The following is a 72,089-nucleotide window of genomic DNA, read 5'->3' as shown; positions in this document are numbered from 1 at the left end:
TGACTTCACAAAGTCAGAGGCTTCTCTAGTTATTGATTTTATTCTGTTTGCACACTATTAAAACTAAGGTTTAGCTGCTGGCTGACAGTCCTGGTACTGAATGGTAAATCAGGAAATGAATGCTAGTTTAATGAAAACATTAACATTTCAATGGTTGATGAAAGATTCTCACCTATGATGTGACCTCCTAATACCAAAAAAGAGGTGTAACATGGAATAAGGAGCAGTCTACATTTGTAAGTGAAGCTGCAGGAGGACAATGCAGTGTAAATACACTGCCCTTCTTCTAACCCTTCTGGTAAGTTTCCTGAAGATATAATAAAAATAGATACAACCTGCAACAACCTAAATTTTACCCCAAATGGTACTGAGCTGGCTCTTCAAGCACAGAAGAAATGCAACAGTAGCTGAAAGTTACATTGTCCTGTTCTTTGTATCTGTGAAGTAAAAGCATCCTGAGACTCTGGGTAATAACGTATGAAACAAAATTTTGAAGAAATACATTACAGCTTATGGTTCAAATAATTTCTACTCTTCTTTTCAGACACATCTTTTTTTTCCTAGCTGAAAATCCACAGATTACTAAATTTTGCTGTTTTTTTTTCTCCAGTACAACAAAGCCAAATTATACAGTTTCTTTACCACAAAATCACTGTTGTGAAACATTTCAGCTTCTTTTCAACAGTATTTCCAAATCTAAATCCAGTCCAAAGATATTTGAATCAGACCATATACTTAACAGCTCCATCTTATCATCTGTCTCTGGCTTACTGTCTGGGCAAAGTGCCCATGGCAGACCCTGCATAGTCAATAATGATTCAAGCTCCTTAATTTTTGTCACTTGGATTAGCTCCCTTGTCAACATCTGCTCTGAGTTAATTCTTAAAACAAATCTGAATGTGAGTCTACTCTTGTCACAATTTTCTAGTTCTGTTTGTTTCATTGTCTTGAAAGGTACTGTATGAAATATGTGGCAAGGAAGCCTTATCTGACTTGTCTGAGTATCCCAGGTAACAATGGTCCTTTCTTAGTTTTCCAGTTTCAGTTGTTATCTTAGTTACTCAACACAAGAGCAAATCTAAAGCTTTCTTACATAAGAAAAAAGAGACAGTGACTGTAATCATGTATTTTAGTAGTGTATTCAGTTATCAATTTAAAATTATACAGTTTTTTCCATGTCTAAGTCTGGAGGATAGACAGTGTTCCTTGCGTCATTAGTTATTCAATATTTTATATCTTTGTTAGGATTACTTTCTGAGATAGATAGACTTTTTCCATCCAGTATTATCTGCATTCTTCTCTCTGAGTTGTATGACTTGACTTTAGGCCACAGTAAAATTAATCTTTTCTAATCATGCATATTTTGCTGTGAAAAGCAGACTTTTTAATCTTATTAACCTATTTCTTTAACATAACTTTCACAACAGTCATCTGCAAATTTCACCAGTGATTGTTTTCATTATGAATCAATGATAAAAAGGTTAAACTTTGGAGGCAGACTAAGAACTGCAGATTGTGTGACATCACTTACTGAGAGATGATAGTGTGTTAACAATTTATATCTATATAAAGGCTGATGCATAATGTGTCCTGCATAATATGTGCTGTGATAAACTTAATTCATCTAGTATCAGATTACTAAACTAAATAATACTCTTAAACTTCTACTTTTAAATATTCAAATAAATATATCATTCAATTGCTTCTACCAAACAAAGTTAAGTCTCAGTAAAAAGAAATACTGAAGACAGAGAAAACCAAGTCTTATATCAGCTCTGCCATTATTTTGAGATCAGTATCAGAACTGCAGTGGCCTAACTAACCTCATTTATGAGTTTTTAAGGACCTAACACACCCTATTAATGGTTTTTACATATCGGCACCATACCGATTTTCTCCCAGGCAGCTCTATTTTCATCAGTTCCAGACACTTAGTGAAAATTGACCTTTATCTTCCAAAGCTTCCAGCAGCTAACTCTTTTAAAATTATCTAAAGCACATTATCTAGATCCAATAACATTAAGATTCTAACATTAATAGATGCCCTTTATTGGCCTCTTAGTTATGATGAAGTGGGAAAATTTTTATCATGTGATATGAAGGTCACCTGGCTTTTTCTCCCTAAGCAGCTAATAGGATATTCATATTTTATATGTGTGGATATATAATGTGGATATATAAATATAGTATGTATTTACAGTTAATTGTACATCCTGACATTTTTACTAATCTCTTACTCCTCAGTTCTTTTTTGTGCTTCCTCCCTACATTTTCACTTCCTTTATTAATTTTCTGAAATTATTTCTAGCAGTGAATCAAAATGATCAATTTCTTTTTTACAGTTTGCTGTATGCATTTGTAAGTGTACGTGTATGTACATGCATGTGTATGTGTGCCTTTTTATACATGTACAGATATACAGATTTTTATATATGTACACTTAATGTTATCACAAATGCAATAGTAGCCTACCTAATCAGTTCCTCAAAATGTTTGTAGTGGTAGCTAAGATGTGCTTAAACAGAGACACTCCCCTAACATCTTTTTAATTATGAGTATCTTATGATGCTTATTTTATCTTCTTTGATCGGTGCTTCTTTTCTGGAGATGCTCCTGAAAATACAGATTTTTCTGGTTCTGAATGCATTTTTTTAATTTAAAACATTGTTTTAAAGCTGTATCTATTCTTTTAATTCTATATAAGTGTTAGTACCATGAGAGTGGAATTTCTCCAGAATTAAAATTTTATTACATATTATGAAGGATTAAAAAGTCTGGTCATATTATGCTGTTGCATGATTTATGGCTTGTGAGGTACACTTTGTACTTTTTCTTAGGCTGCTAATCCATAAACAATCAAGATCATTTTTCAGTTGTCAGTGATTCAGAAAAAGGTAATGTATTTTTCATATATATTATCATTTTCCCTTGTTCACTTAATCTTCCTAATAGTTGATAGTCTTTTTTTCATTAGTATTTGAGTCACATTAATCTTTCTGCACAATTTGAGTAATACCGTTTGAACATTTATTCTCATAAACCTAAGGACCATGGTGTATAAGCAACTAATTTTTTTCTTTTCTTCCTTGCTTGCTCTTGTGCCTTGATTTCTTTAGTTCTAAATGTGTGGCCATTTGTTCCTTCCTTCTTCCATTCTCATTCGTTGAGGAATTTCTCTGTATGAATGGATATTCAGCAGACAGACACATCAGAGCTGCTACAGGATAAAATGAGATTGATCTAGAAGTCTTCGGTGAACTTAGCAATTACCTTCTAGTAAGCATGTAAGAGGATATACCACAGGAACAGAAAAAAGGGGTGTGTGGGTGCAGCTCCCTGCTGGAGATTCAGCCAGCAACCCCAGGGACTTGCCTGGGCAGCCTGCCAGCTGTAAAAGGACAGGGACCAGGCGCTGCTGGGGGATTTGTTTTGCTGTGCACACTGAATAGAAGCTACAAGGCACCACGTGAATCAGGAGTGTGAGCTCTGCAATGCTTTCTCCAGGCCAGCCAAGTATCCAGGAAGAGTGTAAGGCTGACTGGGTATCTGCGTGGCTGAGTGAGTGTTTTCCACTGACTCTGGCAGAGTTGTGCTCTCTACTTCAGACAACCACTCTCAATAAAACTAAGTGGAGAGTTGCTTGTATCCCACTGGTCACTCCTTGGATACCAAAATTTGACTGAACTTTTTGCCATTACTGTTTTCAGATTAAATGAATGACATCTTAAGACTTTCTGATTTTCTACTCTGATTATGTCTGGAATAATTACATGAGAATTAAATTACATGTACATAGTATATTGCAATTATCCTGTCTACATCCTCAAACACCATAAAAGAGTGAAGGAGCTTGAGTGAGAACAGTTCTCCCTCTGTATCATCTTGATACCTAAGGCAGTGAAAAGGAATCCAAGCTTAACTTGATTCTTCTCTTTCCTGCTTAAAGACTAAGTTGATGAACTACACATCTTGCCTCCTTTATCAGAATCAGATGCCTAAAGCTATTTGTTCTGTCAAGCACTGAACACATGCATAAAGTGTCTTGCACCATGACTACTGCTACCACAGTGGTCTAGGGGGTTAAAACTTGAGTCATAATGCAAAGTTCAAAGGTCCCATCCAGCCAACATTCCTATGATTCCTATCATAATTGCTACCAGAAATAGTCTTACCTAGATGCTATATAGCATTAACCACCAGGCTATGGATGGAATTAAGGCCAGATGAACCCCAGCTAGCATGTAATTCTCCCTTATTTTGGTTATTAAGCTGCAGAACAATTTTAGATTATGGGCCTACAAGTTCAGGTCCCTGCAGGTATTATGGTGCACCTTCATATTACAGGTTTTGTTCAGATCAGAGCATAATGGTCTCAGAACACAAGAACAGAATTTCATTTGGATGAAAGTGAGCTGGATGGTTTTCCCAAGAGTGTGTTTAATGAACACCAGTCGCAAATGGGCATCAAACTAATTCATGTGAAGTTTTTTGGTTTTTTTTTTTAAAAAAAAGGAAAAAAAGGTATGAGACTTGAAATTTTTACATTGTGTCAGATAAGGTTTTTAGCATCAACAATTCCTTGCTACAGATCCACTAGTTCTAGTCCCTAGAGTATACGGACATAGACATAGCCATGAAGTACCCTGTTGTTGAAGTACCTGCATGTGCAACGTAGCTTCTCTGCACGTGCATGACGCCTACGCCCACCTCTTGTGCATGAGGCAGATTGTTGTTGGTGACTTCTAAACCAGTATATATGTCCAGGGTCCTTTTAAGTAAGGCCTGAGGTGCCCTTTAATATAAGATCTGAGACGATGATGTCCCCTCAGACTTACTTCTTGCTTTTGAGTGATTGTATTCTCTGGATAGGAATAAACCTGAAGGATACCGCTAATAGATCCACCTTTCTTATGCTTACCTGAGAATATGGGAAAAACATTAGGGCATATACACACTCCTGACACTTTAATCAAAGTCTGCATGAATTGATTACATATATTTCTCCTCTATCTTCCTCCTGATTACAATATCTTGAACAAGACTTCCTGAGGGGTAAGTAATTGTTCTTTTCATAAATTCAACATATGACCCTGTAGAAGGGGTAACTGCATGCTTAACTGCAGATTGCCTATTTACTCTTCGTCATGGTCTGTCTGGCAAAGTTAATTACAGGAAATCAAAGAAAAGCTTTTTGGCTTTTCCTGCTCAAAGGAGGACAAAATGTACACATGGTCCTCATATTACAGCCATTGGACACATTTGACCCTTTGCCTGGTCATTTACAATATCATCAAATGAACAGGCAAGGGCAGCAAAGACAGAATCTGTGCCTGAATCTACCAGAAGAACTAAGACTTCTCTGACCTACTAAATTAAAACCACAGGTCTTGCCTCACACATCCAATTTCCTCCTAGTCCATAGCAGATTCATAGGAGAAAAGGAAGGCTACTCATTATACGGAGTCCCTGTGTCAATGTTAAGTGATTCAGATTCATCCTGGCAAATCATCTGGCAACATCTGTTAGAATTATCACTTTAACCACTGATATTAGGTGCTAAATAACTGATTATATTAGTAATTTTAAAATTTGATGCTCTATTGCTATTTTTCTCATAAGACTTCTACGAAGCACTGCTCTTCAGGATGAACATATTTATTTCTGTGATTCAAATGTAATGATGTCAGGGGAAAAGATAGAAAAGAAATGTGACTTAAATCTCATGAATAGGAGTATGTCGCAGATTTTTCTAAACCATCTACAGTTTTCCAGGCAGCAATAAAATTGCATCTAATGTGACTGTGAAGACAGAAAAGAGTTCTGAATTTCTAAAAGCACCTCTGTGCTGTAAACATTTTAAGAAAAAGTATAAATATGCATATTTTGAAGAGAAAGAGCAAAAATATGCTAACTCAATGGTCTTAATTTTCTGTCATTCTTTTTTTTAAGAATGGCATTTTAAGGTGTAAATCACCTCCATCCCTATCTTCAAAAGGGTACATGGTATATTATATTTCTGTTCTCAGCAAATCTGAATTTATTAAAATCCTGTAAGGCCTGATCTCCAGCATTTTAGATTGCTTCTTATGCAAGTAGCCTTCTTAAAAACTGACTTTAAAACTCCTTTATTTTAATGAATTTTCACTTAAACAGAACTATTTTTTTTCTATTTTTTGAGATGAACAGAGAAGAAGCTTACAAATATTTTTGTGCAACATACATGATAATAGAAGTGCTACGTGTGACAGGCTCCTAATTTAAGATCTCCCTACTTAAGTCAAAGGGAAACTCTGCAGTCAGTATGAGGGATCTCTCAGTCTCCTTAGTAAAAAGCACAGTGCCTAGGTGGCCTATGATGACCATGGCTATTGGATCCATGCTGGTAAATTTAAATGACAGCTGGGCTTAAAACAGATATTCAACTTTTGCGTATCTAACTTGCATGGTATTTCAATGATCATTTTTGTGTATCATAATTGTGTAAGCACTGACTTAACAAGGAAATCACTAGGTGCAAAAGGGGGAATTTGTGTGACCCAATGGTGTCTGCCTCTGAGACAATTTTCCAACCTCCCTGTATAATCAGTGGAATAGCTTTCATTTTTCTCCACTGAATGTAAAAGGACCTGAAAGTATCCACCCAGATGTAGATAGGTTTTACTGTACCCAAAGAAAATAAGAGAACAATCCTTTCATAAGTTTTTTTTTTCTTCCTTTTTTCTGCAGCAAAGTACAACTGTAATCCTTGTACTTAATGAATGGGACTTGTATATTTAAAGGTCACAAAATCTTAATCTGTTGTGACCACCTGCACATCATAGGCTACCAAGTTTCATTCATAACTCTTGAACTCAGGGACTCGTTTGACTTCTGCAAGCCTTCCAGAAAGGAAAAGTAATCTTGAACTGAAGGTTTCAAAGGATAGAGTATCTTATTCTTGGATCATCCCAAGAATCAGCAGCCAAAAAAAGAAGCCAAGCTGATTCAGACTGCAAATGATACACCCTTTAAATGATAGACAGTAATTATTGGAACAAAAGAACAAAAGGGACACTGTACTTTAATATTTCTTCTGCTGTTTTGCAATATTATACTATTTTTTGAGTACTATGACTCTGAGCAAAACATGAATCACACAAGACAGGGGTTCCTAAACTGTTATGCATAACAGTAATGGCATGTAAGCCACAGACCTGCAGAGAGCTGCTTCTGCTGCTATCTTCACTTACAACACAGGGCTTGGATCAGTTGTGGCTGCTGCTTTATACCATCTTTGAGGCCATAATTAATCCCCAACTTCTAACAGACACTTTAGAGACCAGAATGCCTGGAAATGAGTAAGGCATACTCACCCATTTATCATGATATAGAGACAATGCAAAGGGATAGGGTTTTTTGTATTCAATTCAGTTCTGTATTTAGAGATTGGGAATCTTATGGACAAGATTTGCTTTAATAAAAAATATTGCTTTAATGCAAAAGATATATCCAGTGTCAAAGATCTAGAGAAGCCCAATTCTAGTCAAAATAGGGTAAGCATATATGAAAGTAAACTTATTTTTTAACTCTATAAATTTTGCTTTTAAGATTGTAATGGTAAACTTTGTTAAACATTGTTTTCTATTTTTAATGTTGCTGATAACGTAAATTGACCCCAAATGTGTATGCAAATGTGGAACACTATAGGAAACACATCAAAACTTTTTTCCTGTGGAATCACTGTTATGAAGCAGCTTGTCATCTGCACACAACTCTCTAGTGGTTGGCTGGACAGGAACTCAAAATAAATGGACCAGCTTTGGGTGCATTGTGCAGCCTTCAGTGAGGACTGTTTATTAGAAATGTCTCACTTAGTCAAAAGCCTGGATGATTTTAATTCTGCCCTTCCACCAGAGGCAGTTTGACAAGGAGAAAGGGCGCTGAACTTTGGACTCAGGTGTTAGTAGTTGCTGTTTCGGATCTCTTTAGAGAGACTATCTTCATACCTGGAGACAGGAGATAGAGCTTTCTCTCCCTTCACCTGTCACTACTGCATCTATCTTTTGGCTGTAGAGAAGTCCCTGCCTCCAGGACTAGAAAGTTTATGCAGAATTTTCTAGGAATAGCCAGCCTTAAAGACTGATTTAAAGTTTAAATGTGGGGATACAGGGTCTAGGGACACAGGGTCTAACGAGTTGGGAAGTGTTAACCTTGTGATTGCAGAGCTCTCTCAGAAAGACTCAGCTCTAGGCCTGCTTGCTTGAACCCATGTCTTTCAGTCCCTGAAAAAATAACAGAAAAGCTAAAGATGGGACATCAGAACTACTATGTACTTTGTAATGTTAAACTAGTGCATTCAGAAGAAAAAACAAAAGGGGGGGGCCTGATTCTGATTAGTAATGAGGACACCGTTCTGTGCATTCCTTTTTCCAGTTCTGCAACACATGTAATTTAATGAGTGTTAATCAAATGTGTAAAATAATGCCTTTAGTAGGGACCCCTGACCCCAGCTGTTTCAATTAAGAGATTCTTCTGGTTTTAGTGACTTAAATAACAAAAATAATAGTTCGTTTCAAGACCTAAGTATTTTCTGTTATGTAAGACATTCGTTTCTCTTTAGAAGTACTGAAATTATGGCACATTAACATTTGCCCAGTAATGCAGCCAGAACTCTCCACAAAGGAAAATCATATTCCCCAAACTTCTAAAGCTGAAAGAGTTACGCTATTTATGAGCAAACTTTAATAGCCCTTTTTAACCATCATCTTAAACATTGGATTGTCCAAGTCATTAGGAATTTTGACATGATTTTGAGAAGAGGGGAGATAAATTGTAAAAATAGACTGTTTCCTTCTCCTTCATCTTTATTTTCTACTGCAGTGATTTCATGAGTTTTTTTTTTTTTCCAAATGTTCATACACTTCCTATATATAAAGTAAGCTCATTGAAATTTCTACTGATTTTAAAGGGAAGGCTCATATGTGTGTATCATTTTGTGTATTTCACTCCTCCCTGAACCCAGGGCTATTTCTCTATACAGTTATTTTAAACAAAAAGCATTGTATGCCGTCACTTTTTCCAGTGTATTTTCAGTTTCTGTGTTCTCTGTTTATGCAAAGTCTGGTTATTACATTGTTTACTAACAGAGAAGGAAATTGTTTTCTCGTTCGTTCTCTTAAATGAAGTTTGCATAATGTCCAGCTGCCTAGTAAAAAGAAAAAAAAAAAATTGCCAAATGCAAATCTGCATAATCCTCAAAGATTATGGTATGTGCAAATGCACATATGTATTTATAGAAGGTACAGCGTGTTGCTGAAATTTTTGCATGGCATTTGCATGTAAGCTGGAGGAATAACAATTAATATTCAATAGTTTTACACACCTATAATTAATGCTAGGAAATGTAGTATCTATTACTTCAAGACTAGCAAGCCAATAGCTGTGGTTTATCATTCAGCTAAGTAAACAATGGTCCCCTCTGAATAGGAAAATTAAAGTCATAAAACCACCACAACAACTTTCTGTACTTCTAAGTCTGCTGCCTTTTTTTCGTGGGTCTTTTCAAATGCATCATAAGTTTACCTTTTCAAAGGTACCAGGCGTCTAACAGATCAGTGAAATTAGAAATTACTGTTGATGTGTCTGGCAGGAATTCTGTATTGTGATGGAACTAATTGAGACTGAAGCCTGCAGCTGAACTGAACCAAGCTGGACTTTCAGCAAGTGTGTGCCTGACATCGATACATATTATATCGACATCAAAAGGCTACTGAAAGCCAAAGTATCACCAAACATGACAAGAATGCATGACAACATACATAAAAATATGTATAAAATAAACAAAAGTATTTTGTAACCAACAAGCAAATTTTTAATGCTATGCATGACTATTTTTTTCACAGGGAAATATAGCAAAGTCCAGCTTTAGCTCATGGAGAAGTACTCAACATTTTTTGTTCTCTGGTCAGCCCTTTGATACTGTCAGATTTGGAGACTAGGGAGGACAATGGTTGCTGGCTGATGGAAAACACGTCCCTTATATAGCTATATAGAACACATCCTGCATAAAAAGCCCTAGAGAAAATATAATGATCTAAACAAGATTGTTGAGTTTGTACAAAATATGCATGCCATCTTTGCCTTTTGGGGCAGAAAAGGAAGGAGTAGGTAATAGCACTGTAAGGAGTGATCAATTTCTTCCATAAAAGTGCCGTGTGGTTTAAATCTATGAGATACAACTGGAGATGAAAAAGGATTTATGTGTCTTCATTTCCTCCTTTTCTTTCCTTTTGTGGCCATAGTTTGCTTGTTTTGGAGGAAGTCTGTTGTTTTAGAAATTACCCTGGGAAGCAAGGCTAATTTTCTCAATTGCTATAGAGCTGGTAGGCAGAGAACAATGCTAAAACAGCAATAAAAAAAAAAAAAACAAACAAAAAACCCCCAACAAATTAGAGTTTGGGTTTATCTGGTAGGCTTGGCATTCTGTGTAGACTACAGAGTAAACTGATAGGACTGCAGATGAAATAGGCAGAGCAGAATGCTCTTTGTGAATTGGTTTAGGAAAAAATATGTGCCATATGATTTTTTTCTGAGGAAAAGAAATAAAATATTTCATACATATCTCAAATTAAAGTGTCATGTTTGAATAAGCTAGACCACTCCATTGTCTGGGAACAATGCCATAGAGTACCAACAGCTGACTTCTGTGGTGAAGGAACATATGGTCTAGTCTGACAAAATGACTGTTCAGCTGGTAAAGTAAACTGAAGAAATCCTGCATGGTCAGGAAGCATATCCTTGCTTAAATCTTCCAGATATCTTAATTCCCTTTTTATCTAATATTAGTTTATAAGAATTCGAAATATTCATCATTTAGCTTTACACTTCTATGCCAGCTTACATCAGAATCTCTGGAAAGTAGAATACCTTATGGACTTCCAATCTGGGCAAACCTGACACAGAAAACTGAAAAGATAGATGGTCCTGATGTAAAAAATATTAGCCTATTGTTTTGGTTTGATTATAAAAATTACCTAACCAAAGTCATGTTCAAATAGCTAATGTTGACAAACACTACTTTCTTTCCCAGCAAGACAGAACCTATGGAGTTCCTAGCATACAGCTAAGAAAGATTAAGCCACTGTGTCTTGACATCTTATTGCTCATGTTTAGTCTGCTGCTTGATGTGGGTATTTTAGGTTAATATACTTCTATTATAATTGAGGCTGACTCAAAATTTCTTCACTGTCAATTACAGCTTTACAGTAGATGTCTTAATACATGGTAACACAACTGCTCTCTGTCATGTACCCTTACTTTCAAACTAACTGTGCAAGAATGAGACATAAAAGGATCTTCATTTCCAGGCACCAGTCCTCTACCTGGGAAATTCCTTCAACAGGATGTTACTGAGGTGGGAAACAAACAATTGCTCCAGTATTAATGATAAATGCACTAACTCTGATGTAAACTGAGGAAAGCATAAAGAGAATCTAGTCACGCAGGAACAAATGAGAAACAAAACATTTTAGCCTCCTTTGACTATTTCTCTAAGTTGAAATCTTCCAGTTTGACACGGAAAGCCTGCTAAGTCTGAGACTAATTTGGATATTTATTTTTCCCTTTTATAATTGAATAATGTTTAGTTCTAGGATACCTTTTCTTTCTAATTTAAACATTACATTCTCCATGAATAAATATTTATTCATTGCATATGGTCTTTTCATTACATGCAGACTGTTTAGTTTTCAGACTGAAAAAAGTCAGTTCATCAAAGAATACAGGTACCATAATGAAACAAAAGCAATCATTTGTATAATTGTAATGGCGGCAAGCAGTCCAGGCTAATAGTATGACTAATGACTGATTTAATTTCTTTCAAAATCTGCAGTAAGGAAAATGTGAAAACATCAAACATTTCTCATAACAATCTGTTAAAACTGTGTATCTTTTAGTACCTGGAACACAGACTGAAGCCTCATTTATTCACAAAACTGGGCAAAACCTCTGAGTCTACATGTATATGTGTATACTTGTATACTAAATAGTGCTTTGGAACATTTTGGGACACTAGAATGGGATTTTATGTTATGTTAAAGTTTTTGAACTGTTCCTTACATGTTTTTAGGCTACATTGATAATGATTATGACAGTCCTTTTCCAGTCTGATACTGTCACAAGTTATCATTTTGCAAAAACATGGCTATCGCCTGCACATCTTGGATTACAGAGCATAATAACTCTGAGACAAAATCAAATTAACGGAAGAATCATTCTCTCTAATGAAAAGTATGCTTTTGTTAAAGGCGGACATACATGTGGTTTCACAGTTAATGTTTTTATTACTTGCACTGATTTAGATGACTATTTATTAATAAGCTGAACTGCAACTCGCACCAAAACAAACTTTTTTTTTCTCAAATAGTTCACTCCAGCTACTGAGACACAGATACTGGAGAAAAAAGGACTCTAAAAAAGCAAGTGATAATTATGAATTATGCCACTTTTCTATTACAGTCTAAGACTATCCCCATATCATTTTTATGTTACGTAAACCCAGATAGATGCCTGTCAAAAAAGGACAAAATTGTTGGTACAATGTAACTGAAGACTGTAATGCAATACTTGTCTACAAGGTTTGAATAAGTTTGCAAAATTTTGAAAGAAATTTTCAAATGGATAGATTTGCAGATGTCATTTTTTATATTTTTATAGTAGTACTCATTCAGAAAAAAAAGGGTTAAAAATCTCTTTTTTTTCCCCTTTTTTTTTAATTTCCTTTCCTTTTAAATTTGCATTTTAATAGAAACAAATGAAGGAAATATATGGGGGCAAGGTGCTTATTGTCTTGTCCAAATATTCAGAGAATCAAAAATAATTTTACTTAATGTTTTAAAGCACAATAAAATTACTAAAGCAAGATGCATTGCAGATATAGCCTAGGATTCATGTGTTAGAAACACATTACATTAAGTGGCTGCACAAACAGTGCCCGTCATGCAGAGCATCTTTTACAAATTATCTGAAAGTCAGAATGCTAATCCACAGTTCCATCAACCATACCCATAACCATACCAAACCAAAGATTTTACATGAACATCAAATCCTGCTCAATGATGAGATGTCTATTTGTTGCAACTTTGGGAAATTAAGGAAATTTAAGCAAAAGAAGTGAATTCTAACAGCATATTACAGATGTCTGTATCATAACTTCTGTGGAATTAGAAGGAAGCAGTCAGTCAATGCAAATGAATGGTATAGTATATAAAGGCTGTTCTATCAGATTTCCCTGCTTTCTCTCCAAAACCTGAATATTGTATAGCAATAGATGTGGAGAACTAATATGTTACATCGTTGCGGTTTTTTTGAAAGGCAACAATCTTTATGAGAAAACATAGGTATTCAAATGAGATTTTTTTCCTTTTGCAGATATATTATGTTTCCAAAAAAAGTGCCATCATTTGAGAATTATGATCTTGTAGCTGCAATCGTCTAGGAAGAAAAATATTGGGGTAGCTTCTGTGGGGGAAAAAAATCCACTTTCAAATCTGACTTCCTCTGTTAGTGGACTTCTAAGTGACATTGTTTTATGGTCCACTGCAAATTTTTCACCCTCACCTTTTGCTAACCCTCATTATTCCACAAGAATCAGTTACGTCTCTCTCTCTTTCTCTCTTCCCCCCAGTGTGTAGTTTCATAAGACAATGGCTTTTCTTTCAAAGCCAGTTTGGAGTAGCTGTGCCATTTGCTCCCTTTGATCATAGCTCACCTGCACGACAGCTTGAGCAGCAGCTGTGAACTGGCTCACTGAAATTACCTGCACTGGGAATAAGACACCATTTTGACCCCTACGATTTCACTCAGCTACATTTGTGGAGGGGCACAAACAGGGACAAGATGGGGAACTCATAAACTGTCTTTCCTGAAAAAACAGCATCATGAAATTACATCTTTTACCCACTGGCTTTATCTTTTACTTCTCTCCTTGCTAACCTGTCACTCGACTCCAAATGCTAACTACCCTTTTCTGTCAAACTAATCAGTTAACACAATGAACTGAATGTCAGGGCAACTGTTCCCAGTGTTTATATAGTATCAGGTTTGGCTCTTCCTTTTCAGACCTGCAGAACATTTGAAAAAACATGCCTGCTTCCTTTTTTCCCAAGTGTATCTGTGGAACTAATAAAAGATACTGGCTCCCTTCCAGTTTCGGCAGCATGTAATGGCAACATGTAATAATGTAAAATAATAATACTATGAAATTAATATAGAAATGCAGAGGTAGGAGGAAGAAGAAGGTTTTACATCCAACCTTAAGTTGAATAAAATTTCTTATTTTCAGGATTTACATTGCTGTTGTCCAAAACGTCATTGTAGCTACAGCCCAAAATTCTAACTGCTAATTTGTAAGAGCATGTTTTATTTTATAATTTAAACTCCATCTCAATTATAGTGATATCTACTAACTTTAATCATGTTTGGATCTCACTGAGGTAAGGCAAAATTATTTGGTTGGCTTCTGACTCTGCAGTTGCAGTGCTATGACCTTGCCAGGATCTCAGAAAACTGGTGGGATGGCTCCCATGACTGGAGTGTTGCACTGGTGGGATACAGGCTCTTTAGGGAGGACAGGATTGGAATACAAGGAAGGTGAGTTGCCCCCTTTATGTGAGAGAGCAGCTGGAGTACATGGAGCTCTGCCTGGGGGTGGAAGAGGAGCCGAAGGAGAGTTTATGGGTTAGGACTGAAGAGAAGACATGCAAAGGTGACGTTATAGTAGGTGTCTACTATAAACCACCTGACCAGGAAGAAGGAGCAGATAAGTCCCTCTACAGACAGACAGGAACAGACGGACATTTACAGGCCCTCCTATTCATGGGCGACTTCAACCACACAGATATCTGCTGGAGGGACAACCCAGCAGGGCATAAGCAATCCAGGAGGTTCCTGGAGTGCTTTGGTGATAATTTCCTCTTCCAAGTGATAGAGGAGCCAAGGAGAAGAGGTGCTCTACTGGACCTCATACTCACCAACAAGGAGTGGCTTGTTGGGGATATGAATGTCAAAGACAGCCCTGGCTGCAGTGCCCATGAGATGGTGGAGTTCAGGATCCTGAAGGCAAGGAGGAGGGTGAAAACACCCTGCTTGGAAAAGTCCCACAGAATGAGTCCCTGGAGGGAAGGGTGGGCCAAGAAAACTGGTCAGTGTTCAAAGACCACATCCTCCAAGCTCAAAAGGGATGCATCCCATTGAATATGATGTCAGGTAAAAAATGCCAGGAGGCTTGCATGGATGAACAAATGGCTCCTGGCCAAACTCAAACACAAAAAGGGTGGAAGCAAGGATAGGTAACCTGAGAGGAATACAGAAACATTGCCTAAGAATCTAGGGATGAAGTTAGGAAAGCCAAAACCTAAACGGGATGTCAAAGACAGCACAAAGGACTTCAACAAGTACATAGGTGACAAAGGGAAGACTAGGGAAAATGTGGGCCCCTTGCTCAATGAAACAGGGGACCTGATTACGCAGGACATAGAAAAAGCCTTCTTTGCCTCAGTCTTTACTAGCAAAAGGGGTCTTCAGGAATCCCAGGTCCCAGAGACCAGGGAGAAAGGCTGAAGCAAGGAAGATGTACCCTTGGCAGAAGACGACCAGGTTAGGAATACCTAGGCAATGTGGACATACATAAGTTCATGGGCCCTGATGGGATGCACCCACAAATATTGAGAGAGCTGGAATATGTCATTTCAAGGCCACTCTCAACAATCTTTGATCAATCATGGAGACTAGGAGAACTGCTCAAAGACCGGAGGAAAGCAATTGTCACTCCTATCTTCAAGAAGGGCAAGTAGGAGGACCCAGGGAACTACAGTCCGGTCAGCCTCTCCTCAATCCCTGGGAAGGTGATGGAGCAGCTAATCCTGGAAACTATTTCCAGGCCCATGAATGACAAGATTATCATCAAGTGTACTCAGCATGGCTTTACCAAGGGAAAGCCATGATTGACCACTTGATCAACTTCTATGATGAAATGACTGGCCTGGTAGATGAGGGGATAACACCAGGTATTTTCTACCTGGGCTTCAGTAAGGCTTTTGACATTGTCTCCCACTGGGATCAGTCCATTGGGATGGACTTCTCTTGAGCTTGGAGAAGGCAATCCTCAGAGAAGCTTCTGATGCATGGGATCAATGAGCAGACAATGAGGTGGGTTGAAAACTGGCCTGGAGAGTGGTGATCAGCGGCTCAAAGTCCAGTTGGAGACCAGTAATTAGAGGTGTACCCCAAGGGTCAATACTGGGTCCAGTCCTGTTTACCATCTTCATTAATGATCTGACGATGGGGCAGAGTGTACCCTCAGCAAGTTTGCAGATGACATCAAACTGGAAGGAGTGGCTGATACACCAGAGGGTCATGCTGCCATCCAGAGGGACCTTGACAGGCTGGAGAAATGGACTGACAAGAACCTCATGAGGTTCAGCATGGAGACACGTAATGTCCTTTTCCTGGGAAGAAACAACCCCATACACTAACATGCTAGGGGCTGTCCAGCTGGAAAGCAGCTTGGCAGAAAAGAACCTGGGGGTCCTGGTGGACAAATGCAATGTGCCCTTGTTGCAAAGAAGTTTAATGGTATCCTGGACTGCATTAGACAAAGTATTGCCAACAGGTCAAGGGAGGCGGTCCTTCCCCTCTACTCAGCACAGGTGAGGCCACACCTGGAGTCCTGTGTCCAATTCCGGGCTTCTCAGTACGACAGAGGTAGACATACTGGAGAGAGTACAACGAAGGGCCACCAAGATGATTAAGGGATTGGAGCACCTGTCATACAAGGAGAGGCTGAGAGAGCTGGGACTGTTTAACCTGGAGAAGAGAAGGCTCAGGGGGAATACCATCAATGTGTATAAATACCTGAAGGGAGGGTGTAAAGGGGATAGAGCCAGGCTTTTTTCAGTGGTGCACAGTGACAGGACAAGAGGCAATGGGCACAAACAGAAACACAGGATGTTCTGTCTGAGCATCAGGAAACACTTTTTTACTGTGAGGGTGACTGAGCACTGGCATAGGTTGCCCAGAGATATTGCGGAGCCTCCATCCTTAAAGATATTCAAAATCCATCTGGACGCAGTCCTGGGCAGCTGGCTCTAGGTTGCCCTACTTGAGCAGGGTATTGGACCAGATGACCTCCCGAGGTCCCTTCCAACCTCAACCATTCTGTGATTCTGAGATGCTGTGATTTAGGCTATCATATAGCTAAATTTTCAGTTCATCTCGCTGGTTTCTCTAATATCTCCTGTGTAATAAAATGATTAGTGGTATCTTCCAGCATGACTACAACTGAGATCAAGTAGCTGTGTTGTTGCTAGGGGATCTGCCACCTACTAGTGCCTTGTCTTTAAAGAAGTCAAGGTAAGAGGTGCATTACCCAGTTTCCTCTCAGTGCTATGGCCTGTTCCTCAATACGATCATGTAAAATAGCAGTATATTACACTGGGGAGGAAAACAAACTTGAACAGCCTGCTGAAGCATTGCCAAAATCAAAGTCTCTCTCTCTCCCCCCTGCCCCATCTTGCTCTCCCTCTCTCTGTAAGAGCTGTTAAAAACTGTACTTTAAGGAATTAATGACCTACTTCCATCATGCAACCATTTGACAAAGTTTTCCATTTTCATTCAGGTTGAAAATGGTGCTGATAAAAGATCTGGCATCTTCATTCACATATATGAATAATTGTTTGGATTAAAGCAGAGATGAGCCCCAAGAGAGGATAAATGGTATACAAAGGTTCCATTACATTATTAAATGGACTAATACCTAATGAATTCTAGCAATATTTGGATTTATTCAAGTGCATAAAAATAGAAAATAGAACTTAGATTCTTAAATTCGGTCTGTTATTTTTGTTTCTGGGTTTACATTATATTACAAAGTGTCAGGTTTAGCTATTCCCTTGCATATTGCTTCTAGTACAATGCAGTTTAATTTCTTTCTCAGAACAGAGTACTGGATTTTGGGTTTGACCTATAGATCATTCTGAAAAGCTGCAGCCAACAAGACAAACCACTGCAATGTAATTCTTCTGGTTTTACTTGGAAGGATATTGTGAATCATGTAGCTCTACTTTTTCTTCCTTCCTTTTTTTTTCTTTTTATCCTGTGACTAACATACAAACAAAATCTCTACAATTATTTAAAGGCAAAAGCAGGCATATGAAAGTAATTATTATTCTCCATGGCGATATTTACTGACACAACATTAGGAAAGAAATTGAACACCTGACATTCTGTATAGGCTTAATTTGGGCTTCAGAAGGGAATTGAAAAAGGCAGTAATAAAGAACTTACTTCAGGAACTGAATCTTGCTTTAAGATCATATATTTGCCTACTTTTTCTCCCACTTCTGAAAGCCCATAGTCAGAAGAAGATTAATGTATTGAGATAGAATTTTTTTTAAATAGGTGTTTTTCATGGTATTTTAAGCTTCAAAACTACTTACATCTTGAACAACTTGGGCAATGCTGTCTGAGTATTGTTTGAAAGACAACAAAACCCTTTCATCAGGCTGACAGTCTGGAAAAAAATGACAAATAATTCCTCTACACAGATTTTTTGAAATACTGTATTTTGATGGGTGAGATTAAATGTTTTAGATTGAGGACACTTCTTGCTTAGGGGGACAGTGTCAACCTTAACAACTTTTTGCTTAAATAAAGGCTTTGCTTTGGTGCTAAGAACACCTTAGATACTCAGACTTAGATACTTAGATACTCAGTAGCATCACAATGCTACTTTTTCTCTCACCAGTTTTGCAATATGTTGCTTGTTTTAATGTTTCTCTTGTTTTGAAAGTGCAAGCAGAGTTGTTGACATCTTTTTTTCTTCTTGCTTAACTGCCCCAACAGAATAACAATATATTAATAAACATTGACCAGAGAACATAATCTCTGAATTCCTAGAGGGATCAAATTTGATATTCTAATAATGTCTTCCACAATCACGAATGTTAATTGAATACACTTTCTCTTGATTTTTGAAATAAACCAGGTTTGAAATTCAGTGCATGAATCTTTATTAGTACAAATTTTACATGATGACCTGCTCTAGGGTCTTCCCATTAGCTGGAAAAAGTGGCACCCTGGAAAACAGTGGCATTTTTATTTTTAAAAGGCCACCATTAGTTTTTAAAGCATGTTAGCAGCTTTGTCTCCAGTTGTACTGAACACTCTTTTATGAGTTTTCAGATACCCTAAGAAGAGGAAGGATGGTGCCGTTAATGACAGGAGTTAGGAGAGCTAGATTCAAGCACTTGTTTTGCTACAGATGTATTCTGTGATATTAAGCAAGCTGCTTTATCTCCATTCCACTCAGTTTCATGCCAGCAATATAAGACAACAGGATGTTGCTCCTTTATTAGATTGTTGTGAGGATATTGAAAGCCCAATCATTGCCCAGTGGTGAAATCACTCAGTCAGCAACAAAAGACTGGAAAAACTGTTCCCTCAGTTAAATTTGTTTTCATTGAACAGTTGTTACACAATTAATGAAAGAGAGGGATCATGGCCCTCCAGCCAGCTGCAGAAGGACACAGCTGAATCAGGCTCTGCCCTGCCCATTGGGCTAAGCAACTCCTGTTGGTAATTTTCAAGTTTTCCTGTGCAATACCCTAACCAGTAGATTTCTGTGCAAAAGTACCATCATTAATACCTTTATGTTCTAATTTAACCCAGCTAGTTCAAGTTGACTGCTTGAGCTAAAGACACTCACCATTTTGATCTTCCTCTGTAATTTCATAAATTAATAGTGTACTGGCTACCTCTTAGGGCTTTCAAATATGTAAACTACCTACATGGTTTACTTGTCAGAAAAATTATTTTATCTAAACTTCAGAATATTTCTTGCAATTCTGTACCTACTCACATGCACAAAGAAATGTCTATGAAGTCATTTCACTGTCTCATTTGAAATATCTACAAGAAGAATAAAGTCAAACATTTGTGTACGTAAGAACTTCATTTTCATAAAGTCTTCAAATGTGTTTCGTAAACGAAAAGGAAAATAAGAAAACAAAATGAGTAGAAGATATTTAAGAAATTATCAAAATAAGTGTAGTGTTCAGGTCAACAGATACACCTCCTACTTTCCCAAGTATAAGCACATTGTTTTATTTCTATACCCTAAGATATACTGATGACAGGGGTATATATTCAGCATTTTGCAAGAAATTCCAGTGCTGCAATTGTGTGTTCTAAGTATCGTTACCAAGGAGAGAGGCTTATTACCTTTATAGCATGATTTTAAATATTTTTGCTTACTGTTTAAGTATCTTTGCAATAACATTTCTTGTTTTGAAGATATATTGTATGAAAAATTATCTTTGTTACATTAATGTTAATTTCTATCAGCTTTACTCTTCCTGCCATAATTAATACCTCACTCCTTAGGAATTTCTAATTGAATATATGGAAGTAAATATAGACTAGATCTCACTGACACTAAACATAGTCTCTTCTTTTAACTTTAGCACATGGTGGGTGAAATTCTGGTCCCATTCAAAGCAATGAAAGAAGTCTCATTAAGATTAGCATCATCAGGATTTCACCCAATATTTTTCTCTTAGTTGCTGCACAATAGACAGGTCTATTATTTCTTCTTTGCCAGTGGAAATATGATCAGGGGCTATAGCTTGGTGCTTGAGCTCACCTTTCAGGCACACAAGGCTCTGGGTGCAGTCCTCTGTACTTCTGTGGGCTTGTCTGATGCTTTCTTCACATGTGTGACAGCCAAGCTGGGGACAGTAACTTCTTCACCTGGCACTGCTGTAAACTGAAGGGATTAAGATTAAGGCCTCAGTTCAAAATACTTATGTTGCATATTGTGAGAGACTGAAAGAGTTAATGTCTCAAACATTGTGGTGGGGCAAGTTCTCTTAACAACGAACCCTGCCTAGCAAGGAACCGCAGGTGCAACGCAGCCGACCGGCCCCGATCCGCCCCGGACACCAGCCCGGGGCGGGAGGCCGTGCCGTGCCGGAGGGTGCGCAGCTCCCTGCTCGCACACGCTCTTCTGATGGGGGCAGCTCACCGGCCGCGCCAGAGGTCCGACCGCCGTCAGGTCTGCGCCCAAGGGCACGTCGCCCCCAAATGGCCCGCCCACCCCTTGCCCGAAGGTTCTGGAAGCACGAACTGCCCGTCACACCTCATTAGCCTAATGAGCTCGAGTGCTCGCCCGAAGGAGGGGCCAGGAGAGGATAAAAGGGCACGAACTGAAGCCCGTGCGTGCCCTCTGGGACGGGACCCCTCGGCTCAGGGGAGTGGTGTTGGAGCCAGGGCTGGTGAGAGCGTTCTCCTTTCTCTCTCTGTCTCTCTTTTCCCATAACCGCTACTCCTCATCCCTTTCGACACAAACCGCTGACCAGGTCTGGGACTGGGAGCGGATCCAGCCGCCGCCGGGCTCCTCTCCGAGAGGGAGTCTGGAAAGCGAGGGGGTCCGCTCTGAACCTCCGGACCCGACGGGAGGGCTCGCCTCGTTCTCCTCCCTGAACGGATCCCCGGATAAGCAAGGCCTGTAGTGTGTGTTTGTGGAGGGAGGGCTACCGCGGGTTACACGGGCTACCGAGGTGGTTTCGCGCCGATTCCCCGCAGTGGGAAACCCCGCCCCCTGCTGTTAACGCCGCCCACGTTCAGGCTGCTCCTGCCGTAAACGAAACGTTCGACCGGTCGTGCGGTGTCGTTTCACCTTAATTCAGCCCCAGGGAATTCCGAACTCGCCACGACCCTTCCCTGGTCTGTCCAGCACGGGTCGTGACATGTGTTTCTAAGGATGCATGTCTAGAACTATCCTTGTCTGCAAATACCTTGCAAAATAAACTCTTGAAGCATGCACTTTTTCCCCTATGTTAATGATCATGCCTAGACCCGAGCAGCCTGAAGCACTCTTCAGGTTAGCCTCAAAATTCATTATGGCTCAATGACTTTAAACCAGAGTGAGACTTAAGCACACAGCAGTTCCTCTTGAGCTCTAATTTCTATTGAAAAAAAAAAAAAAGGTGCTCCATCTGGGCTGGCAGGAAGCCATGGACTGCTTCTGCATGTCTGAATGATTAGGGGAAGAAGGACTCCAGGGTGCAACAGGTGTGTTTCAGCAAGAATTACAGAGATTTAGCAAAAAGGATGAATGTATATAACAGTATGTGTTAGCTTATGTCTTTGGAATACAAGGACATGCATTTGTCAGAAATTCAACTCACATATAAACAATTATTTTAAAATATATTTATATTTTAAGCATGCAAACTGTATTCAGCTTTGTTGTTTGTTTTGGTTTTTTTTTAACGATGCTTATGTCTGCATTTTTAAAAAAAAGGAACATTTTAGGGAGAATTTTGGAAGCTGAAACCTTTGGGTTTAGATATCAGCTCAGGAATTCTGAACAGTGCAGTAAATAATTTTACTTACATTTATTAAACCATCAAATTCTTAGAAGTTAAAGTAGGAATGTTTCATACACTGTGCTATTATACTTTCAACTTGCAAAAGAGATAATTTATAATGCATAATATACATATGTAAAAGAAGAAGAATCTTCAGGGTTTATACTATAAATTATTTTTTTCATTATTTTTTGAGTCAAGTTTTACAGAAAAGGCAAAATCTGGTTTATCACTACTTTAACAGAAGGGCACAGCAACTTGGTAAGTCCAGGGACTGGAAAGTCTCTACGTCTTCCCATCCGTTTGTACTTTGCCTAGTACATTTGTGATCCCTATTAGCAAATATAAACTTATTTGGAGTATAAATAAATAACCGTCACTAATATCTTATTCCCTTTCAACACTTCCTGTAGAAATTTTACTGAGTTACTTCAGTAGAGCAGTGTATACATTAACATAACATGTGTCCGAATGATTCTATGTAGTAATATAATCTTTGCTCATATAGTTCTGTTCAGAATAGAAATATTATTTAAAGATAGGGTAAAAAGTTTGAGAAAATCATAACGGCTTTCCTTTTAATTTTATTCTAATTCCTACTTTAGTTTGTAGCCATTACATTGTTAGAACTATTAGAGGACTGTAAGGTGCACAACCCTTCTATTCAGTCTTGTGTATCTTCTCCACAGCCCTTAATCAGGAATAAATATTGATCAACACTCTATTTATGGCACTTATTTCCAAATGTTTTTAAACACAACTAATCTCATTATCTCTCTCAAAAGGCAGTTGCTTTAGAAAGCTAGTTTTTTAGAATTTTTATTTTCTGACTGTTTCTCTCAACTTTACAGCACAATGAAATGTACTTATTTTTGAAGGAAGTCCAAACAAAAAGGTCTCCTTGTTTCTGCTACCAAAAAGGAAGTTATATGATTTATTGCAAGGACTTTTCATTATAAATTGCTCTTATTAAAAATTTAGGGATTTTTTTTCAGCTGAAATTCTACTATTCTTCTAATCTCTTACAGCTAATGCAATTGCCACAATAAGAAAGCTTTTCTTCTGAGTAGTTCTATATAATCAAATAAAACAGGTCACATTCATAAATTTTGCATAGGTACTGCCACACTACTGCACATCAGGAGAGGTGTAACATATTATTGGACTGTTAAAACACCTCTCAAACCCAGGAAAATCTCCTCAGATGTAATGGCCCTTGGAAACTAGCATGATATCAAAACTTGTTTAAATATTTTGAAATGCCTGCAAACTCACACTGGGTTATTGGAACCTAATTTGAGATTAATGTTTCTGTTGGGTGATGAGCCCATTTCCTGAGAAATGCTGATAAAAAGTCGCTCCCTTACATAGAGCAACATAAAATTACACAAGCTATAAAAATACTTGGAGCTATCTTTACCTTTAAAAGGAACTTTTGCTCCTGAAATGAAGAAATGCAGAGAAAGAAGGAATGACAGGGAGACAAGGATTTATCTTTTTGCTCTTTTCATAAAATAACAACAGGAGAATAATGCTTTTGTCAAATTCTTCAACCGATCAGAAATATTTAAGTATGTATCTTAAGGGCAATGGGTGTCTTTGAATAACAAGCGGGGACAGTTGCTTGTTTCTGTTGTTGTTTTCACACAAGTTAGGTAAAAAAAAGTTGAAACATTAAACTTTTTGCATTTTCACAGGTTTGAACCTCCTTTTAGCTTTTCTGTACAACCAGAAAGGAGAGCTTTGTAACTGAAAGTTGAAGCAGAAAAGTAATCACATCATTCCGAGTCTGTTCAAGGCACATACCAAGACTCACAAGATAATAGTAAACATTAGCAATACTGACATAAACATAATGTTTGGACTCTGAGATAGGATTTCTAGCACCTCAGACTGCCAGGGAGCCTCCTTCCATTTTTATCACTTTCGAGGACTGAGAAGGGATTTGCAGTTTGGTTCTCATCAGCACCATGGCTGATTTGTGTAGAGGTCATTGCTGAATGGCAACCAAATGGCAGGCAACGCTGAACAGCTGCCTCAATAGCTTTTCCAGTATAGGACATGAGAGAAAGTGAGAATTGAAATCTAGGTCTCCTGCATGCTGTGCTACTGAATACCCCTTCTCCCTCCTCTCCCTGCCCCAACCCCACCCCCCCTTTTTTTTTTTTTTTTTTTAACCAGAAGTTCACTGAAAGTTTGAAAGGCTTCAAGTGTGAGGTAAATATTGCTAGGTCACTTAGCTGCTTGTCAAACACTACGCAGAACATAATGAATCTGCAGAGGCCCCACTATATGAATGGATTTTCTAGATGGGGCCAGCATGTTTTTATCACATGTAACATCTGAAGGAGGAACAGCCTTCTACAAATATTTGATGCAAATGAGAGCATGCACTCAGATGAGGAGTCCTGCTAATTTCAGTGAGATGTCTTGCATGCATAATGATTTGCAGTGTTGAGACAGTTCTGCGGCCAGTAAGGCTTAGCTAGAAGCTTGTCAAAGGTGGTTCTAAATTTATGTAACATAGGAATCAATCTGTGCATGTGTTCTCCATCTTTGCATTTGGCTTGAGGTAGTGTTTGTAGGTGATTGTTTTGAACAGTGGCAATAATACTCTTATTTAATCAATTTATTTAACCAAAGAAAGTCACACAGTATTAAAAATTCATTTTTGTTGTCTTTTTGTTTATCTTTTTAAATATGCCTAAATATTGAACCTATTTATGCTTTAAGGATTCTATGCCAAAGTTAATTAAAAATTACAGCTTAAATGTTTTCATACCGTAAATTGAGAGTTTCAGCAGTTCATGTGTACCTAGCAGACCATCTCTGAACTGCAAAGGCACTGAGGCAGACTTACATATGGCAACACCAGCGCATGTCATATGTGTTTTAGCACTTTTACAGCTCTGATTCAGGCAGTCACAGGATTACATGCTGAAACCATTATTTTTTTTTTTTTGTGAAAGCTGCTCTTGGAAAGGAAGGGATTTTAATTGAATGTGTGTGTTGAAGAGGATAAGAGTACCGGATGCCTGAAATTAAGTTTGTCTGTAACCTTCAAGGCGCTATGCAGGCTAATGAGATGTAGAAGAACTGCCACTACATCTGTTTCCATTTGCTCACATTTAAGATGAACACTTAAAAATATATTCATATTACAGAGCCCTATTTGTTGAAAATAATATAATTTGTGCATACACATTCATGCTGTGTATTCAGTGCTTGAGGAAAGCAACTAAGTGGAATGCTTTTTTTCCCCTTTATATTAATATTTAATTAAAAGCTCAAGAAGATCACATTTTGACAGATATAGTTCTAGCCATAGGAAAAATATATCTGCAGTAACACTTCCCTCGTTTGATCTCTTTTTTTTTTTTTTTTTTGGGTCAACTTGCATCCATACACAGACACACACATATACTGCATTCCATGGTAGGGACACAATGCCGTTAGTCAGTTTTTATGCTTGAGGCCAGGGAAATTGTATTGCACTTGCTTTTGACTCCAGATCAAGAACTGTAGCTGTAGCATGAAAAAATAAAAATAGAGAAAAGATTTTGAAGGTTTGAAATGCTGAAATTCATAACTCTTGACTTGTTAAAGTGTTTTTTTTGTTCACAGTAGCATTTGTTGCCTTGCTAATGATCTGGTTGGGACAGATCCAGACAGCGTATGTACTATTCATTTAAACTCATACAGAAGTTTGAAACTTCACAATAAACTGTTTCACTAAGACTTCCGGGGAAAATAAAACAAACAAAACAAAAGCAAAAAAAAATGCAGCATCATGAGGTGCAGAACTTACTTAAACAAGTGATTTCTAGGTCAAAGAATATTATAAAATTGCTAGCCAATTTGTTGACTTATGGCACAGTCAAAATTCCCACTGAAATAAAACTCCTTTGGGATCTAACAATTGCCATGTTTCAAGTTTTACATGTACCTATCTTCAAAACACTGTAAAAGAATGGGAAAATCTGTGTATTCCTACCTTATAGCTGTGTAACATAGGCAAAATAGTGCCTTGAGTGCTCATAATGCAGACCCCGTAATTCACAGAGCCTCAAGCAGACAAAAGTGTCTGTTTTCAAATAAATTAAAGACTATATAGTGAATCTCAAAAGTACCTCAATTCACCCTTCTGTTTGTTTCTGATTAATTATTACTCCAGAGGCCAAATTTCCTGTCAATGATTTATAGATTTTTTTAATATAATCATTCCAGAAGAGAAAAGGGGCTCTGCTACAGGAAAATGTAGAGACATCTGGAAATGACATTATTGTTATTGATTCCTAATATTAAATATAAATATTAGTGTAAAACTGATGTTTTCTAATATTAATACTAGCACAAATGTTCCCTCTATTAATGTAGTCTCATCTCAGCTGAGGCAATGAATAAAGGTGGAATATAGTTGCGCTCTTCAAATTTTTTGTCCTGATTTCAATAAATGTGATGGACAACTGAGGAATCAAAGTATTACGTTGGTAAACCTGTCCAATAGCATTAACATTAGGCACTACATAATGATTATTTTTAATTAGATCTAGATGCCATGAAGCTTGGACTATACATTTCTAGGTGGATCAAGGTTACAAAAAAAAAAAATTAGTGGGGAGAACAAAGCAAAAAATAATAATAGTAAGAAAAAAAATCATATGCCTTGAAAACTAGTTTTGAGTATTATATTGTGGACTAACCCAGGGTGAAAATTATTAACTGCATACAACAGCAGCATCCAAACTTCTTTTTTAGTGGCCTAGATAGCAACCCGTGCATTTGCCCAAAGACCATGTACCTCTAAGCCTACACCTGCCATGCCACCAGACATCCCTGTGCATATGCATCATGCATGAGCTCTACACATTTAAGAAAACTGATGTGTCCCCGAAGAATTGTATCTGCTCCATAAGCATTGCTCAGTGTATATCTACTTTTACTAGACCTTCACCCACTGGTCTCATGTTGGAAGACTTTTTGGAAATGAGTGTTTCATACCAGACTTATTCTGGTTGAACATTTTTAATTTTAAAGGCTGACTTTTTCTGCATGCCTACTAAATAAGCATGCCTACTAAGTAGTTTCTACATGCAACTCTAAGTAGCTGATGACAGGCACTCTTTAGCATATTTTCTATCTCATTCTCAAATTTGAATTGCAGAGATACTATGTCAGAATTAAACTGCTTTGGTCTTCGTTCCTGTCTATCTACAAACTGAGACCACCAGAAGACATAACAGGTAGTTCAAGGCGAAAGTCTACTACTGGTACTTGAATTTCAAAAAAGGTGAGTTGTATACTTGGTAACAAAGTTTTATTGTAAATAAGTTAGCTCAGTTTGAACAGGTAACAAAAAGATCTGTTCTTCAGTGCAAATTGACAGAATCAAGTCATTTTGCTATCCCTGTAGAGTCTCAATTCTGATGTCTAGGTGACAGAGTAGTGGTACTTACGCTGCGATATGTTTCATGTGAGGACAAGAATATCATAACAGTTTTTTGTCAAAAACAAACACTGAAAGCTCTGACTCGGTCAGCTGTGTTTCTGTCTGAGTAATTCACCCTGCCCTGTTCCATTCAAGGAAATGTCATAGACTCAGATGCTGTGTTAAGTTTAACCACATGTATGCATGGGATACAGCCTACCACATCTTTTCCCCATATCTCATTTATTTCCCCTGCCCTGAGCTACATCTGAACTTCCTCTACTTAAAGTACAAAAGAAGAATATATTTTGGTCAAAGGTTACATTTGTAATACTCAGAGAAAGGCAAGGATTTATTTTTTTAATGGTAAAAACGAAATATTGTCTTCAGTTCTTGTGATGTATGCCTCTTCTTTGTTTATTATCACAGTCATTTTTTTCTGTATGTAGTTAAACATTCATCCAAACAATCTGGGGGGGGAGGGGAAGGTTTCAAATGATTTTCAAAAATATCAGGGGACAGAGCTCTAAATGCTGCTGGAAATTGATAGGAATTGTATGCATGTATTCCAATATGGTTTAAAAAAAAAAAACAACAAACCAACAAACCAAAAAAACCCAACACTTGATTCTAGAGAGGAATCAATGTTGTGACAAGCCAGTTTTTAACAAGCTAGGATTTCTTCTATTAAATTTTATTTTGAGATGGGATTGAGGGGAGGTATTAATGCATTATCTTAGAAATCCTAGTTACGGGGAGTTTAAACTGTGACTTCACAGGTAAAAATCAGGCTGAGCTACTTATCTTGTTTCTAGGAGATCCACAAGCTTCCCTTCCTTTCCCTGTTTCTAGAGGAAGCCTCTGCACCCATCTGTTACTGTCCCTACTGCTTTTCCACCACAGTCACTAAGGACTCCAGCTTCAGGTCCCTGTGGCTTTTTAGGCAGGTGGATCCACTAGACAGCAAAGCAAGAGCGAAGACAGGCTACAGCATCATTTTTAAATGCACCATGAAGCCTATCCCTGGCATTTAGGCCAATGGATGCAGCAGATCAGCTATTTCCACTTTGCACAGCATTTGTATCCAGACTGGGGCTTCTATGGCTCCCTGAGAGAATTGCTATGCTCCCCTGATGTCATGTGTGTTATAGTCACAGGGCTGAATTATATATAGCCTGATAGAGTAATGCTTTTATAGAGTAAAAGCAAAATAATACATTGCTTGCTCTGGGTGCTATGATAGCAGACGAGGTCTCTGAGGGACGAATCCTGTTGAAACACTATAGACAAGAAGGAGCCAAGGCTAGTGCAGTCTTGTCTGTATTGTCTTTCTCAGAGTGATCCCCACATCCTTAAACTTCAAACAGGGTTTGTTTTAGAAGCAGCTAGATGTTGCAATAAAAAGAGAGCCAGGTAGAGAAGGTACATGTCTGCAATAGAGGTGGTCAAGGAATCGGAAACCAGGAGTGAACAGGGGACTAAATTTTTGGAAGGGGAGATGTGCTCTTTAAAAACCTGTAGCTAACAGAACTCTGGTTTTATAGTCATTGCCATTTCTATATCCCAAGTAGTCTGGTTAAATACCATTTTAGAAAGACCAATAAGCTGTCTGTGTTACTGTTTAAGATTTTATTCCATGCATGAGGTACATCATGGCAGAAGGCTCGAAGGTAGTCTTTGAAATGCTACCTACATGGGTTGTGATAAAGACAGATGAGAACTGGGGTTATCACACCTTGTTAACATCTAAGAGATAACAATTAAGGCCAAAATAGCCTATGACAGGCATCTGGGTAAGTATCTTATTGTGGGTACAGTGGGAAGATACAAGAATAATTTGATTGAAGTGATAAGCCTAGAAAAATAGAACAGAATAGAATAGTTCAGTTAGATGGAACCTACAGCGATCATCTAGTCCAACTGCCTAGATGAAGAAAAATGACAAAAGATGCATTCGACATCCTTTTCCATGGATGAAGATGGAACAAGATCACATTTGTTAGTGTTGGAAAAGAAAAGATCATAATAAAAAAACCACAGGAAGATGTACTAAAAAAAATAATTTTACAGGTGTTATATAAACCCTAGGTACTTAAAAATTATTTTGATGTACATATTATTGCTTATTATTTAGATGTATTGCTTCAGGTGTCCCACAGGAAATACTTTATCCTTATCACTTCATTCACCAAGAATTTGCAAACATTTTGAAAACTTTAAAATTTGGATTTTTGCTGAACAAAACCTGAAGCAAAATACTCCAACTTTTTTCCTTAAATTTCCTTAAATAAGGAAAGGAACAGATAATTCCAAATATCAACTTTATTTATTTCTCTCTTTGTGTTGGTCCACAACTGTCATATCAGCCCATTCATAGCAAAAAAGAACCACTCAAGAACATTAAATATTTAGCCTATTTCTATAATTCATAACAGAACCAAAAATATACCTATGAAATTGTGTTTATCCAAATCTAGGAGAAACACTGTTGTCATTTTCTTGAATGGGATGGAAATACTATCTTTCTTTTAGGATCCGCCTGGCCTAGCTTTAAAGCAGATCTGCAATCAGGTACAGGTGTCACAAAGTGGGGATATCAAAACAACTGAGTTATATAAGGTATTATAAAGATTTTTTTCCCTTTGGAGATAAATCTAGTTGTTTATGCACCTTTTTTTCTTTTTAAGTGGAAAATAATGTGCATCATTAATATCCTCTGGCTGTGAATTACGGAGATTTTTTGCTAACAGAAATAGTATAACTTATGAACAAAAAGGCTTTGAGCTGTTATGAAGGTGCAAAATGATAAAAATGTGATATAGAGATCCTCAAATGGCATCTGAAAAGCAGTACAATAAAATTATGTGGTTTGTCTCCTTCTGTATTTTCACCCATGTTTTCTTAATGGTTATCTAAATGGCACAGGCTTGTCACTCAGCACCATGTTCTAAGGCAACCAGCACCCTAAAAATAATCTTTCTGTAAGCTTATGTTAGTTAATAGTAATCTAATATGTTCCCAATTGCAAGGCAAGTCATGTGTTTAAGAATACATTTCCCCTGGAATGACCTTTAGGATGCTCTGGTTGTGTGTACACACACACGTACATTATTCATGTTCTGGAGCACAGCTCAATGTAGAAGACCAGGGATGGCATGAACAGGAGTCCTCACTACCTGCAGTGTTTCTGTGACAGAAAGAACTAAAATTGTAAGGCATACAAACTCTTTAAACTATAACCTAATCCAATCTTTGAGAAAGAGGGAAGGATTTTTTTTTTCTTTAAGGTTCAAAATAAGTACATGATAGCCTGTTTACCTTTACATCTCCACAAATCATAGCTGACCCATACTATTCGACTTCCTTTGGCATTAACTTTGTAAAACCGCCTCTTTTTATTCCATTGACACAACAGGTAAGTTTTTAGAGGTCTGCCTGTACTCAAGTTTTTGTATTTTAGCTCAGTAAAAATATTGTCAACTGATTATGCAAACAGAAAACCAGTAGGCATAATGTATGTTTCTCAGTTCCCAACTTCTGCTTCAATTAAATTACTACCTGAAGGAAATTATAATAGTGACCTACTAGTCTCTGTTAAAGTAGATGGACGTGCCCTTCCTGGTACAGAATAAATCCCTAAATTGCCAAAGTTGAGCCGACACCTCAGAAAGTTAAGCCTAAATACTTCCAAAGCTGATCAGAGATTAGTAGTGTTTCTTCCTTCTCCTTTCTGCCCTTTTTTTTTCCCCTCCTAGGTTTCTTCACACTAACCTTCTGGTCATTGTCGCTTGTAAGGCTGCTATAATAGATACTAAGATGCTCTAGAACACAGCAAGTTTAGAGCTTTAAAAAAACCATGTTTTCTACCAGATGCTCATTACATATCTAGTTACATATTTATAAAGATCTAATACCTTTCTCACATACAGAGACAGGGGTGATCCGACAGTGTCAGGGGGAGTCTGTACTTTTATTGTAAATCAGCAAACAGATCTATACCTAGATCATATATATGGGAAGCCACAAACAGTTCTGAAAGCCTGTTTCTTGTATCATTTAGAGAAAATAATGTTGGAGGGCAGACTCACAAATTAAAACCACACCATGTGTTTAAAGACAGGGAAAACAAAGAAACTGTATGTACATTCCCCTTACTGCATCACATCTCTTTTGCTTTGTTGTGAATAATTTCACATGACAGTGAAAAGGACAATGAGCATACAAAGCTTTCAAGTTATTATTCAGAAAACAAAGCAAACACCACTGGCACAAATAAACATTGTGATGATTACTCACTACATTTTGCAAACACCAGCTGAGTACAAAAAATTAGTACACTTTAACTGTTTTTCAAGTATTTATTTTTATAAAGTTCTAAAGATAAAAAAGCCTTTGGAAACTTGTAATCGCTTTAACAAACTAGTTTAATATGTGAAGGAGAGGAAAAGAAAAAGTTAATTTTGTCTTCATATATTTATCATGGCCAAAGTAACTTGTTTCAGGTACTTGACTTGGAATTGTTCTTCCTTTTTTATTTTTTCTTCTGTAAAAAATTCCCTTAAGGTTTCTTAAACAGAGAATACAAATTCAATTTTTTTTTTTTCATTTTCCTATAGCATACATGCTGTCAAGCAACAGAAGTAGCTTGTACGTTACCAGAGTCCAGTTTGGTATCCAGAAAATTAAGTTATTACATTGTTTCTACCCCACTGATAATTTATTATTCTTGCCCTGAAAAAAAGCAAGCATATGAGCATATTGAGTAGCTAAGATGATTGGTTTTGACTTATCTATTGAGAAATAGTAATGATTAAATAGTGTTTGATTATTGGCAGCTTGGAGATATTAGGTTACTCTAAGGATTATTTTATGAATTATTATTTTGAAATAGTTTTAAACTGACAAACTGTTGAGGACTCCATTGGTTTTCCTTTTCACATGCACACATATGCTCAAGTGAAGTTAGATGAAAGCTGAAGTCGAAATTAGCTGTAGCCTAAGGGCATTGCAGTAATTACTAGGCCATTTAAAATATATCAGTATCATGTCTAATATAATAAAAGTAGAGTCATAGCTGTAGCACAAGTAAGAACAAGAGACTATGCAAAAGGTTGTCAGATTCTGTTAGCTGAAATCAGAGCTATAATAAACGCATTATCGGTGTGATTATGGCCACCACTTCTTACCAGAAAATCATCTGTAAAAAGAGGTCCTTTGGTTGTTCTGACTCTTATCACTTTTTGCTTTGGTTTTTTTGGTTGTTTTGTTTTTCCTAAAGAGGTGAATTTACTGAAATGCAACAGTATAACCTCCTCTTTAAAACAACATAATGAGTAACAGGGAAGCAAGGAAAAATCAAGATGTTAGATTATGCAGAAATAAAAGGTTTTATCTGTTAGATTGCCTCATAAAAATGGGCCTAATCTTTCATATTAGAATTATTACAGAATTTGCAAATTAAAGGTTTTTTTTTTATCTTTATCTGCATTAATAAGAATGCTGACAGCGAAAGTTAGGCAAACTTTAAAATGGAACAAGTTATGAGTGAGTACATCAAGGTTTTGGCACTTAATGTCCTCCTGAGAATGTGAATTAATTTCCAAGCACTCAGATCTTTTCAGGGACAGATAAATGGTCATGGGAAGTCTGCCACCATGGTTAGGGACAGGATGCAAGAGCCTAAACCAGCTCCAAGGTGAGATCTATACTGATGGCCAAAAACAAGGCGAGGGCAGCAAAAATGCCAGTTGTGGGGTACACAAAAGCTGTTAAGCAGAGCATCATCCTGTCAAAACCCGAAAACAACAAATGGATTTGCCTCATAATTAGGTAACTGCACATGGTTACTCAGTCTTGCAGTCCAGTCCTCTGTACCCTGGACAGCTGAGTGTAGCCAGGTGGCTGTTTCCAGGCTTTGGTTGCTTGACAGCATGTGTGGCAGCATTGATGAGCCTCTTTTAAGTTACGTCTATTTTAGTCTTCTGAGATTGAAATGCCCCAAACCACAGAATAGGTTAAGTTCTTATCTTGATATTTTTATGGTTTGGAGGGTTCTGGTTTTGTCTTTTTTGTTTGGTGGGTTTTTTTTTTCTTTTTAATATGGAAAAAACATTTTTGTACCTAAATAAAGCTGCCTTTGCAACAAGCATGTAAAGAGCCCTGAAAGGTATCAATGTAGAAGTAAAACATTTTCTTCCACTCAATTATTGCACAAGGGAAACATTTAGTTCAGAATGTTCAACAGCTCCAAAGAGAAAAGACATCTGGGTTCAATTCATAGAAGCCTAGGGCAACTAAAAAACCCTTGTAAAACCACATTGAATCAGGAGGAGGAGGTGATTGTTTCAAACACAACAAAGAAAACTCATCCATTATGCAAAGACTTAAAAAAATATAGCTATTTAAAAAATGGAAGTAATTAAGGAATATTCAAGGCAGGGAAAAGGAATATTCAAGGCAGGGAAAAGGAATGAAGGGAAAGACTCTGGTAGGTTGCTTTTGTGAGAGTGGTGTTGATGTCTCCAATCCTCTTTATTGTGTTTATAGAGAGAGACAGATGTATTATAGTAAAGATTAACCTTATGAAAATTCCTGGAAATTACAAAATGTTGACACTGTTATACCTTACCAACTATCCAGACATACCACTCAGGCATTTCTGGAATACCTTCACTTTGCACACAAATGTCCGTTAGTCTAATGTTCTCTTTCTACTACTGACTTCTGCAAAAACACCTTCGTATTCCCAACTATTCAGTGACATGTTGTAGGATCGTGTTTCTTTGACTGCAGTGGTCAACATTTCTGTGGTATCAGCAGGAAAAATTTCTTTCATTTTGTCTTAATTCATGTAACTGCAGCCTTCTTTCTTGCTTGATATAAACCCCAACATTTTTTGGTTTTTTAAAGAGTGTATAGAACCATTTGGTGAAGTAGTATCCTGTGGCATATTATCAGTAGGTTAATTTCACGTCATAGCCATTATTTTCCTTTTATCTCTGAAAGTTTTTAATGTTACACAAAATTTTTTTATGACAAAGAACTTAAGGGCACAAAATAAAATCCTGTATAGCATTAATTACTATTTTTCCCTACTTTATTTATTTAGTCATCTGGTTTCCAATCACATACTGCCTTTCAAAATGACAATCTGCTAGTTCTCTGTTTAGACTTAAATACAACTGTCAAATACACTGACAAAATCAAACATGCTTAAAATAATTTCTGTGATTTACTAATAGAGCCTTTCTCCTGATGGTAAGCATTTAGTGAAATACAGAACAATTACAAAAAAAGCTGGGCAGAATCCATTCCCTCATCTCCTGCCTAATGTGTCCTCATGTGCTCAAGGAATACAGGACAGTAGGGTGAATTTCAGGGAAACATTACATGAGACATGAACATCTTAATAGAAAGTATGAAGGAAGAATAGAAAATTGCAGTGTTAAGTTCTCCAGAAGAATGAGATAGAGCTTGCATCTAGTGTCCTTATTTTGCACTGGGGTGAAATACTTGAAGATTAGGAACTTGTAATTTGCAGTTATTCTCTGTCTTTGACCTACTGTGTCCAAGTCGAGTGAATAATGTGCCAATATAACGTTTCTAAGCCATACTGCTGAGGCTGTCAAGCACTAAAAAACAGATGTTCTATCTCCTTAAGTATTTACTATTTACTTTCATAAACAGTAAAAAAAGCTGACAAAAAATCTTAAACCTAAAATAAGAGGAAGAGAAGGACAAAAACATTCAGAAAAAAAATGTTGTAACTAAGAAAAACTGAGTAACAGAGAATGAGAAGCATTAAAAAGCCCAACTAACAAAAATACTAAAAAGTATTGATTAATATTTAACAAAGTAGAATACCTGTTAGCTATTTATTGTTCTATTTATGAAAAATATAAGCCCACAAAGCACACAAGAATACTTCTCTCACTGGGAATTCAATATGCAGAAGGTGTGTGAGATTATGGTCAAACTCAAAACATTTAAAGGATATAAAGACATAGTTCTAAACCCAGATTCCCTAAAGACCTCTAAATTAGGGTTCTGGGTTGATCATAGAATTTAGAAATTTAGGCTCTGCAAAATGAATTTTTTAAAAACACTTGGAATGAAGGAAGCATCAGTTCAGAATGCTTTTGATGCTGTCTTAAGATACTGAGGATTGATGACTGCTGAACATCTACTTGAAAAACAGCACAAGAGCTTGGTTTTGCTCATTCACCTAAGGAATGTACAAATCTCATGGGAGATTGTTAAGGACAGCTGAATCTGGTAGACTGGAAAACCCAGCTGATTATTCTCTCCTGGCTCCCTAGAAGCAATGCTACTGCTTTTCTCTGTCCTTGGGTTAATCCACTAGCACAGCTGAGCATGTACTCCCAATAGACACATGGACGCAAACACAGTACAAACACTCACATGCAACTAGTTTACATGCAAACTGGACTTCTCTCCATTTTCCCATGCTTATTTGTCCCTGACCCACTGTCATTGACCCTGACCTCCCTTTCTCTGCCTTTATCCCCTCCCAAATAAACAAATACCTCTATTTTTTCCCTATTAGTCTTGGGGAAACCATTACTGTTTCCCAGGATATCTCAAATTTACATCATTGATGGTGTTACCACGGCATTGCTGGCCTGGTGAGATTCCTTTCCCCAGAAGACCCCATTGTTTCCCTTGAAGATCAACTGTCTCTTGCATGCCTCCACCTGAACCACCTGTGATACAGGAATGTCTCACAGTACTATTTGGAATTTCTGCCAACTTCTTGCTTTATTATCTGCCATCTTCAACCTTTTCTTATGTCACACCCAGCAATTTCTCTTCATCTCTTCTGTTAAATACACCTCAGGGCAGGGCTTGGGCATCTGTCTGCAACCTTAGCAACAATAATGTTGGAATACTGTGGAAAAAACACTACCTACTTACCTTTGTACAATAGGACAATGCTTTGCATCTCTGCTCTCAACTCAGCAAATTGGACACCTAAGTTGAACTCCCAATGAAAATATCAGGGGATAGAAACTGAATTTTCCTGTCTTTCAGGGGAGCACCATAACTGAGAGACTATTCTGGCTGTAAAGCAGAGGAAAAGTTATTTGTTGTTGCTCTCTGGGAGTTTTTATGCTCTCTAGCAAATTGTTTCAGGTCCACCAGTTCAGACAAGGAACAACAAAGGATATTACTCTCTAACTCCCAGGGCCGAGAAATCTCAGTCTTTGATTTAGCATTAATTTAATAGTTTTGGGGGTAAAGTACAGAATTAGCAGAAAACAGATAAACTCATCCCCCCCCCCCCCCTTGATATACTTTAAAACCAAAGACTCTGTTTCCCACATAGTTTAGTAGTCACTGGTGTTGTGTTCCTCTTACATAGCTTTTATTACTCTAAAACCTTGAACTCTTTACTGCACAATAAAGAACTTTTCACTGCAAAATTAAGCAACTTCAAAAGAGTAGGCAGCCCCCTTCTTTGCACTCATTCTCAAGCTTAACTCTGATTTAGTTACCAAAGCATTTTTTGGAAATTAAAGCTTAGAAGATTTGAATCCCTTTGGTCATGAGAAGCAATAATTTGCCTGACAAATATTTCATCCATTAGGCAGTAATAAAAAGGGAGACTAAGCCCAGCTGTGTATGAAAGAAATCAACCACACTGTATTTTGGTGGAGCACAATTGTTTAAGCAAATACCAGGAATGTTTTGACAATTATTACAACAGTGAGCTGCTTGGACAGGACAAAAAGATTTCAGAGCCCAGTTAGGTTTATGTCAAGATGTTGATGACAATACATTTAGCTCCATCAAGACTCAGAGCATCATTTCTGAGTAACTCTAGGAATGCTTGAAAAGTGTTATATTAATAAAACTTGTGGGAATGGGCAAGAGCTGAGTCAGGGATTTAGGTCACAATGTTAGACATAGTTAGTTCCATTCCACCTAAGCCTTACTTCAGACCACTAAGATCTTATCTGGAGCTTGTCGTAAGGCTTACTATAAATGCTTGACCCTTTCTAATCTGCAAGTTTTTCTCTTTAAAATGAACCACTGAATTTACTGAGATAGAAATTTGAGATATAAATCCCAGATCTAAACTATTTTACAAAATAATTTTTGCAGATTTGTTTCAACTTTTGTTTCATTTGTGACAAAAGTAATAAAAAAGTTTAATAAATGCATTGTATAAAATAAACTGTTCTCTGCCTGGAGGAATAGAAAAAATAATAAAGGACTTATAAAGCCAGTGGCAAGTAACTTTTGACAAGTTCCTTCCAATTTTAGATTTAAAATACCACAACAACAGCAATAAAACACAATTTTTTCCCTACTTTTGGAGGGAACTAGAAATAATATGCTCAGGAATTCTTAAATAAGTAAAAAAGAAAATTAAATGAAAATGTGACACTAATAATGAAGCCAGCTACTTCAATCTCATAGAATTATAAATTCAAGATTATATGAAATGTTCTCAAATGTTATATTAAAATTCTTTTTTCTCACCCCCCAAAGAAAAGGAAAGAAAAGGTGGAATATAAATCTTACTGACTGGCATTGAAAATAGTTAATTTCAGTAAATATTACCCTGTCACTTTTACAGTTCATTATTCATTATTTCAATTGTTTTTATTTTTTTTAAATTCCTTTCCCCAAATGGAGGTTAAATTATGCTCATCTAAATTTAGCTGTCTAAGAGTTATCTTTTGTGGCTGCTATTTGACACTGCAACATGTAAGTTTCTTGTAATTGTTTCCACCATAACACCAATCACTTTTTCAGTTGATTTTAACTACCTTTAGCTGTGTTGTGAATTAAAATGATAAAAAAAATTAAAAGGAAAAAAAAGTTTTTTTTGTTTCCAACTAAAACAGTTTTCTGAACCAATGCATGAACTACTAAGGGAGACAAATGAGTGGAGGATGTGCAGAGGGACAGAGGCAGGTGCTGTGAACTTGCATTGACACCAAATACTTCATAAAGTCAATACACACAGTAAGTTTTTCATTTAGACTTCCTGTATAGTGGATAGATGGAACTAAATTTAGTCTAAAAGTTTGATACTAAACCTTCAGAAACCAGGACTTTTCACAGCCACTTTGTAGAGATATGTGATCATATTTCAAGTATTTTAACTGGACCTTTAGAGCATAGGGATTGCCGTTCTAAAAATACCTAACTCCTTAGAAACAGAGGCCAGAAACAGAACAGAAACAGGCAGAGCTAAGACTGAAGAACTATTCTGAAGCACAGTGATCATTTCCCTGCATACTACTTTCCTAGGACCAGGTCTTTTTTAGCCATTGTTTTGTCCAATATCAGCAGGAAAATACTGTAGTTTCATCTTCACAAGTCTGAGGAAAATCAGTGTTTTTAAGCTTGTCCATCAAAGAACATTTACTGTGTCAAGTCATCCTTCTCCTGCTGTATGGCACTGTCCCAAATGATATTGCATTAATATGAACACTACAGTGATATATACTCATGTCATTTAGAACAATAATTCTAGTATCTAAAACATTTGATCTACAATATGTGGCACAACTTTTTATCTTAATTACACAAGGATAATTCAGGACACTGTGGTTTTCAAATTTTTTCTTGTTTTAAAATTGAGCTTTATCTTTGCTTTCATATTTTAGAATGCTTTCTACTGCGTAGCGTATTTTATTGTGACTGATAGGAAGAACTTGATAACCTTTTTATTATGGACATCAGATGTTTAAACGTTGTTACACTCGAGTGAATCCAGGGGAGATCCACTAGGATGGTCCAGGGCTGGAGCACTTATCCTTTGAGGAGAGATTGAGGCACCAGGGCTTTTTCAGCCTGAAGAAGAGGTCCCTGTGCGGGACCTAACAGCAGCCCCCCATAGCTATGGGGAGGTCAACAAGGACAGGGAGCCAGGCGCTTCACAACAGTGAGTGGCTGAAGGACAAGAGGACACACACATGAATTAAACGAGGGAAGTTCAGACAGAAAAACCTTTTTTCCTGTGTGAACAGTCAAGTAAGGGGACAGATTGTCCAGACAGTATGTACTGTTTTGGTCCTCACACGTTTTCAAGACCCAACTGGACACAGCTTTGGGCATCCTTGTCTTCCCCCAGACCTGGCCCTGCTTTGAGCAGGAGGTTGGACTAAAGCCTTTCCAGGGTCTTTCCCACCTGTATTACCTTATGTCTCTATGAGCATATGATTAACCTAATAGATATAAAAAATGTACTTGTACTGTTTCTTCCAGCTTGTGCACAGAATGACCTGAAAATAACATGGGAGCTTCTACAGGCAGTTAAATTGCTCCTCATGGGTAAAGTATGTCTTTTGTTTACTTTGTTATTAATTTTTCTTGATTCAAATATTAGTACTTCTTTCACAGTGGCAATTAGTATTTATATTTATTATATATACATAATATATTTTTATGTATTTAAAATATATACTAAATATATAAATATAAAATACATTAGTAAATAACTTTAATTAAAATCTCTGTACAGTCCTCTTTTTTTTTTTCCCTCCTCACTTTTTGTTCTAATACATGCTCAGTTCTGACCCACATTCTGTGCTGTTCAAAAATCCAATAAAATAAGCAGCATTATATTTTAAATAGCAATGGTTCCTCTGAAGCTCTACAGAAAATGTACCATTTTGAAATGGGTGTCCTTAGTACCCAGTGTTGCATGAAGTCAAAGCAAAGAGGTCACCCTTGCTCCAAAGGATTTCTTTCTAAATACATCACAGCAGACAATAGTCACATACAGATAGAAAAAGGGGAATTACAGCGAAATTGCGTTGTTCAGTTTCACCAGCAGTGACCTTTTGGGTAGGCATCTTTGAGCCTACCTATTTGTATTTTTGGGGGGAAATCTGAGTTTTACGTCTCTAAGGGAAGAGTATGGGTTGGTTTGGATTATCTGATTTTTTCTTTTTTTTTTCTTTTTTTTTTTTTTTCAGAGAACACATGTTTAAATGGAATTTCCTGTAACTCAATTTGTGCCCATAGCCTCTTGTCCTGTTACTGGATACCTCTGAGAACAGCTTGTCTCTGTCTTCTTTACACCCTCCTGCCAGGTATTTATAGGTCTTCCTAAGCTCCTCCCTGAGCCTTCTCTCCTCCAGGCTGAACAGATCCCTGCAGTGGGTAGGGCCTCTCATGCACGGCTGCTAGATTCTATGTAAGTGGAAGTTCACAGCTCATTCAGACTCACCTATGTGTCACGTACAAGACACAGACATGACATAAGAAATCTGCAGTAGCATCTGTGAAACTCGACAATTTCTAAGCTGAACTTGGCAGGGTTATAACCTGAGTTACGGGCAGAATACTGCTTATGAATTTATCAAGGATGAAGGTTATTTCAAAATATATTGGGTTTGCGTGGCAAGGTTTTGATAGTGGGGGAAGCTGCAGGGGTGGCTTCTGTGAGAAGACATCAGGAGCTGCCCCCATGTTGGACAGAGCCAGTTTTAGCTGGCTCCAAAATGGACCCACGGCTGGCCAAACCTGAGCCAACCAGTGATGTCGATGTAATAACATGATTAAGGAAGGGTAAAAAATGCTGTGTACTAGCTGCAAGAGAGAGTACTGAAAAAAAATGTAAGAAACAGCCCTGCAGACACCAAGGAGGAGGTGCTCCAGGTGCTGGAGCAGAGATTCCCCTGCAGCCTGTGGAGAAGACCATGGTGAAGCAGGTTGTCTCAGTGCTTCCTATGGAGGACCACAGTGGAGCAGATACCCACCCTGCTGCCCAAGAAGGACCCCACACCAGAGCAAGTGGATATGCCCTGAAGGGAACTGCAGCCCATGGAGAGCAGGCTCCCAGCAGATACTGAGGCCTATGGGGGACCCATGCTGGAGCAGTCTCTTCCTGAAGGATTGCAGTGCATTGAGAAGACCTATGCTGCAGCAGTTCTTGAAGTGAAGTCCAGTGGGAAGGACCCACATTGGAGCAGTTCATGAAGGACTGTGTGCCTACGTTGGAGCAGGGGATAAGCGTGAGGAGGAAGGAGCAGCAGAAACAAAGAACTGACCGCAACCCCCATCCCCCATCCTGCTGCACCGCTTGCGGGAGGGGGAGGAGGTAGAAGAGTTGGGAATGAAGTTGAGCCTGGAAAGAAGAGGGAGGTGGGATGAAAGTGGTTTTAGTTTTGTTTTTATTTCTCACTATCCTAATCTGTTATTAATTGGCAATAAATTAAATTAATTTCCCCAAGTTGAGTTGGTTTTGCCCAGTTGGTAACTGGTGAGTGATCTCTCTGCCCTTACCTGGGACCAGGAGCTTTTCCATTGTATTTTCTCTTCCTGTCCTGTTGAGAAGGCGGAGTGATAGCGTGGCTTGGTGGGCACCTGATGGCCAGCTGAGGTAAACTCACCACCCAAATCTACTAGGATTTTAACTTACAAGAAAGACTGAGATTTCATTTTGGACAGAAGTAAATTGATCTAGAGAAAAGACATGCACTTCTGAGGGAGTAATGAGTATAGTTCTGTTCATGTAATATTAAGTTGAGGAAGAAGAAAACAAGAGCAAGAGGAAAGAAACCTGAGAAGCCCCAGCCGAAACTTGAAAGAAGTGACTAAGTTTTTCTAAAGGGAAGGAGAAATTTAATGTGGCTGACAGTCAGAATGAATTGTATCTTTGAAAGCAATTAATCCAAATAAAGAAAATACTGCAGACAAACATCTGTGTGCTGGATTTCTGAGGCCCATTTGAGAATTTTATAGCCTGCCAAAATTAACTTTAGAGGCTAATAGCATCAAAGCCCAGGACAAATGAGAAACCTTCTCTGCCAGTTTTTATTTGACACTTACAGGGTAGTAGAGAGAGAGACTGTGACTCGAGGAAAACAAGTATTTGCTCAAGATCTTCATAGGAAGTAATGCTTTTAACTGAACAAAAAGGTACTTGAAGATGTGGTCCAGAGCTGAATTAAACATAAGCTTTCTCTTAAAATATATATTTTAAAAAATCCTTTTTAGTTTTACTTCGAATTTCCTCCTTCAGAGGGAACAGAACTAGAAATTCCCTATGTATATATTTAGTCGACCTAAAATGGTGAGACTCAAAAAGTGTACTTTGTGTATGAGACTTCCAACACAGGGCTTTACTTAAGCATAATTTTTATTGTCAGTGTTTTGTAAAACTAATAACAATAGTTATTTTTACAATTGCCTACAGTGAAGTTTCAGTCTAGCAATCTCCCCATATTCAAATTTGTAGCATCCTATGTCTTCAGTAATGTTTGCAAAGTTAAATAAAATAGAGAAAATAATTAGAGTGAAAATTCTACAAATATTTGGTCTAAGTTTCAATTAATTTATCTTTGTTCTCCTTTCATGCATATTTTAGTTACTTTGTTTAGAGGAACAACTATTCTCAATGAGCACACTTCTCAGTATTTGTACTAGAAATGTTTGTGTACTTATTCAGAAAGACCTCACTCCATATGGCTCATAGTAGCAGCAATAGCTAAGCTATGATTACAGCTGAAATATAGCTCCAATTAAAACTTTTTTTAAAAATTTGCTATTTAATATCCCTTTATTTTAGAATTTTGCACTAATTTTTAATTGTGAGATTATTGTTGCTCATTTTATCTATGAAGTTATTTAGTTGAATTTACAATATGTTAGATTTTTTTTAAACAACTGCACAACTTTCCCTTGACCTTTCCTTTGAAAGAACAGGGAATTCAGCTAGATGGCTTTTCATTTAGACAACCAAGACATGTAGAGGTTAATATTCACACCTTAGCAGCCAGTAGAAACGGTGCCAGTGAAATCGGATGGGTTAATGATAAGCTTAAATATGTAAATGGATGAAGTTTAAGAGTATCTGTATTGTATTTAACACCATTTGGCTACGAAATATCACCTAAAGCTTAAAGCGATTACCTCAATATTAGTATATACTCTTTGGTTATTTCTCTTAACATCTGTTCTGTAGACTGACCCTTTGTTTCTATGTCTTAATTTGGTGCTATTAGTCAGCTTCAGTCAAAATTAATAGAAAAGAATAGTTTGATTCCAAAATACAGTATGTATGTGATATAATCATAGTTTCCATTGTTATAAGTGCAGGGGGGGAAGGAATTATCTTTTTGTAAAGATAAATTTTTCAGAAGTCTACATTTAAAAATATTCACTGCTGTCTTTTTATTTTAGATTGCAGGATCAGCTCTGTTACCATCACACCCTATCAGTCTATTTATCCTTCAGTAGGGATAGGATAAGCACTGATGGGAGCGGACATTAAATTAGAGAGGGAAGACGTATGGTGAAGATGCTGTCGAACACCAAAATATAGGGACTAAATAAATGTTTAATGGATGAAATCTGCCATCTCCAATTACTGCTCTCTCTTTCTTGACCCTGTGTCTTCACAGGCTCCCATGGGATCAGGTTCTTACATGAAAAGAAATGACAACAGATAACTCCAATTGCCTGATTGTGAAATATATTCGTGGGTTTGTTTACTAAAGAAAGCAGCTAAAAACAGCTTGAAACTTTAAAACTTAAAAAGTTTTGCTGACATAAAACTGGGCTGTGTTCTACCATGGACTATCAGAAACTGTTCAGGTACCACACACATGGATGGATGCAACAACACTGCAGCAGTGTGGTTACCTAGAGCTGTTGTAAGAAAGGGACATAAAGGTTTTGCTGTAACCTTCGTCTTCTTGTAGTTAACTAGGGGGAGAAGATCCTTGTGATTATAGTATAGCAGTAGGGTTAAAAAATACGAATGCCCTAAAAGATACTGCTACAAATTTCTTATGACATGTTCATGTCTTGTATGTGCCACATAGGTGAGTCCAATCAAGCTGTGAACTGCTATTTAAATAGAGTTTAGCAGCCTTCATTCAGGAGAGTTTCTCTAACCTGCTTAGTGTATGAGAAGCCCCAAATTACAGGCAAAAATCCTTTCTAAGGGCCTAAAACCGTATAACTGCTTGTGTCAAACATGGCTTTGCTGTTTTGTCTACAAAAACAACAGTGAAGCCAACAAAAAGGAATCCCTGCTCTTAAACTTCCTGACAAATCTATTAGTACAGGACACCTAATAAAGAAAATTTGTCCAGTAAAAGAGGAATTTAAGTGCCTGTTTCCTCAGTATGATCCTTCTGATGCTGTCCTCTCAGGAGGCTGCCCTGATCACCACAGCACCACCAAGACAGAGTTGGTGAAACCAGCCTCCCATTGCTGAAGCCATATCACCATGAAGTTATTAATGAAGAAATAACAGTCCCCAAAAATAAGGAACGAAGGAAGTTTTTTACAGCTCATATTCAGTAGTAAGGGGAACATTCAGGACACTGAAGTAATTTGAAGTGCAGAGAGGTGGTTTGTTTTGCAGTACTGTTTCTCTAGAATACATAAATAATTCATTAAAAAAGGACTGGTCTGGAGTAAAAAGAGATACCTATTTATGTAAACCTGGGAGATGTTTCAGACTTTCAGTCTCAGTTTCTCAAGTATGTGGTTGAAGCCCGGAATACGCACAGAGTTTCAGGCAGATACACAGCCCTCTTAGGCCTTTTAGATTTAAAGATGCTTAAGCCTCCCTTGCAGTAATATGGTGGTTGTCCTTGTCCTCACTTCTAGATACCTCACTCAATTCACTCTGTGCATGATGAAATCCAGTTGAAGCTGAAGTTTTCAGGAAATATTTGGACTGTCTGTTTTTATGCATAGATAGAGAGACTGCTTGAATAAAGAGGGTAAAGGAGATTGGAAATTTACAAAGCACCTTAGAATAATAATGAGACAAGAACTGTAATTTCTACAAAAAAAAAAAAAGGTTTGAACTACTGTAAACACTGACGTAACTGTGTATGTGTTCCAAGTAAAACCAGAAAATTTGGGGAAAAGCATATATCACAAAAATGTGGATTAATGTGAAAGTATATAATTAAAACAACTATTAACTTCATTGTATAGAATTTGAGTTGCATTATGGCAGATCTGAACATAAATATATAAGATGAGAAAGCTGTTTTATTTTGCATCAGGCACTTCTGTTAAACATCCTTTTCTACACTAAGACTTCTCAGTTGTTTGGAGAATTGTTGACAATGACAAAGATTCTGAAGCATTTATATATTGTCATAGACAAACTGATACTGTGCTCTGATATTGGTGATAATACTATATTGTACCTTTATTCAGAAAGGACAGAATGTAGGGTGTTATAAGAGCCATTGCTAAAGTTTATTTTTTAAAATGTACTTTTAAGGTAGTGACCGCGGTCTTGTATATTTGCGCATGCATACATATTTGTGTAAATTGTTTAACCTATGTCCATCTTACTTGTTAAGCTATGTCTCTGAACCAGTTGAATCTTGTGCAGGAACCATTTCCATCCATATGTTTGCATATGGCTGAACTCACCGTTGACATTCAATAATTATAATGAGCTGTCAGGAACTGTTTAGACAGGAAGGATATGACTGATTTTCCTCCTTCGCATCTTTTCATTACAGGCTGTTGGTGAGGAAAGGAAATCTGACTGCTTGCTTGGCTGTCCAACTGATTTGCTCTAGGGTACACTGAGAAACATCTCAAAGGTTCTTAGTAGTGCAGGCAAAATTTGGTTTTGAAGTGACAGCAAAAAGAATTTAAGAAGAAACTGTGGTCTGTTAGTATTTTGGAAGGTTGATGACAGCAGATTTGCCAAGGTCTAGAGCTGTTTTTTAGCAGGTCATGAATGAGAAAGGGAGTCTGAAAAAGTTAGAAGAGTTTCCAGGGAATGAAGGTGAAACTACAGAGCTAGAAATGATTAACATGGCATCCAGAGATCTGTAGTTTGACAGCAGAAATCTGTTATTCCCCTTCTTTAGTCTTCTTCACATCTTTTTACTCTCCCACATTCTTTCTTCCTTCCTGGTGATATGAGGCACAGCTAGTGTCTTCTTTTCCACCTCCTCGTTTGGCAGATGATCCCCATCCGTACCACAGACAACCCTTTCCCTCATAATTCCTATCTTGTTTCCCCATGAGTTCATTTCCCCCCGTTTCCCTGTATCTTCACTCACTACATCTGCTTCCTCTGCAGCAGCCCCAGCACACTCTCGTCTGTGGCCATGCAGCAAGGAAAGGGAAGAACATGGCATGACACTACAGTTGAGGCTGGGCCGGGAGAAAGAGCTGTGGGGAGCAGAGATTTCTCTGTCTCTCGCTAAGGCTTGAGGTGGTGGAGGAGATGTAATAAGCCACGCCACATGCCCTCAGTTTTCCCTTAAAGTGAAAAAGAAGGGAAAACTCTGAGAAAGGGTTTTACAGGATGTGTTGGTCACAGTTAGTCTATATCTCATAGGAAACAGGAAAAATGACCAGTTTGCTCTCCTGTGTGACTATAGCTCTCCTACTTTTAGAACCGACCTTTTTGCAAATGCTTTTATGACATAATACTGAGCTTTTCTGTTAGACATGCATGAAACATCATGATGTTGTGATACAAGGAAATTACTAAATCTTGTTTGAATATATTAAAATTTGTTATGCTTGTTTTATTTCATTTCTACAATGCTTTGGGGTACTTGTGAAGAAAGGTTGAGTTTTGAAAATAGTGAGAGCCATTTAAATAAGATTGCATAGGAGTAAGTGAAATGAGAATTAGGCAATGAACATATTAGGTTGCTTAATCAGTAGTCCAGCAGTTTTGTCACTTCAGTACTATCAAGGTAAAAAGCATCTGCCTCAGTGTCATTACTAACCTACAGGTCACTCCTTTCTCCCTCCATACATGCTTTTTGTGCTGTGTCTGCACTGAGAAAGCGTAATTTCACCGGCATTATACCTACTTTTTAATGGAGTTCTGATTAATAAAAATTATCTGCCTACAGAGGTGTAAAAGCAATGCTTATAATTAGGCTTTCCTAATATTTTTCATCATTAAAGATACTTACCACCAAGTACCATAGACAATAGAAGCTTAAGGGAAGAGTTTATCATGAAAGAGTATTAATTACAAGGTCACCACAAATTGTTGAAAGGCAAGAGAGTATTCAAGCAAAGTACCACTGTATTTTTTACTCATTATTAAATTCTTTCCTTGATATCTGTTTGGCCACTGTAAGGGATAGGAAAATAGTTTAGATAGACTTTCCTCCTAACAGAGTAAGGTTGTTATTTTTATGTTGTGTCTTTATTTTAGCAGTGGTTTTTATGTGTGTGCATGCTTGCTTTTGCAGGAGGGAGGGATAGAGCCGGCATCTGTTTTATTTACAACAAGCCTCTAAAGCTTTGTATCCCCTGGGGAAGAGAAGTACTTTTTCTTTGTCACCTGTGAGCATAATGAGGCTTAGCTGTGTAAGATACTATTTAAAATTCTTTTGTTTCCTTCTCTTTATTGCTTATATCAATGTTTTGTTTTTATTTTCATAAAGTAAAGTTAGCCAATAGTAGTCTGAAACAATGAAAATTAGGTATTCCAGATTTCCAATAACTTGTGTAACCTTAATTAGGTTGCATTGTACTCTTAATTATCTTTGTCTTTAGTTATGTGATAACATATGATTTCTTTCCCACATTCCTTTTTGTCATGTAATACAATGACTGGTTTTCCAGTTGGTTGCAGATGTGCCATTTCTAGTGCCTCAGTACCTAAATAGCTATGTATATAAACATAATCTGGGTGATTTGCAGTATTGTAGGCAGTAGGCTACCTGTCAGAAGCTTCCTTCAGTGAACTGTGGAGAGATAGATTCCTCCAGGATTCCTCACTAGGTCAGAACCTGACATATTTGCTAAAGGTAACCTAGGAAGACTTACTCGACTCATTCCATTTAGACATGTGACCAAGATACGTAAGTTAATTGCCATGAGTTCCTTGGTTCCCTTTGTAGTCAGTGACTATACAGGAGTAAAGTCTTCTCACTAAAGGCTCTAGAATTAGGTAAGATGTGTCTGAATTTGTATTTGCACTTGAGCACATACTGATAAATTAGCTAATGTAAATCCTTCTCAGCCCTTACTTGACTGTATACTAAAAACACAGTATATCATCCCCTATTGTTTTTCCCCCCATGGGATCTGTACTGAAATTACAGGTCAAAATAATTCCTGAGATTCATGGTGGTAAAAATAAAATGTCTGGTATAATGTCTCAGAAATATGTGAAGATTTAGATGTATGAATAAGAAACTGAGAATAACAGAAACACTCACTTCCCACCTGGAAATTAATATCATTGCTAGATTAGCAGGTAAAGACAGGAAAACCTAACTACTACTAAAAGTAATCTTTCCTCAGAAATAGTGTGGGTTCCTTAATACTTACATGATATGTACATTTTTAAATACAGAGGTTTTGATTGGAGCCAACCAGTGACAGGTACATAATTTAGTGTCTGGAGAACAAAAAAGTAAGAGTCAGTCAGTCAGAATTCAGATTCTAACATTTGCTTAAGTTTAGTGGAGATGAAGGAGCTGTTAGACATTTTCATGCTCCTCATCAGGAAGGACAGACTTAGTTATAAGTATGACACATTCCTATCCCCCTGCACATTTATTAGCATTTGCAAACACATTCCCAGCACGATGCTACAATAAACATGCAGAGTGATGATTCATGCTCCTCCCTTCGTGTCCTTGAGATTTTCTCCTGTCAGCTGCTCTGTTTAGCCACAGTAATCTCCTGCATGACAAGCTGGGTCAGATGGGGTGGTGGCACTGCTCCACTAGCTTTAGCTTATCTCAGCTAACGTCCTTTCCAAAAGTGCTCAATTAGTTCCTGGTAGGAAACTCAGAGCTTCCAAATACACTTTATCCAGATATACATTTTTGTATTCCTCTTTAGGTATTAGCTTTTACTTCAGGAAAATGTAACAATATGGAATTATGCTACATGACAATATGTAAAAAATAAATTAATTTTAAAAATCAGATATTTCAGAAGGAGTGCAGTAGTATGAATGTATATGAGACCATTGGATTTTAGTTCAAAGAATCACAGAATGGCTGAGGTAGGAAGGGACCCCTGGCGGTCATCTGGTCCAAACCCCCTGGTGAAGAAAAGCCATCTAGAGCTGCTTGCCTACAACCATGTCCAGACAGCTTTTGAATATCTCCAAGGATGGAAACGCCACAACTTCCCTGGGCAATCTGTGGCAGTGCTCAGTCACCCTCATAATAAAAAAAAGATTTCCTGATGTTCAGAGGGAGCAGCCCAGAACAAGACACTGGGCTGTGGGTGTGGCCTCACCACTGCTGGGCGGAGGAGAAGGATCACTTCCCTCCACCTGCTGCTGAGATTCCTCCTAACGCAGCACAGATACCGTTAGCCGCCTTTGCCACAAGGGCACATTGCTGGCTCATGGTCATCTTGCCAGTTAGCCCCCAGCATATACTGATGCAATTGTTGTTAAATTTTAGTTGTTAAAAATGAATGCATATCTTCTGAAACATTCTCCAGTTTACAGAAATTTCTTCAGTGCTATTATACATTAATTTTTAAAATTCTTTTGAAACACGTGCAATTGCAAGATGCAATTAATTTAGTACAGCCACTATCGTGATAAATATACAGAAATTAAATACCCTCCCTAAACTGCCAAGTAAAATTTTATACAAAGTTCCAGTGTTTTATATTTCCATATATGAAATGTAGTAGGTAAAAGCAAATGAATTTTAATACTTAATATCTGTAGATCTTACTATGTGGAATCTTTCATGCATCATTCTAAGACAGCAATGTTACAGGCATTTGAAACAGTTAAAGGGTCTACTGAAAATATGTCCCTCACTGGAGGCAGATCCTTTATATACTTTTAAAAGAACTGGTTTATATCTTAAATCTTGAAACTTTGGGGGGGGGGGCTGTGATCCTTCCTCTGACAATTTTTTTTCTTTTCCTTCATTATTAGTCTGTTCAGAAGGCATATGCTGAGTTTGTTAACTAGTCCTGACTAGCAAACATAGCTTTTGCTGATCCAGGCTTCTGCATTTTGCTCAACACAAATATTTTTCTTTTGTGAATCAAGAGAATGGAATTCTGGTCTAATTATCTACACTGTCTTTACAGTGGAGAAAGAAAGAGATTTCTATGGTGCGATTCATCCACTTAAATGTAAAAGCCAAAAATATTCCTAAGTGAACCAAAACATGAGCCTGAATTGACCACTGCACTTCTAGGTGTTTAGATTGTCTATACTAAAAAATTAGGCAGTGTGAATTGCACTCTGAATACGAGATCAAGAATTTATCTCAATTCCTTCTACTGGAGAATATAAGACTCAGTCTTTAATAGCAAAATCATACCATTAAACTTAAATTTTACATTTGTGGGTGGGACTTCACAAATGTATACCTGGACCTTCAATCTTACAATGTGTGTCTACTTTGGTGAAAACTTGTGAAGAAATGAAGCTTGGTCAGTCTACAGTTGGCAGAAAGTTAGAGAAAAGATTCTATGAAATGCAGTACTAAGAAATTGCTAAAATCGTTCTAACATAATGGAGAAAAGAAAAAAAATATAATGATTTGTTTCATTAAAAGAGTCCACTGATGTGAAGTAACAGTTTGCCTGCTCAAGCAGAATTGGGCTTTCTTCATCTTCTCTCGCAGTTAGATACTGTATTTTCAGATATTTGGATTAGACTTCTGACATGGCACTTGAAAGCTTCCCTCTGTCCCTCACTTCTAGGCTCGTTGCTGCTCCCACCAGCTGTGCAGCAAAGAACATAGATTAAAAAGTAGAAAGTGCTCATAATAGCGGAGAACAGGCTGTTCTTCCCTCCAGGAGCAGCTTGGCTGTAGAGATGAATATATTTTTCTAGAAGAGAAAGAATGGTATTCTATGGCAGTCCGTCCTTTCCCTTGAACAGGAAGCAGTAACTATAGTCTTAAAAGCTTTGTGCAAGGATCATAGCTATGTGTCACAGCCTCCATACAGCAGTCAGTTAATGAGAACACTTTAGCCTAAGTGGGAACCCATGTGTCTGGACTAGGATGGGCTTGACTGCTTCAGCATTATTTACATGACTGTCCACACAGCCAATGAATAACACTGTCTACAAATAAAACATGCATAAAACTAGGTAGAATTCTGGCCTCCAGCTCTCAATGCCTTTTCTGCATTGCAAGGCAAAACAAGATCTCACGGAGCAGATGGAGTTTTTCACAATAGACAGGGATGGTGGGATGATATTGAATTAGAATAGACATACAGTGACCTGATCAGGAGAGAGCCATAGTACATTCTGTCTGTCCCTGAGAGAAGGAATATATATGTGGAACACATTTTAGCCCCAATCCACTCAGTTGAACTTAGTGTCAACTCAGTTGGGCTGAAAACCTGGAACCCTATAAGGTCTCTCTCCTTCATGACAGTAATGCCATTGTCTGCCTCGGGCCAATTATTTTTCTATGTTGAAACTGCAACATTGCAATCTATTAATCTATTACAAGAATGCAAGTTGGGGGGGGGGGGATGTTTGGTTTGGTTTGTTTTTTTAAAACAAAGAAATAAAACCAGTACAAATATGGAGGGATTTCCATGTTGCAGATTTTTTTTAAGTAAAACACCGGGGGTTATCTTCCAAAGAAAATATTCTGCAAAATTACATTTTTATATGCTTGGTACTAGAGCCTTACACATTCTGATTGTGTAAACCGTGCTTGGTCCCTGAGGAATGTTCATGTGCCAGCATAATTCCACATATATGTCCCCAGTGTTTTTCAGCTCAGGGCTTCAGAGTTTTAGTCAGGAGTTTACTTTTTCTTTCTTCCTTTTTTTTCTCTTTTTTTTTCCCCTTCTTTCCCAGACTTCATGATATAAAGAAGTGGAATTTCCAGCTGCTATGTATTTAAGTTTCCCTGGGTTTTCTTCCATGAAAATGAATGGTTTATTTTAAAATCAGTGAAAAAAGCACAAACCTTTCCAACACCATGAATGTTTTAATATTTGATTTAGGAGAAGCTATCTCTAGCTATGCAAATATTTTGAAAATGAACTTTCTTAATAAATAAAATTGTCGTGGTTTAACCCCAGCCAGCAACTAAGCACCACGCAGCCGCTCACTCACTCCCCCCCACCCAGTGGGATGGGGGAGAAAATTGGGAAAAGAAGCAAAACCCGTGGGTTGAGATAAGAACGGTTTAATAGAACAGAAAAGAAGCAGCTAATAGTGATAATGATAACACTAATAAAATGACAACAGTAATAATGAAAGGATTGGAATGTACAAATGATGCGCAGTGCAATTGCTCACCACCCACCAACCAACACCCAGTCAGTCCCCCGAGCGGCGATTCCCCGCCCCCACTTCCCAGTTCCTATACTAGATGGGTCAGGTTCCATGGTATGGAATACCCCGTTGGCCAGTTTGGGTCAGCTGCCCTGGCTGTGTCCTGTGCCAACTTCTTGTGCCCCTCCAGCTTTCTCGCTGGCTGGACATGAGAAGCTGAAAAATCCTTGACTTTGGCCTAAACACTACTGAGCAACAACTGAAAACATCAGTGTTATCAACATTCTTCACATACTGAACTCAAAACATAGCACTGTACCAGCTACTAGGAAGACAGTTAACTCTATCCCAGCTGAAACCAGGACAAAATTATATATACATATATAGATGTAAAAAACAAACCAAACCAAAACAGCTGCACCTTATTTTATCCCTGTACCTGCCATAATGTCTCCGTATAGTTCCTGACATGGAAGTTATTTTGATGTTTTTTTGTGCTAGCCTGGTGCTGTAGATTCCTCATAGTCCTATTCCAGTGTGAGTCACTGGGGACACATTTAAAGCTGGACAGATCATTTACATATTCAAATGAAACCTATTGGAGATATATCTATGCTCGAGGCAAGTGTCTCAAGCCACAGGATAAACATTCATTTCAACATGATAATGTTGGCCTCCTTTTCTTGCTTCAAAATGCTCACAGAAGCAATTTTTAAAAGTTTAAAAAAATTGTAAGGTACATACATACTCAGTGAAATAGCTGGAGCTTTACCAGGTTAAAATCAAAGAGCACAGCTGTTTTGAAGTAGTAGCAACATATGAAGCAAGTGGAAAAAAATGTACCTTCATTAATCACAAGTCATAATGACAACAGTTATAACATTATGTTTAGATGAAGAAATTAAGAAAGTTGCCTGGTGGATCCTTTGATAGGGTTACTTGCCAGTTTGTTAGGGACATGAATTTTCTCTGTACTTAGCTTCAGGTTTACTGCTCACTGGGCTAACATAAAGAGGAGGCACTGCAAGGTGACCTTTTCAGTCTCTCGCAGTTTACATCGTTCTTGAGCAATTTAGTGAAGGAACAGCATTAGTATTGGCCTCAGGAGAGATGAAGCAGTTCTACTTCTCCTCCCAGGTGAAGAGGATGTGGCTGGTTTTATGCCTAATATCAGTATGATGGGATGAACTCAACAACAGCCTGACGTATGAGATACCATTTCCTACCACCTTATGCACCTTATGTTCCTGACAGGAGATGACAAATCTTGAAAGGAATCTGGCTGCGCTGGGAAGGGCATGCTGGTTCCTCCTGAATGAGGATGCCTTAAGCTAACTCACCATTGATTAACTTCCTAAGGATAGCTGCAGGACTCCCAGAAGCAGAAAAGAAAGCCTTCAAATGCCCATACAGGAGGCTAACAGGGGTTCCAGTCTTATTTGGGAAAAATCTGGCAATGAAAGTTAATGGAGATAATCCTTGGACAGATTTTATAGGAAAGTAAGCAGATAAGTTACGTGCCAGCACAGTGTAAATAGAGGAGCATAATGGTGACATGAATTAATGATATGTAATGAAGTGCTAAGCACTGCCATTATCGCTTCTTCCCAGCATGTCTTAAACAGCTGCAGCTGCTGCTGAAACAACTTGCAACAGGGCTTTTTTGAAGAGTTTAGCAGAAATTGCACAGGATTTTACAATAAGCTGACAGTTTATAAATTCTATTTCAATTCCCCCATTACACAATATACACACTTCATTTTAATATTTGACAGTACATGTTCACTGAACTAAATTGCACAGGACAAATCACTTCTGTGTTCTCATGTCATAGCTCTGTATCAAGGGATAAATCACCATGCTTTGAGGCCTTGTTGAATGAATAGGCAGTACCTGTCTGAAAACTATCTGCACACCAAAATAAGCCCAGAGCTCTCAGAGATTCTAAATTGATATAGCCCCATTTAAGTGCAAATGATGGGAGATGAATTCCCACTGATAATATTAGTGTGATGCATTACTGGGCTAAAAAAAAAGGATAAGGTATCAGACTTGTTGCATGGTGTGGTAGGAAGAAAGGGTTCATTCCCTGCGATCAGCTACTGGATCTGATTTTACATGGAAACAGAAACCGATCCTATATTCCTACTCACTGTGCTGTGTAGGAATGGCCAGTTATTGTTTTCTGATTAGTTGATGCTTAAGTAGAATTAATACACTTCTCACGTGCATAGAAGCAATTTAAAAAAAGAAAAAGAGTAAAAAATATTCATTGTTGTTAAGCTCTAAGAGTAATGTAGGCCTTTTTCAATTACTGTATATCAATTATGTAGTTGAAATGGAGATAGTACCATTCTCTATAAACATTTCTAAACATCTGAGCATTTTAATTAGCTAATGGTTAACGTGATTAGTCCAAAATAGCATGGGAGAATGAAGACTTGGAATAATAGATCTGGGAATTAATAAATCAGAGAATTATGCATGTATAAAGACAAAAGACTTGCACTTTGTATTAGGAAAAATAGTTTAGAGTATATACTTATCAATTTCTGTAATCTGCTTTCCTATTTACACAATTAACACAGTGGCTACAGGCCAACAAATCTGAATAAAGATGCTGATCCACCAAAACTATATTTTATTTCTTTACATTTGAAGTTTTATGCTTCAATACATAAATTAGTCATTCTTAATGACTTCTAACTGTATAGTCAAAGACACTGAAGATAAGCTGGTAAAAAGTTCTCAGAAGGTTTCTAAAATGTGTGTTGTGGTTTATATTAAACTTGCAGGACATGTGTACATACCATAAAAAGTACTTCTTTGGTTCCACTTCAGGGTAAAAATCTAAACTTTGCAAGTATGAATTAAAAAAAAAATCTTTTTTGTTCAATTTAACAATACAATACTATGTTTCAGTTCTTGCTAAAAATTGTTTAAAAAGCAATTTTAATGAAAATAAAAGTAATTACTAAATGAAAATTATTTGGGTTTTTGCACACACACAAATAATAATGTTTCCTGTAAATAAGTTACTATTTTGATGAAAATTTTTATTCACATGTAAGGAAATACCCCTGTACAGAAAGGAGATTTTTGCAGGTTTTGGTACTTAGATCTCTTCAGACTCACACTTAATTGGTACTAAATGCTGGTGTACTGAAATGTCTCTGCTGACCATACTGAGGTTGCCCATCATCTTTATGCAGAATAGTTTCAACCAGAATGTAAATCTACCAGTACACTACCTCTGCTTTGTGTTTATGTAACATATTGAATTCTGGAAACAGTGCGATGAAATGTGCCTTTTATGGACAAGGACAACTTTTGTTTACTGGCTGCCAAATGTGAAAGGCTAAGATACTTAGGATGCCTTAGGATGTTTTTGAAAGCCTACTGCTTAATGCATACAGGGCTTTCAACTTTTCTAAGTAGTGTTGGAAATCTCAGGCAAAGATTTCTGTGAAAAACTTGTTAAGTAGTATCACTTCCTTGCATAGGAAAAAAAAATCTATGCACAGAAGTCTTGACACAGTACTTTGTATTTCTGTGAGCAGGGTTCTTAGATTAAGTAATGAAAAGCTCATTCAGCAGCACTCTTTTGTTGTATCATATGCTTTTAGACACTTTAATACGTTAGGTTCACAGATGAAAGAACTATATAGATACTCAGAATATAGTCTTTTGAAACCCATCTCGCCATAATACATATATTTTCTCCCTTGTTCATACATTTTTTATCTAGAGCAAAATTGATTTTCAATAGGTCTGTGAATAGGAAGGTAGTCTGGTAGTTATGAATTCACATATCCTTTTTCATCATCTGAGCAAAACAGCCTTTCTGCACTTTTGAGTATTGCTTTTCTGGTGGTAAATGCAGATCCAATATGGGCTACTTTAACCCTAAAGTTGTATACAGAGGTGGTGTACATTCCCCAGCACAATCATGCTGAGATCCCAGCTTGTGCACTATAACCACAGTACTGTCACAAGATTGCCAGGAACAAGGGATCTCCCTCCTTCCCTCACTCCCTCCCCATCCTTCACTTCATTCCTCTTGTTCATGCCTTGCTACGATAGTGGTACTACTTGCATCCTCTATAAAGCGCTGAGGTCCTGTGAAAGACAGGAGATGCTTATTTATTCATAATTACATTTGTCTTGCAACAGACTATCCTAGATTAAATGAAGAAGATGGAGAGAAGACAGCTGATGGCTCTCATATTCTATGCTGCACTGTTTAGTGTAGTCAGATGGATGCTGTAGTTTAATACATATTCTTTCAACACACCTATCACTGGAGTATGTAAGTACGTCCCAGACATGTGATTGACATCTGTCATACATTGTATGTTTTCATACTTTGTAGCAAGGGGGAAGCAAGTGAGCAGAGTTCTTTGTTTTGGTATGAGTCTTTGCCTATATTTGTTTGGAGGTTCCTTGTTCATAAGTGTTTATTACTCACATTGCTGTGTAGTTATGTCACAAGCTGCAAAACCTTTAGAAATGTGCTGTGTACTTAAAGGGGAAGGTTGTAGTATTTAGTTTATTTAAGAGTACTTTTCACAAGCTTAGGTCACTGCGTGAAAGGAACTGCCCTTTTTTTGCATAGAAGCATTACCCTGACGAGCATTGCCCTCGTATCAGAGGAACCAACTTAGATTCTGTGCTCCTAAAAGAGTGTAACAAGAGAGAAAGTTCTCCCACCTGCTTCCCTCAGGCAGAGTCCCATCTGCAGCATGATACCTCCATGCTTCACCAAAGTGGCAAGCCTGGACTTGCCATTGAAACCAGCTCCTCCTGCCAGTCCTTCTGGTCAGGGCACAGCCTCAGCCCTTGCTCCTGGTTCAGAGCAATGTCCCGCTTCCTGATTCCTGCCTGATTATCCAGTCAGATTTCAACTATAGTTAGAGCAAGTAAAAAACTTTCCTCAATTCTCTTCCTTCAGGAAATGGAATTTCATCAAAAACCAGGCACTGGAGAGGCAGCCTTGACAGGCTTTCACAGCGAGACTGCTAGTCCTCTCGTCAGTGCTGAAGTGCCTCTTCTGGTGGACTAGACATGTCCCTGTCCCAAAAATATGTACTAGATCTACAACAAATAGGAAAAAAACCCAACACATTTTCGGTTTCTCATTCCATATCAGGGTGATGTTTTATTTTACACACTTTAGTTCTTTTTGGTTTACTTCAAAACACAGACTTCTAAAAATCACTTTTTCTAAGAATTCAAAATGCAGTTTACCTGGAATTCCTATTTTAAACCTGTTTGACTTAATAACTCATTTTTTTTTTTAACCTTGGAACCAAATCTTGTTTTATCAGTTAGAAAAATACAAGAATAAATCATTTTAAAAATGTAAGATTAAAGTGTTTTCCACCACTGTGTACTGACAAATTTCTTGGGTTTGGTTCAAACTTCTGTCAGAAAGGATAAAGAATTAAACACCAAAGACCAGGAAAGTAAAGAACCACCTATTCTTTCTGTGAATTGCTGATGCTTTCTGCAGTCAGTAAAATTCAGAACTAGCCTGGGAATCTCCTGATTCAGTTAAATTCACGGAAAAATATAGTTTTAATGTAGAGAACATGAATATCAGTACCCAGAAAATATTTTGAGGGATGAAACAGAAAGGCCAGTATGGATTATGTGAACATTTAACTTTCCTTCTTTCTTTGTGAAATCTTTTCCTTTGACTGTAATTTCAGATAACTCTGGTGTAACTGCAAAGAGTGAGATCGGAGCTTGTCCTAATCACACCCTCTGTGTTTAGAATGAGCAACAATGCCCAGGAATATGCAAATTGATTTTCTGTGAAAAATGAGTTACATGAAAATGCAAAAAAGAATTAAGACTTTGAATAATAAAGGTCATTGGACTCTAGAGAATGGGAGAAATTGATGGGGGCTTTTTTTGCATATTTTACCTATAAGATATTTTGACTTATTTTGAGAATCACATATAAGATGTGGAGAACATGTTGAAAAGTTATTAATCAGGTTCTATTTTAATATTGATAAATTCAATTAAATGTAAAATTTAACTAGGACTCAGGAAAATGGAATTAGCCTAAGGAATTCTTACATGGACTCACCTATATACTTTCATGCCTATTTGAGGTATAAAACTACTGTCCTGCCCAGTGTAGCACATTTATATTAATTCATACTGTGAAAGGTTTTGTAGATGACAGGAAGGGGAAGGTCCTCAGCTGCTGATGTGTCAGCTAAGCACATCAGATGACACTGTTTTACATTGTATTTATTGTGAAGTTGCACTATAGTTCTTGTTTACCCTTAAAGCTTATCTTGTATGCAGTTATACTGAGGTATACATACCTTTAAAATATCAGTTCATGGAAAGGTTAGCTGAGTTAGTTAGTGTTTCAGCAATTCATTGTCTTGGTACTGAGTTTTTCCTTGTTCAGAAAGTTTCCTGTATATGTAGGTATGGCAAATGTGACTTCTAGGTCCCCTTTCTTAAGTGTCTAATTTGTTTATTTTTGTCTAAGATACACAGGGTCCCTAACTAGCATTTTGAGAGCTTAAATGATACAAAATACTTTCAAAGGTGAAATGTCCAAGGAGAAAAAAATGTCTTTCTTCTACACAAAGACTATCTGTTAAAAAATTCAAATCAAAGTTAAGTTGGTTTTGGTGTATGGAATTAATGTCCATCTGTCACAAGGATTCTGTTAGAAGGTCCTGTAAATATTTTTCCTATGAATACAGAAGAAATAAGTCTTTGACTAATAAGTGAATACACTAAATCATTTCCAGTCCTTTCCAAACACTACAGGAAGCAAATTAACAGACTTTTAAGATATACTCCCTCTTAACAATGCTGATGTCTTTTGGTTCTCCTCCCTGTATTTTAAGCACACTAAGCCCTTTCTTATTAGAAGAAATTTACTGATTTCTGTGCAAGTTATCAGCATGCAGAGAAACCTTCCCACCTCATCTTTCATATTTTTTATATATGATGTGAAAACAGCCCTTTTCTTCAGTGGATTTTTCTGGTTCTACCGGCTAGTATAATTTTGACAGTTCCAGTCTTTAACCGGTACGTTCAGTATACATTTTAAAACAAAACTCATACCAGACATTTATTTTTCTTTTTGAGTGCAGTGACAATGTAAGCAGATGTAAGTCAGTATTTCTGAGCATACCATTTTGGTAAAAATGTTCTATAAATGTTCTATATAACTTGCCTCTGACAGTATCCAGTAGCAAATGTTACTGGCTACAGGGGAACAGTTTGAACTATTCAATCCCTCAGGGCTTTCCTGAGCTGGATGTTTTTTCTTTTTCATTGAGTAGCTTTTATTATTATTTTTTATTATTATTATTTTCCTTCCATGAATTTATTCACCACTTTCAGAACCATACTACAACTGCTGCGGGTTATGACATGCAGCATTATGACATGACAGATTATGACATGCAGTGTGACTAAATACCCGGATCTCCCCCTTTATTCCAGCACCTGAATTCATACCTTCTATGCTATACATGCAGCCTTTTGCACTAGGGAACAGGAGAGAAAAGAGATATTGTGAGATATCTAAAACTGCAATTTGTTTGGAGGCTCCCTCCTGTTCACAGACATTAACTTTTAAAATCCTACAAGAAATAACCATTGAACAATTGACTTCAAAGTCTCCAGGTGCAATAGCAACTTTTCTTGCTATAGCAGTTCTTAGATTTTCTTCACCGTTTCCACTGTGAGCGACACAGCAGGTATCTTTTTTTTTGTTCACTGAAACACAGATGAATGCCTACCCACTGGCAACAAAAGGAACTAAAATCATAAGTAGCACATTTGTGTTCATTTTAAAGAAAATTAAATGATCGGTCCCAGGTTTTTCTATAGAAACCTGGGGAAAAAAAAGCTCAAAAAGGTAATTCAGAGGAAATGCTGGGCAAGTTTTAATACAAAAAGAAGTGTAGTGTATCTTAATCAAATCTATCCAGAATAAGATCAGATCATGAGAAACAGAAAACTTTGTCTGGCTTTCCATGCATGGGGCAGACAGAATTTTCTGGAGAACCTAAACCTGTGACTGCTACTGCCAGCCAGACAATATTTGGAAGTCAAAAAAATCTGGCTTTACTCATGCTTCCCAGTAATTACTGTAAATGGCTTTACAGTGCGCTATTGAAAGGTTCAGTCTAGGCACATGTTTTACATTGCTCATTTGTGAAACTCTTTTTTTGGATACTCATTTTCCTCTCATGGTATAAGAATACCAATGTATTGTTATTCAAGGCTTCATGACAACTATGACTATCCTACCGGACCCAAAATTGCTTCTGAATTTCTCAGTCTGGTTGTAGGATTTCCATATTCTCACCCAGCCTCCAGCTGAAGCATAGTTTTGGACCACCGTTCTTCTCCCTACCTGAGTTTCTGTAGATGCTTCCTCCAGTTCTGCAAATGTACTTCACCCATTTCCTGTTCATAGTGCTGGCACTTCCTATTTATTTTTTCATTCTCTCTGATAAAATAAATGTTTTAAGGGCTCAATGCTTCTTTAACTTTCACTCCATATTCCTTTTCAAAGCTCATTCATGTGCTTATAATCAAAGTGGATCATAAAATACGCTTTGCAAGGGATTTAGATCTGAATTCTGGTATTTTCACGCACACAAAAAAGTGGGTGTCAGGTACTAAGCCCCTTGTTTAACACAATGAGCAGATCTAATATTTTTATTAGAATATAAAGCTCACTAAAGTTATTACAAATCAGACTTTAAAATCTCCTGGCATTCTTTTGAAGCTTTTCCATTACCAAGTCATTCCTAAAGTTCTGTCTATGACCAAGTATTAGTAATTATCAATACTGTACACACATTACTAGTATACACACAGTATATATTATTTAGACTGTTTTGCCAATGTGCAACTCCGTGTGACTCAAGATTTTCATGTTATGAAGTATGGGCTTGCTGGCCCATAAGAAGCAGCAATACCCTTCTGGTTGCATCCTGCTTCTGACTGCATTACCATAGGATTATATTTCTAGTTTGGTTGGAAAAAATTTATCTGTCTGTTCTTGAGACTGGGTCTTAGACTGAAATATTAATTAGTTCCTTGAGAAAATCACATGTAATGTTTTCACATATTTTACATATAACATTCAGCCAGTGGTTTGCATTTATCTCTCCCTAATTACTGTGTGAGAAAAAAAACCCCACTTTTTATAGACTCAGCAGCTACAGAGCTCCCGGTGACAATTTTGCAATTGAAGCAGACCCAGGTAGCCTTCAGTGAGAAGCAGATAGAGAGACCATGCTGGCATACAGGAAGGAAATGAAATATTTCTGGTTTTGCTGGCTGCTTTGTTTGCATATTTGATGTTTTCTAATGACAGATGGCTATTACGTAGAATCTTGGTTTTAGGGCAGGACTCCAGGCACTTGCACAAGCAATATGTTATCATGGAAACATGTCATCATGAACAGTGTGGCCAGAATTTCCACTGGGAGAAAGATTGTGAGTGGTGGGTGGAGCTTGCTTTCACACTTGGACCATAAGATTACAGAGGACAACCAATATCTAGAAGCATGTTCCTACTAATTTTTAAAAACTCATAGTTCCAGACTGCAACAGATTTTTATCAATTAGTCTGAGATTGAAAAATCTATTATTGCAGAGATAGCTACCCAAATTTTCAAAGGAGTTATGTGGTGGGTTAACCAGGTGCCCAACAAAGCCACTCTGTCACTCCTCTGCCCTCAGCTGGACAGGGGAGAGAAAATATAACAAAGAGCTTGTGGGTGGAGATAAGGACAGGGAGAGATCACTCAATCAATTACCATCACAGGCAAAACAGACTCAACTTGGGGAAAATTAACTTAATTTATTGTCAATCAACCACAGTAGGGTAATGAGAAATAAAACCAAATCTCAAAACACCTTCCCTCCACCCCTCCCTTCTTCCCAGGCACAATTTCACTCCCAGCTTCTCTACCTACCCCCTCAATGGCACAGGGGGATGGGGAATGGGGGTTGGGGTCAGTTCATCACATGTTGTCTCTGCCACTTCATCCTCTTCAGGGGTAGGACTCATCACACTCTTCCCCTGCTCCAGCATGGGGTCCCTCCCATGGGAGACAGTCCTCCACAAACTTCTCCAACATGGGTCCTTCCCACGGGCTGCAGTTCTTCACGAACTGCTCCAGCATGGGTCCCTTCCACAGGCTGCAGTCCTTCAGGCACAGACTGCTCCAGCGTGGGTCCCCCACGGGGTCACAAGTCCTGCCAGAAAACCTGCTCCAGCATGGGCTCCTCTCTCCATGGGGCCACAGGTCCTGCCAGGAGCCTGCTCCAGCACGTGCTTCCCACAGGGTCACAGCCTCCTTCGGGCACCCACCTGCTCCGGCATGGGGTCCTCCACGGGCTGCAGGTGGATATCTGCTCCACCGGCCACCTCCCTGGGTTGCAGGGGGACAGCCTGCCTCACCATGGTCTTCCCCACGGGCTGCAGGGGAATCTCTGCTCCGGTGCCTGGACCATCTCCTCCCCCTCCTTCTTCACTGACCTGGGTGTCTGCAGGGCTGTTTCTCTTATATGCTGTTGCTCAGCAACTTTTTCCTCTTCTTAAATCTGTTCTCCCAGAGGTGTTACCACCGTTACTGATGGCCTCAGTCTTGGCCAGCGGCGGGTCCATCTTAGAGCCGCCTGGCACTGGCTCTGTTGGACATAGGGGAAGCTTCTAGCAGCGTCTCACAGAAGCCACCCATGTAACCCCTCCACTACCAAAACCTTGCCACACAAACCCAATACAAATTAATATGGCACTATATTTTTCTTGGTATATTGAAACAACAATATTAGTAACATAACTGCAGAATTTGAATTGATGACCCTTCCAAATTGCTATAGCACTTTAAATTGCCACAGTTACACTGTTGTCTGCCAATAACTCAGAAGATAACAGCTTTCTTGGTGCTGCACATAAGTAATACAGCATGGCCACAGGAATAAATGAGTGTATTATCAAAGGGGAAAAAATTGAATGACCACAATGTTAAAGAAAACCTTCTTGTAAAGACTAGATACTAAGCAATTATCATCACTTGCTTTGCATACAAGATAAATTCCCAGTAATTTTGAGCTCTCTTTGAATTTCTGGTCTTCAAGTGTATTTATAGAGTCAGCTTCCCCATTTATCTCAAAAAGAAGAGGGGGAAAAAAATATCCTTCAGCATAATTGTAGATAATAATTCATTGACTAGATTTCATAAATGAAAAATCCCTCTGTATCTATAGTTATGTCGAATGGACTAGTAAGGGAGTAATTTGAGAACATGAGCTGAGGATTCCAGTTATCTGTGTAGACATAAGGACCCTTTAATGGAAATTAGTTCAAAGTTACATTGGCTTCATTATTATTAAAACAGCAAAGATACAGTACTTTTAAGCATTAAATACTCTTGTATAAATTGCAAAAGGTACAGCAATTAGGTTCATTCTTGCTGAGGTGAATTAAGAAACCTTCCTGAACAGCATGAATTCCTCTCTTAAGTCTTCATTTAATAAAGGCACCTACAGATAAATTCACTGAACTCTTCAGCACATTATTCAGGTTCAGAACATTAAAACATTGGACAGAATTACTTCCTATCCTGAAATCATAATTTTTTAAATAATAATTTTAGAACAATATTGTTTCAGTTGCCTTTTTTAAGTACTGAAACTGTAGGAAAGGCCAAACTAAAATTCTGTCTTGTTTATTTGTCTGTATGTGAGACTTAAGCCTGTCATTATATTAATGGCTGAGTTGATAGCTTTATCAATGTTTCTCTCAACATAGCCACAGAGATAGCCACGTACCTGGTGAAACAGTCTGAGTCAGTAAAAGTGGGAAATCCTGCTTCTTTAATTATTGTATCAGCTCATCGAGCTGCTGCATTGGTGAGAAGGATTTAATAGCCTACAGAAATACTGGCTTTCAAATATCCATGGCCAAATAATTTGGGGGAATTTTGTTATAATGTGATGAAGGGCCAAGGGGTGGAGCATGTGATAGTTGTCCACCTTTGTTGGTGATGTGATGATGTTATTTTGACTTTGGAGTGGGGAATTACTGATGTAAATGAAGTTTGTGAAACGATGTGTGCTATGAAGGATATTCCTGCCACCACAATGTAAAATGTTATGGTTCCCAGAGATGCAACCCAAGGGTGAGTTTGACCCATTTGCAGTTTAAGTTCTCATAGTGGAATCTTATGTTGTCAAATGACCTTCTTAATTCTCTAGTCATATTATGGCTTTGGAGGTAGATGACACACTAAATGGAAAATTAGTTACAGTATGGTCTGTACAGGCACTGTCTGTGTATGGTAATATACTTAGAGATGTTTTCCAGTTGAAGCAGAATTTTCAGGTAACTTAAGCTTCTACTTTTTTTTCTTCCTTTCCCTCCCCCCCAAGCTATACATTACTCATAATGCATCTGTATGTTTGTAACAATGCAGCCAGTTTACTACATTACTTACAAACTTGGAAGTAATGCTGTTGTGTTCTTCAGTACCTTTCTTGTTTCCTTTCCAGACAGGAATTGAAGTTCATTTTCATTATGACTTAATTCTTTCTTGTAGACCACTGCAGCCTACTGAGAATGTTGGGAGGAGTTCATCCTTTAAATATTGTTGCATGACATTAAATGATACTGCAGGTAGTTCACACATACAGACTGTAAAGAATGAAACCAATCAAACAAAAAAATAACAAGAAAAATATACAGGCAATTTCTCAATTCCACTGAAAACGAGCAATGCCAGTGAAAGAATGGGGAAACACTCTATCTGAATCAGACTGTTTCAATGCCTGGATTCTGTTAGCAAGTAGAAAGCTCAGACTGATATGTGGATTGTGTTGCAGATTTGTCATGGCTTAGTTTCTTGTGATGTGTGTGCCTATGTGTGTATTTAACTAACTTCAGCCATGTAATCTAAAAGGTTGCTGACTGCAGGAAGAAAGATCATATTTCTCTTGTAAAAATTTGGATATGCTTGGAGGTGTTTTTGCCTTTTATTAAATGGTATCATATCTTGTGATAGATTAAAAAGCCTCCTGATTCTACTTTATTAGGTTTATGTATACCTCTTTGATTGCAGAAGGTCATATTTAAAGCAGAAAAAAAGGCTGTTCTCTGAACAAGGAAAAAAAAATAAACCAAACCAAAACAAACAACCCACACACACAAATTAATGTCTTGCACAATATAAACTATGTGTGAGATAATTCATTTTAGAGATTATATTATCTGTATTATCTGTATCTTTCCAGGCATCTTCATGTTCTCCAGTTGATGGGATTTTTTTAGATGAAAGTTTCTTCCCATTGTGATATGAAAAAAGCACATGTAGTTGGTATCTGTACACTGAGAAATCCTTTAAAAGAAGAAAGAGCAATAACTATGTCAAAGCCATAATCCTATAGCGGACCTGCATTTAGCCTCAAGAACATTCAGAAAGCAAGAGGAAAAGGAGGGGGAGAGGAAAGAGAAAACATAGCATTTCATGTGGCTAGTCATTGTTTATGTTTTTGTGTTCTTGCTTCCTGGCCTGAGGATTTCCCCGGTGATGATTCCCCTGCACCCCACAGGCTGAACAGCATTCCTGTTTTCAATATTTGTGAAATTTTGCAACCAAGTACTTGAAGTAGCAACAGCTTCCTGTGTAGTTTCTTCCTGCAGAGTTTTGCCTTTCTTTTTTAAATAAAGGTTTCACAACTTCTTTAGTATCTCAACTGGCATGTTTGATATCTTCACCCATTTTGGTAATTCCTCTTTAGATTCCTATCTTTATTCAGAATGCAGGTGGTTTAGGTTTTCTGAAGAAAAAAAAAAATAAAAAAATTGAGACTTCAATTCAGAGGTCTTTCCTTCCAGTGAAAGCAAGCCCTTGATTTTCCACTAAACCAGAGGAATCTGTAAATATTCTAGGCTAAATCAGAATTTTCGTCTGTCATCCTCTGTCACTATTGAAATTGTCACTGCATACACACAAATTGCCCTCACTTTTTTTCTTACATTGGATTGGATATTCTTAAATTGGATTATAGTTGCATAATGCATTGAAAACTTGCTGGAACCTCTATTTAAGCTGATGTTTTATCACTACCTTACTGAAATGATGTGAGCTGTCCTTCTATGTTGGTATTTTATCTGCTAAGGCTCTGGTGAACCTTCCTACCAAATGTTTCCAAAAGCACCTAAGTGCTTTTAGAAACAGTATGGACACCTATTGAAAAGGTTTTGTAAATCCCACCAATAGCCCAGATAGTGACTAAATTATAGAAAGGAACTTGGAGGATTGTGCAATGATCTTTAAAAAGACTGAGTGACTTTACTGTGAGCCCTATTAGAAGGCATTAGAAGGGGTTTAATGTACAATGATCTCCCATGTCATAGATGAAACTATATTGATGAATATGCATCTCAGATGCATCTTAAATTTAGCTGTATCATCTCACCTGGGAGATCAGGCTGCAAAATGCACAGAAGACAAATGTAGCAGAATTAACAACAACAACAACAAAGTATCTTACGCTATTTCCCCAAGCACAGATGCTACAAATGATACAGACGCTACTCCTGTGCTTCTGCCCCAAGCTGCAGTTTTGCCACGTTTAGAGAAAGATTCAGTTAGCAACAGAGTGGGACACATACTGATGTTCTGGATATATTGTCTTCCCTGCTGTATGCTATCTTTCCTCAATTCCAAGGAGGAAAAATAACTTACAGAATGGCATACTAGCTGAATCTCCTTGTTTCTGTTCCTGTAATGATGGACTAGATTGACTGGAGCTTAATAGATGCAGAGGTCCTCTTAGTACATCCTCAAACTGAAGATGTGTCAGATCATGATTAGTAAATCTATTTGTGAAAAACAAATATAAAGAACCACTTTCATTCCTTGAGTCATAGCACCATTCATATGAGATTATTTCTTATTTCTTGTAGATTTACAATTTTGAATTTCTGTGCAAGATCTCTCTAGATTAATTACAGGAACTCAACTTCACCTAAGTCCACAAGTGAAAAAAATCCTCCAAAGAACAAGAGGAATTTTAACAATTGGCCTTAATTAAATGTTCACATCCCTTATCCACTTACAAACTCCTTTGCTAGAAAAATGTAAAATATAAAGGATTTTTAAATTAGAAATGGAAAAAGCCTTAAAAAGTTACTAGACTGTGAATTAGCAATCTTGGTGGAAATATCATAGATCCTAGTGATTACAGATGTTGTATATTACGATTTTGAAGCCATTGAACAAAACTAGACTGAGAAATTAGTACTGCATAGTAGTGATGTAAGGAGTTCACATCATTCTTCTGGCATCTTTACTGTGATTCTGAAAATAGAACAAACAAATCATAGTACATTAGTGTAAAGCCAAGAGGGTTTGTTTTTTTCTTATTACATGTTTAGCTGGTAAAACATTGAAAATTTAATAAAATATCAGAAACTCTCTTGTCTACAGAATTTTATAAAAACTCTCCTTCCACCATCTTTACCTATTATTGCAGAGTGATCTCATGAATTCCTTTAGTAAGAAATTAAACCAGAAGATGATCTCCAGCAATGTACCTAATGCACACCATCTCCTCATAAGCGTTCAGAACACTATACCAGATCAGAGGTAGTCTAAAGTAAAATCCCTGAAATGAGGAAAATGAGGATTCCATATCTTCAGCAGGAATTTTCATTGTACAAATCCTTTCCTCTTGGGCCAGATTACTTGCTAAAGTAGGGATAGCCAAGGAGAGCTCAGGACATCTAGTAGAGATCTAGGCAACTTTATTGTAAGGAGTCTCTCTAGCTGTCTCTGAGGTATCTTTACAGAGACATCTACTAACTAAAGAGAGAAGAAATAGGTCTTCATCTTGCTGTTAGTGTGTTAGCTAATGGCATTTCTTACAGAGGTGGCAAAATAAGGTTAAATGCTAAAGGTCAAATTGGGATAAAAAGATGGTTATTTAGTTAAGTTCTCATGTGTTTTCCAAAAATATCTTCTTCACATTTCTGAAGTGTTGCTGAAAATCCATTTCTTTTTTTTTTTTTTTAATGAGAGCAGATATAATTATGAAGCCATTCTTAGCAGCAATTATTGATCTTTATTTCTGCGAGCATTTGGTTTTTTTTCTGTGTTCTTACCACAACCACTCATGAAAACTGAGAGGAAAGTCTGAGTCTTAGAAATACATTTCAACCTGTCTGCAAACTTGACCTATTTCTAGAAGTGAAGGTAACTTCATAAAGAGAACAGATATCTTTATTGGCTGAAGAGGAACAAAAAGGGGCAAGATTTCAGGCTTCCATGTCTTTCTTTAAGTGAGAAATAGAAGTGACCAACTTCAGATTAAGTACAAGTCGATGTAGAAAAATGATTCTCAAGTTATTTTATGTTAATTTTTTTCTATGAGGGAAAAGCCTTGTCTGCAAAACAGAAAGGTGTATTTCACAGGTCTAAGTGATAAGTGATTAGCTTTTGTGGGTTAAACGAAAGAAAGAAGTCTTTTGCAGTCTGAAGTGGTTTGTATTTTTCAGCTTTGAAAAGAGTATACAATAGGCATATGCAGTGTATTAGGCATTCCCTGGGCAGTGAAGTGTGGAAAAAAGAAACAGGGGGACTTCTGCTCTTCTGATACCAATGTTATTATGTGACTAACTGGATTACGTGAGTGCAAGGGAGGAAGGGGAAGACCTGCTAGTGAGAACTGGGAGAAATCTTTGAGTTCTTTAATGCATACCATATACACCAACCTTAAATAAAATTCTGTGATTGCATGGAATGTGTAATGTAGATAATTCTCAAATGCTCATTTTGGTAGATTTGGGATTTTCTGCATTCTTCAGGAACAGAACTTGCTTTTCCCATTGATGTCAATTTTAAGCATAACTGTCTAGACTAATGCTACAGTGTGCATTTTCCGAGTGGCAAGTGATTGCCAGTGGCAAAGTAGCAAACGATTGTATAATACAATTCCAAAACAAAGATGTCAAAGTCTACTGCTCATCTCTGAAAAATGTGACAATATTTATGTCACTTGTAACACTGAAGAATTTTTTTCCCAAATAGAAATTTATTATTGAAAATGAAAGACACTGCAGCTACTTTCAATCATCTACGCCACTGTTAAATGAATTTCCAGCTCTTATCTTTCTGTTTTCAAAGGTCAGAATATGCCTCATCTTCTCTATTCCAGTAGTGTTATGCAGTGTGGTATTATTTAAGTAGCATTGTGTTTGTTCACTCTTTGTTATAGTGGACAGGCGTTTCTCATGGTACACATTAAACTGTGATTCTTCTCACCGAGGAGGCAAATACGGGACTCTGTAGGCATAAATACTATGAATTGCTGCATGCCAGGGTGCTTGTGTTGATATATACTCCATCAATTGAATGGGTATAAAAAAAGGAGTAGATAGTAACTCTGTCTTGGTATAATTAAAACATTGGGATTTTGCAGATTCATCTATGATAATGTTATCTTTTTATTGGCTGTAATGGAGTTGCAGTAAAACAAGTATATGTTGTACTGGACATTTAATTTTCATGCTGTTTTGAACTTCAGTATTTCCTAACTGCCGCCTTCCCAAGATTTTGGGGATGTTAGCTCTCATACAGGGGAATCTGAAAAACTTGCTTTCATGTTCAATCAGCTAAATTCCTGAAAAAGTTTGCTACTGTGGAGTCAGCAGAGATCTTCTGCACAGAAATATGAGCATTTTTTTTAAAAAAAGGGTCTTACCTAATTAAATTCTTAGTATGTATAACATTTAAAAAATATATAAAAATAAATATATTTAACGTCTGTGATGGGTTGACCCTGGCTGGACGCCAGGTGCCCACCAAAGCCGTTCTATCACTCCCCCTCCTCAGCTGGACAGGGGAGAGAAAATATAACAAAGAGCTTGTGGGTCGAGATAAGGACAGGAGAGATCACTCACCAGTTACCGTCACGGGCAAAACAGACTCAGCTTGGGGAAAATTAACTCAATTTATTACCAATCAACCAGAGTAGGGTAATGAGAAATAAAACCAAATCTCAAAACACCTTTCCTCCACCCCTCCTTTCTTCCCGGGCACAACTTCACTCCCGGATTCTCTACCTACCCCCTCAATGGCACAGGGGGACGGGGATGGGGTTTACGGTCAGTTCATCACACGTTATTTTCTGCCGCTTCATCCTCCTCAGGGGGAGGACTCATCACACTCTTCCCCTGCTCCAGCGTGGGGTCCCACCCACGGGAGACGGTCCTCCACAAACTTCTCCAACGTGGGTCCTTCCCACGGGCTGCAGTTCTTCACGAACTGCTCCAGCATGGGCCCTTTCCACGGTGTGCAGTCCTTCAGGAGCACACTGCTCCAGCGTGGGTCCCCCACGGGGTCACAAGTCCTGCCAGAAAACCTGCTCCGTGGGCTCCTCTCCACAGATCCGCAGGTCCTGCCAGGAGCCTGCTCCAGCGCGGGGTTCCCATGGGGTCACAGCCTCCTTCGGGAACCCACCTGCTCCGGCGTGGGGTCCTCCCCAGGCTGCAGGTGGATGTGTGCTCCACCGTGGACCTCCATGGACTGCAAGGGGACAGCCTGCCTCACCATGGTCTTCCCCATGGGCTGCAGGGGAATCTCTGCTCCGACGCCTGGAGCATCTCCTGCCCCTCCTTCTTCACTGACCTTGGTGTCCGCAGAGTTGTTTCTCTTACATGTTCTCACTCCTCTCTCCGGCTGCAGTTTTCTCGTCTGTCCCAACTATTTTTCATTCTTAAAAATGTTATCACAGAGGCGTTACCACTATCGCTGATGGGCTCGGCCTTGGCCGGCGGCGGGTCCGTCTTAGAGCCGGCTGGTATGGGCGCTCTCGAACACAGGGAAAGCTTCCAGTAGCTTCTTACAGAAGCCACCCCTGTAACCCCCCCGCTACCAAAACTTTGCCACACAAAACCAATACAGTTTTATGTGTAACTTTTTACCACCAGTAAAGCTGGTGGCTTTTCAGGCTAAAAAATAATGGCTGGGCTAAACATTGGCATGAATATATTATG

The sequence above is a fragment of the Harpia harpyja genome, chromosome 4 (genome assembly GCF_026419915.1).
Source record: "Harpia harpyja isolate bHarHar1 chromosome 4, bHarHar1 primary haplotype, whole genome shotgun sequence".
In the NCBI taxonomy this organism is placed as follows: domain Eukaryota; kingdom Metazoa; phylum Chordata; class Aves; order Accipitriformes; family Accipitridae; genus Harpia; species Harpia harpyja.
Note: the sequence above shows the minus strand (reverse complement) of the source record.